Here is a 72,089-nt window from a genome sequence, read left to right as displayed (position 1 = left end):
TGCTAGGATTAATGGTGTGTACCAGCAAGCTCTCAAATATGAATCTTGTTTAAATGACAAATACCTCCATTCACTGCTCTTGTTCACTCCCATTTTGTCAATGGCCTTCAGTAGATCTCTTCTGTACATTCCCTTCCTTATCTAAACATCATTACTTTCAAAATTATTCTTCATCCTTTATGCAAAAAAATTTTTTTGCTAAGTTTTCTTTAAAGAGGAGTTGAAGCGGCAGGCTAGAGAGATGATTCTGCAGAAACAAAACAAAACAAAACATAACAAAACAAAACAAACAAAACAAAACCTTCCTAGTCTTCCAAAGAACCATGGTGGCTTATATCTCTCTGTAATTCTAGTCCCTGGGGATCCAAACCCCTCTTCTGGCTTTCATGGGCACTAAGCACACATGTAGTGAACAGATCCACATGAGGGCAAAACACTTATACACATATAAGTGGATATAAAAAACTATTTTAAAGGATAAGTTAAGTATATCCAGGCTGGCATTCGGGGTTCTTCTGATATAGCCACTCTCTGCCTCACCAACTGATGTCCTTTCCCCTTCTGACTTTGTATCTGAGTTTCAGCCAAAAAGTGCCCCAGTATCCAAGATATGCCTGCTTCTTTAAGACAATGGCATATGCTACTGTCTGATTCTAAATCACCTATGCAGTTAACAGTGTAGCCTTCAGGAACTACCTCAGTCATAGCATCCTCTGAGGATGTCTGTTGGATTCTATCTGAGTCTCAGGAAATGTGTACTTCCTTCTCTGAGCATCCATGGTGCTCTGAGCGCATGCTGGAGTAAGTATGGTGTGACTTTTGGGTTAGAGTTACATAGTTTATCTATCTACTTGACAAAACCTACAATCACCTAGGAAGCGTCTCAATGAAAAATTGCCAAGGCCAGGTTGGACCAATGGACATGTTTAAGGGGGATTATCCTGATTGCCTTGATAGATGTGGGAGTACCCACTCTACATGTGGCCAGTATATTCTAGTTGTGGCCCAGAAAGCAACAAACATCTAAAGAGAGTGTTGTCTTTCTCCTCCCTGGCCTTCACTCTCTTTGGTGAATTTCTTTGCCCTGTTTCTGCTGTTGCTGGCTCCTTGTTGACAGTGGAACCAGCTTGTTTTGGATTCAAACATGCCCTGTCTTCAGAAATGGGCCTTCTGGATGCACTTGGCCTTATGCACAACAACTACTGGGTTCTTGTCCTCTCTGCTATGAGACAGTCATTGCAGGACCACTCTGACTGTATGCCACAAGCCAATATAATAACTTCTTGTTTAATATCTATTCATTCTGTTGGTTCTTTTCCTCTAGACATAACTGATACTCAGTGGTTGTAATGTTTTCTTTCCACATTAGACCACAAGCTCCCAAGAGAACAGCTATGTATTATTCAAAAATATCATCATCCCATAAATGGATTCACTGTCTTCCCAATTTGTATTTTAACTAAAGTCTTTAAACTAGGAAGTATTATTGTATTATTATTGTATCCTGCTTATAGTGAGCTCAGTAAAGTATTGACCCAACGGCCCACAGTCATATTTAATCTAAAACGCATAAAGGCAAGGACAATATTCCCAAGGAAATGATGACAGTCCAGGTTGATGGCCTACTTTTCATCCCTGACAGAAAGCTTTTTTTGTGTCTACCAGGGCTGTCTCGTCATGAACATAGTGTTTGTTATTAATGGAAATGCAATTCCACATGCAAGAATTAGTATGAGACTAACAAGTAGAGAGGTGCATTCTTTTCTAGCCCTTGGAAAGGAAAGTTGAATAGGGGGTGAGCTTCAGCCAGACCAGCATCTTCACAACATCTGTTACTTTCTCCCCTCAAGGTGAATAAAAGTGCAACCACTTAATTGATCTGTTGAGGACCTCCAAAAAGAACCAAGAGGACCTCATTTACATGGCTGGACAAGAAATAGAGAAGAGGGCTAACTGAGTTGGTCAATGATGGATCAGAAATGCAACCAGAGGTCCAGAGCCCTACACACCTCATATGCTATGTCACAGGCAGCCAGTGTGTTCTTGTTAGATGGCCTGGTAGAAAGGTGATGAAGTCTTAACAACAAACTGGCCAGATTTGGGGGAACTAAGAAGTGTCTCTGGAAACCATTGAAATATTACAGCAGCAGAAAGCCAGTGAAGCTCAGGAAATAGTTTCCTTTGAGTGCTCAAGCCTCCTCTCTGTGCTTTCAAAGCTTCCACTTGTCAGCAATAACAGAAGTCTTTGCATCCCTTCCTAGAGACTATTTCATTGTCATTACTTAACTGTGTCACTCAACTGGGCACCATTTATCCTGCCCATATTCATGTCATCAGCCATTCATTTCTTCGTTCATTCTTGCATCTCATCACTGATAAAATACTTTAATTAATCAATCTATTTAGGACCTAAAATATTTTATTTAATCAATATATTATGACACTCACGTGTGTGTATGTGTGTGTTCTTATGAAATAAGACCAGTTTTGAGATAGAGTTGCTCTCGCCTTCACATGATGGTGATTATATTACAACATCCTTTGACTACCGTTACCTTAAAACTCCTCCAACTTCAGTATTATTATCCAGGATGTGTCGATCACAAAATAGAAAATATCTTGTTTCAAGTCACCAATTAGTTTAAGGGACCATTTATTGACTCCTTCTTACACCACTAGCCTGAAGACTCCTCTTGAAAAAGAAAATGAACTAACCTATTTTTGGATTTATTTTAGCAAATGTTGACTGATTCTTGGCAAGTCTGATGTTCTAAGAGTAGGCAGTGACCTGTTCTACAACTCAGTCCAATGCCTCAGAGGTAGTAAAAATTATCATGACAAAATTTGATAATTCCTCTATCCAGGATGTGGCTATCTTTACCTACATGCCTTCACCTTTCCTATGCCTCAGAACCACTCACATAAATGTAGCCTATTTTCTCCGCCACTTACATTCATCATTCAAAAATGCAAGATCACAACAGAGTTCCTGTTGCAGCTCTGTTGGACATTTATAAACCCTTTTTCTTATCTATTGGCTTATTGTGTGCTTACCTCATTGTTATGCTTCGAATTGATTTACAGGAGTGCACATTTACACACACACACATGCACATGCACACATACACACCTGCCCCCCACATACACACAGTAGAATGCATATCCCAAAATATGAAAAGCATTTACTTATGTGAGGTGCGATTCACAGTGTAGATGTGAAAGGGTATTCTTTCTTCTAATTACAATGTATTTCTTAAAGTTTTTGGACATATGATCTTTTTACACAGACAAATTTACTTTCAAAAGCTACACATGCTACTGAATGTGGTGTGTGGATCCATAATAATACAATCTGGTGTTGAGTATTCTGATCTAACCTAAGGGACAAACTCAGAGAAAAGATTGGGCAGTTATGTTTAGTTACTGTCCCACTTACTATCTGATCCATCCCCTCACCCCATACCTTTTTCCTTCACCTAGACCACATCTGTATGGCTTTCTGCAACATCTCTGTGGCTTTTCATTGGATCCTCGTTGTCTGCCTGGGTATCAGATTCCTGGCTTGTTGTAATCTGGCTTTGTCCTTCTTCCCTGGCATAACAGGTTCAGACGAATGCAGGGTAACTTACCAGGTTCTTGGCATTGGCCTTTCTCTGGGGCAAGACATCCACAGAGAGCTTCAAAGACACATTCTCCTAGAAGAATTCAGATGTGTGCCTAATTAGGCCCAGTGTATCCTGCTAGGGATCTTTTCTGCTTTCTATGATCCATCCTAACTCCTCCCGCAGCACGCAACATTTCAACATCCATGGCTAAGGCATTTGTGATCATGCTTCCGTTGGTGGAAGGAGCTTTCTCCTCGATTCTTACATTAGCTGAGCCTTAGCTCTCAGGGACTAGAAATCGTCAGATGACACCATTTCTTGGCATGTGGTCTCTTGGTTCACCTACCTGGCTTTAGATCCTGACTTCTACTCCCTTGTCAGTCTGTACATTCCTACCACACAGTTCCTGCTATGCATTCAGTATCTCACTCGTCCGCACCTACTTAAACTTCATTTACATATAGTTCAAGTAAGCAGTTTGTCTTAAAAATGAAGTAAAACAAATGGAATACTTTCCTTAAACATATATAAAATATAACTGAGGCTACATCTTTGGGCAGACACACTTTGTGAGTGTTCTCTGGGAGAGATTGTTTTGTGGACCTTGGTTGCAAAATACTAATCAATGCCAAAGCCACTTAGCAGTCAGTGTTTCTGTTTCAATCCCATGAACTTCTCAAGTTGACCATTATCATGCCCCACTGAATGCAAGTCACCAATCTTTAACCTGGTGGACACTTTCTTGAACTGTCTTCTTAGAGAGGTATAATTTGACATTGTTTACCTCCCATGATTCATTAAGCCCTGTCATCTGGGAGCATTCCTGCTTTTCTTCTATTATTTGGACTGTTTCTTTCTATTTTCCTCCTTGGGCTCTTGTTTTTCCAGTTTTGGGGTGGAATGAGGACAGGAAACAGCCTACATAGCAGGGTTCTCCCTGGGGCTTTATATGGCAAACATTCTTATATGGCTAATACTGTTCAGAAAACATTCAGAAAAATAAGAAAGCTGAGCTAATTCCCAAAAATGCAGGCAAACACCAGGAAACACAGGATATAGAAGATGCCAACCAGATGTTGCTCCGTGCCAGCTGTGAGAGTTTGGGATCAGACCCCAAACTTGGTTCAGATGAAACACAAAAGCCATATTCATCCAGAACAAAGCTCCTGCAGAACTCTGGCCAAGCTTTTATGCAGTCCGAGGGACTTCAGGGTTGGTGGGGAGGACACTGTGACATTCGTTTCGCACTGATCTACTGTAAATTGAAGAATTTGCTCTTCCCTTGGTCTTCAAGCCATATTCAGGGAGGGCAAACCCACATCATACCACCTTGGCTCCTGGGAAAAGTGCTAAGGATTAAGACCAGAAGGCATGCTGGGGAAGGATCTGAGAACAGGGCAGCTGTAGCAACAGCCCCTCCCAGTCACCAGGATCTGAGCCGTTATGGTTCTGTTTTAAAATAAACTAAGATTCAGATGAACAGAAAGTTTGTGTTTCACATTAACGTTGTGGCTTTTTCTCAGCTGGGTGTTTTTATTTTCCCTGTCACTTTGCATTACAAGAATAACACAGCTTTGCAAGAGAACAGCCCCATCAGATAAGTTAACAGTGAAGAGCGGTGAGTATAGATGGCAGAACTTAGGCTCCCAGTGTCAAAAAAGCCTTGGGCGTAGAGGTCAATGGTTGTTGGCAGAGACCATTAGCCTTGGGCTAACTTATAAACTAGGCTGTCAAGGAGATGATATCTCTACCTTAGGTCATGTTGCTACAGGAAGAGGTATACAATTCTGCTTGTTCAGTTCTTCCTTAGTACAGTTGTTGGTATCCACTAACATCCTCAGACATATCAAATACTGGGACAATGGATACCCAGCTAAGAAGGACTCCGATAACTTCCTGTTTACTGGGAAGCTACTATTTTATATAGAATTGTGCACATACACGGTTGTGAAGGAAAATTCTTACCCATGTTTTCCTTTACCTCAAACTCCCATCTACTTCTAAGGCCTAACTGCTCACCTGTCTTCCTGAACCGGTTAATGTCATGACTCCTTGATATCCTAGGAAAGTCACTGATGCCGCGTAGCCTATCCCATCCCTCCACAAGGCTTGTCCTTGCTAAACAACCTGAGCACAGTACAAATAGAGCCTTTTGTTGAACCTGGTATTGACAAAACAAAAAGTCTGTTAAAACGAAGACCTAGTATCGCTGCGTCCACCATGAAATAAGATTCCATACAGATCAGTCTTGGGCGAGACATGAACGGGCTTTACTCCTTGGGGTAATGATTATACTGACTGTGCTCTTCCAGAAATGGGCCTGGTTATTCCTTCCCTGTGCCAACCTGGACACACTTCCCATCCCAGTCTGATCATCCCCCCTGGGCAAAGGCCAACATTGTCTTGCCTAGGGGCAATCATCATTGGGGAAGATGGTCTGTGAAAGCTGGTTTGTTTATTAGTTTTGCCTTGTTTTTATTCTTTTGTTTTGTTCTTCTGTGGATAGAATCCCAGGGCTATCCTCAAACTTTCAATCCTCCTGTCTCAGCTTTCCAAGGGCTGATGTTGCAAGTGTGTGCCACCTCACCTGGCAACAACATGTAATTTTTTTTTTCGGGAGCAGAGAAGTTGAAGTGTTGAGCCTCAAACCCAGGGCTTATATGTGCTGGACAAGCACTGTGCACTAAGCCACATCCCCAGGCCCACAGAGTTTTAATTTTACTAACTCTGATGGAACTCTGGCAAACATCAGCTTCCCCTTGAAATCTTCTAAACTGATCACATGATTTAAAAAAGAAAGAAAGAAAGAAAGAAAGAAAGAAAAATCTGGAAAAAGTCTTCCCACGCCAAAATCTATGTATCTTAATAAATCAAGTGGTAAATTCAAATTGACTTCCAAAATGCAGGTTGCTATGAAAATTGACAAAGTCCAGGAAAGATTCTCGGCGTGGCCTTTCCTTTTGCCAGTGAGTTTCTTTTAAAATTCCCTGGAATGGTGAACCAGAAAGTCAGGGTATGGGAGCAAGAATTTGGCTAGAAGATACATTTTCTGTTTTGACAATTTATTCACAAGGAAACATCCAAGATATTTATCAACTTTTGTCTATGTAATAGTTATATCCTGCTAAGTATTGGTCCTTAGTGTTTTACCATGAGAAGTCTTAAAATCATCATAATAAAGTGAATCCCCACATCCTAATGAACTGTCTCCTCCGTTATGGATTGATGGGAAATCGAGTTTCATTCGGGTTGTTACCTTTTCCGGATTATTCTTTAAATCTAACCAAGGTCTGTGTCGCTGAACCTGGCTGTATTATTAATGTAGGATTTCCCTTTTCAGACATGACCATCAAGACATAGCACACATAGCCTTAATAAACCACTGTTACTGGGTTCTCTTTGATTTCTACATTTTTAATATATTTTAATAAAGTCAAAATTAAAGCAATATAACAATGTTATTTTGTAACATATAAAATGTTACAATGTATTCATTTATATGCTCATTCATTTTTACCTCTTAACCTTTTAGAAAACAGTTTTACTGCACAACTGGCATAGATGTAAGCAATTACACATATTTGATGTATACAGCTTTATGAGTTTGCAACCGTACAATCAGGAACACATTGACATGATCAAGACCGCATTTGCTACTTCCTGGACTTTCTTTCTGATCCCTTCATCACTAATATTATCAATTTGTACTTATGTTAAGAATATCTGGTAAAATTTCTCTTAGCAAATGTTAACTACTTAGCAGAGCGTTGTAAGTTATAGACACCGCTGGAGGGCAAATCTCTAGTATTCATCTTGAGTTAATGAGAGATTGTACTCATTGGCCTTCATATCACCTCCCTGATAGTCCTTAACAATCACCATCCTATTATCTGCTTCTCTGAGTCTAACTACTTTAGATACCATATATAGGAAAACTATGTTCACAGTTATTGATAGATCAGCTAATTATATGTTCATGTATAGCTTTTGTTCTACCTTAAATTCCTCCTTTTCTCTCTCTCTCTCTCTATTTTCTGTGCAATTTATTGATTGGAAAAAAACTGGTCTAGATTACATTGCTTACTTATTTGTGAAATACACATGCATGTCCGTGTGCGTGTGTGTTTGTGTGTGTGTGCGCGCACGCGTGTGTACTGAAGTTGATGTTTTTAAAGCATGTTTCAACCACTGAGCCACTTTTTCAGTCCTGCCTCATACTTGCACTAAAACGCTTATCATTTCACCAGGCTGTGACTCCCAAATCTACCTGTCATCACTCTAGATCCATTAGACATCATCGACAATTCCTTGTAATCCAGAGGCTGCTGTCACCTAGAGAGTCAGAATCTGGGGCTGTATCATTCACTGGAAAGAGCACAGAGTTTTAACCTATGACTTGTTTTCATATATATATTAGGTATTTTCCTCATTTACATTTCCAATGCTATCCCAAAAGTCCCCCATACCCTCCCACCCAATCCCCTACCCACGACTTGTTTTCTATGTGAGTTTAGGAAACTTACTTGGAATAGCCCTCCCATGCTTATAAATGTGTAAGCTAATATAGTCTTGAAAAGGGTTGATTCAAAGGTAAAAGCAATCTCAAACATGCATGTTGCTGAGCAATATAGAATGTGGTTAGACAGGTACGCAAGAATAGGGTTACAAACTGGACAAGGTGGCACACGCCTTTAATCCCAGCACTCGGGAGGCAGAGGCAGGCAGATTTCTGAGTTCAAGGCCAGCCTGATCTACAGAGTGAGTTCCAGGCTAGCCAGGGCTATACAGAGAAACCCTGTCTCAAAAAAAAAAAAAAAAAGAAGGAGGAGGAGGAGAAGGAGAAGGAGGAGGAGGAGGAGAAGGAGAAGAAGGAGAAGGAGTGGGATGCCACCTTACAAGTAAGTATAAGGACTTCTCCTTTTGTACTAGGAGCTAAATGGAAAATATATGTAATGTAAGTAGCCTTGTGCTTGGAGTATCCTGCATATGGCAATTGTAGACAATGACAGTGGTGTCTGACATCCTATGAGACTAGAAAAATAGACTGAGTTCTACACAGTTTTTATGAACAAAAGTCCTCTTTTGACAGCCTCCTTTCAATGATCTCTACCTTTCTTCTTAGAATCAAAGCTAAATGTGTAGATAAATGCTAAATAGAATTAGATCACAGAAGATGCAATGAATAATTTTGTCTGCAAAATATAATCTATAAGCATCATGATGTTGGCTCCTGAAGGGCAAGTGGAAGATATTTGATAAGTGAGAGAGACAAAGAGTATGGGAGGAAATTAGACAGGTAGGTACACTGGAGAAGCCACAGCAGGGGTCACACTCTCAAAGGACTTCAAGAAATTACCTGAGACTTACCATGTCAGCAGTGATAGATTCAAGTAGAGCAGTGTTTTGTTCTTATAGTCTTCATCAGGACCACATGGGATTCTAGACCTGATAATATTGTGAAGAAATGCGGCCATATTATATTCCACATGGAGTATAACAACTCACTGCAATGTTAAGCAACATTGCTACAATCAAAGAATGTAATTTAAATCAAAGGGTTATATAAATTATCTCTCAAGGTAACGTGAGAAAGAAGTTGATTTTGCCTGAAGAGATCACAGAGTTGGTAATGTTTAAAATCATACTGATAAGTAAATTATATAGAATTCATATTCAACAAGTAAAACAGGCATGGATTAAGTGAGTGATTGCAAAACTATGAGAACTATACCCAGCCTTTTAGGACAGGATAATGAAAGCACATCTCCCCCTAAAAATATATTGTTTCAGGTTCCATGACATGAGCAGCACACCATACATGCACACACACACACACACACACACACACACACACACAGACACATAGACACATATGTATGAACAGGTGTGTACATGCAGACACATATCCATGTGCAATACATGCACACCATGCATGCATACAGACACATATCTATGTGCAAACATGCATTGCACACATACATGCATGTACATATACACATATGCATGTGTTATACACACATGCATGTACACATATATATACAAACATATACTTCTCCCCCTTTTTATACAAGACGCAGACCTTGCTCTAGGGCTTATCAAAGTATGTTCTATAGAATGCCTACTGGTTTTATGTAGCACAATCAAATCAGGGAAGGGGAGTGAAGGGAAGGGGAAGGGGAAGGGGAAGGGAGAAAGAGGGAAGAAGGAAGGAAAAATAGGAAATGGGAATGAGAAAAAAAAGAATTTTTAAACCAGTTGGAGAAGTTCTGACTCAAGCAGAATTCAGAAGGATCTTTTCCCCCAAGGCCCCTCAGAGCTCATGCCAAATATATTGCAAATTTTCAACATGAGTACAAAGTACACAAAGCTTGGACAGAGAATCCTCCCCCAAAGGACATCTGAACAAACACCCTGTGTACAAATATACTTGGGTGCTCCAATACTAGCCCTCATGCGCTGCTTCTCTTGGAAGCAGACTCTGAAGCCCAAGCTGATGGACATATTTCTGCTTCAATAGATACTGGGAAAATACGGAGGTTGCCTGGATGTAAGTCCTTACATCATGGAGCTTTTTCTGCTCAGCTCAGACTTGTGCATGTGATTATGATCCAGCTAGATGAATATTTACAGCATATACTGAAGAGAAAGCTGTTTCACAGTGCTTACCCATTCATGTCTCAATCCTACGAGGAGGAAACTCAAAGGGAACAGCATTCAAGAGAGGAGCCTCACAGATGAGAGGGGAGAAAGAGATAGTTCCCTGTGGAAATACTGATGAGACTCCACCTGCAGCCTGAAGCACATATTGAAGAGCTCAACTGGAGCCCAAAATCTGCAAGAAACTAAACTGTTCATCCAAGGGTGAAAACATATGTTGATCTCTCTGTCTCTGTCTCTCTCTCCCTCTCTCTCTTTCTCTGTGTGTGTGTGTGAGAGTGTGCACGTGTGCACATGCTCATGTGTTTATGTATGTGTCTGTGTGTATGTGTGTATTATGTGCACGTGTGTATATGTGTGTGAGAGTGTAGGTGAGTGTATGAACATATGTGTATGTGCATGTGAGTGCATGTGTGTATATGTGTGTGAGTGTGTATTTGTCTGCACACAAGCAATACTCTGCTTTGTTTATCAGACTCACACATACCGATACAATTTGTAGCTGTAGACAATCACACATCACGTCCTGTGTGGTTATCTTGGAAATGAAACCACAGTCTTAAGTGTGTAGCACTACCAACTGAGCAGTTTCTTTTCCTAATGCCTTCAGCCCATCTTTGAGCCTGGAAGAAAGGCCATCAATTCTGCTCCAAGTTCGAATCCCTTCCCGTTCTCCTCAGAGAGTCCACATTGTTGGAGCTCTGCATGATTCTTGGAGCCCTGGGCCTTGTTTTTCCATCGCCAAATTACTTAGTTTCACAGTTGACCTCTTTTACCTGGAATTGTTTCAAGCTCTCTCTCTTAGTCAGGGTTTCTATTGATGTGATGAAACACCATGACCAGAAAGCAAAGTTGGAAAGGAAAAGGTTTATTCACCTTACACTTCCTAGCACTGCTCATCATCAAAGGATGCTAGGACAGAAACTCAACCAGAGCAGGAACCTGGAAGTAGGAGCTGATGCAGAGGCCACAGAAGGGTACTGCTTACTGGTTTACTCCTCGTGGCTTGCTTAGCCTGCTTTCTTTTAGAACCCAGGACCACCAGCCCAGTGGTGGTACCACCCACAATGGGCTGCCCTCTCCCGCATCAGTCACTAGCTAAGAAAATGCCCTGTAGGCTTGACTATAGCCAGATCTTATGGAGGCATTTTCTTTGTTGTGGTTCCTCACTCTCAGATGACTTTAGCTTACGTCAAGTTAACATAAAACTATCCAGAACACTTGTCTTACCACCCATTATGACTTTTTACAACATAAGAAATATTTCGGGTGAGGAAGATGGCTCAGCACATTAATACTTGCTGCTCTTGCAGAAGACAGTTCCCAGCACCTGTACCAGGTGGCTCCCCATCACCTGTCACTCCAGCTCCAGGATACCGGGCACTCTCTTCTGGCCTCCAGGGGTACCACACAAACAGGTGATGCATATGCATACATTAAAAAAAAATTCACCCACATAAAATAAAAATAATTCTATAAACACAGTGTATGCCCACTGTGTTCAACACAGTGTATGCCCACTGTGTTCAACACAGTTGCAAATAGTCTCATCATCTTCACAATTAGTCACTTGCATTTGACAGCTTCACTGGCCACATACGGCTACTGGACTGTCATGTCATGGAACCTCTGGACATGATACACGTGATCTGAAGGGGTATAGCAAACGATTGTATATGAGATACTTTTTGTAACACAGCCATCATGGTGCCTAGCACATAGCATATGCTCAAAAATTATTAGTTTCTCTCTATTGTAAGAAGTCATGTCCAATGGCTGAGGAATACAGAAAGTTTGAATTTCTCTAGGTTCCTCAGGACTGAACTGCATTGTTTATGTCTCACAATATTAAATTCCATATAGGTCTTGGAATTCTTAGCTCAATCAATGACCAAAAGAGAATGTGGGCTTCTCTGCCCTGAGCCTTTTGGTATGGTCACAAAGTCCTAGTTTCTGTACTGTCTAACTCAGACTCCCTCCTGCATCAAGCAAGGAACAGCTCCCTTCTTCAGGAGCCTGAGAATAAAACCCATTGTGATTTTGTACTGCACATCTTTTCCTCAATGAAAAAGAAAGTCATTTGAAATATGGAGGCTGAAGCTTTCCTTCCTCTCTCTATGACAGGACCTGGTGGACAGCTGGTCCAGCAGCTGCAGTCTGAGAGGAAAGGAGCTTAGGAGGGACAGGCAATCTACCCAGGGGAGAGACCACTGTGATCTTATGAAATCCACGAGTGTGGGAAGAGGTCCCATGACCCTTGAGACACAGATAGGATCATCCTAACCACATTGTCTCCCATCTGCAGCTATTGCAAGGACTATTCCTATTTCTTTTTTTGTGTTGTGTTGTGTTCTGTTGTGTTGTGTTTTGTTTTGTTTTGTTTTGTTTTACAACTTTTATTCCACTGGGTACCATTGAGGCCCCAGTATTGAGAAGGCAACATCAAGATGGAGCTCTTAGCCTGGCAGTGGTGGCGCATGCGTTTAATCCTAGCACTTGAGAGGCAGAGGCAGGCGGATTTCTGAGTTCAAAGCCAGCCTGGTCTACAGAGTGAGTTCCAGGACAGTCAGGGCTACACAGAGAAACCCTGTCTCATAAAAACAAAAAAACAAAAAAACAAAAACAAAAAAATACAAAAAAACAAAAAACCCAAACAAACAAACAAAAACCAAGATGGAGCTCTTGGCATGGATTCTAATGCAATATGACTGGTGTCCTTATTAGTGGAACTACTTTGGGAATGAAGATAGAGACACACAGAGAATGCCATGTGAAGTTGAAGCTGGAAGGAATACTTTAAAGTCAGAAGATGGATTCTCAGAGTTTCCAGAAAACAAGTATTTGGTCAGAGGATACATATATTTTTAAAGTCCTTGATATATTTTTACCAGGTTGCATTTCATATATATTTCTAACTCCACTAACTGTGTATGAAGGCCCTTATATCATGCAAACTCCCCAGAACACTATCGCTTTGGTAAATTTTGCTGGTTTGATGAACTATGTTATATATTTTTCTATTCAAGTTTTTTATTTGATTACCTCTGAGATTAAATACTGTCAACATTTATTAGCTATTTTTTGTTTTCTACATTTTGAGTTCTGTGTTCTCTCTATGCCTTTGAAATTATATCTACGTTTAATTTGTGGAATTATGGATGCTTTCTTCTCTGTCTGCATGAATTGCTTTTATAGAATGGGCAGCAATTCTCTTTCTGCCATACTCAATGCAAATATGTCTCTAAAGTGTTGTGTTGTTTTAATTTCACTCTCCCTTCTTTGAATCTATACTCTGATGGAGCAATACTTTTTGGAATCCTTTTTACATAATATATATCCTAGGAAGGAATCTTATTCTAAAATAAAATTATTTAGTTGGTATGAAATAGTTATTTTGGTGTTTTTTGGTTAAGCCAAAATATGCTAGCTTGCATTAGTGACTTTGTTTTAATTACATTTTAACCAAGTTATTTAACAGCAAATCTCCTTGAATTAATAATTTTTCTTTTTTTCCTCCCTATGTGATAAAATAGTCCCTCTGTATGTAAACTTACATAAAATGTGTGTGTGTGTGTCTGGTGTATGTGTTTTTTCTGTATGTGTGTATATGTAAACATGCATGCATGTACATAACATCCTATACAGAGAAATATATCCTCCATACTGTCCTCTGACTCATTATGCTAAGGTACCACTCACCTTTGTCTCATGATTGAGCTTCATAATATAACCACAAACTTCAAATGAAGTTTGAGAGAGACCATCGAGTAGGGACACAACTTGATTGTTCTGATTAGAGCTGCATTAACCATCACTTAATGGCTGTAGGTAGCAATAAACTTACATCACTAAATTGTGTGGCATAGGAGGAGCCCAAGTGTCAGTTAGGTGGCTTCATGCGACTTGTAGTCAGAGATTGGTTAAGATGGATTCATCCATCTGCAGTTTTCTTGGCACACATGCCTTCTTTTAGACTGGGAAGGCTCTAGCTAGAACTAGGACAGACGAGGCCTTCAAAATTCCATCCCCATGGGTCTCTGAGCATGGACTCTGCAGCACAATGCCTCAGAGTGACTGCATTTCAGGCACTGAGGGAAGGAGGAAACAGATTGATCCTCTTGGCTACTTGTCTTTCAATTGTGTTTTTCCTTCTGCATCCTTCATGTCTGACATGATGCCTGGGTTGTCATGGCTTCTCAAAGTGACATGAGAAAATTAATCAGTTTGACCTACTAGGCTGTGAGCTAATTTCTTGGCCTAATGTGTTCTTCTCACTCCTTCTAGCTAATTGACAAAGAGTTGTTGTCAAGAACATAACCTTTCCCCTTTTGCTCCACTCGAGCACGGGGGTACCTTGCCAGCGGAGTCGCCCAACACCCGCAAGGGCCCACACAGGATTACCCACGGGATCCTAAGACCTCTGGTGAGTGGAACACAGCGACTGGCCCAATCTAATCGCTCAGAACCTGAGACTGCAGTAAATAGGGAAGCAGACTACCTGGGCCTGACCTGGGGCACAAGTCCCTTCCACTCCACTCGAGCACCGGGGTGCCTTGCCAGCGGAGTCGCCTGACACCCGCAAGGGCCCACACAGGATTCCACACGGGATCCTAAGACCTCTAGTGAGTGGAACACAACTTCTGCCAGGAGGCAGGTTCGAACAGCAGATATCTGGGTACCTTCCCTGCAAGAAGAGACCTTGCCTGCAGAGAATACTCTGACCACTGAAACTAAGGAGAGAGCTAGCCTCCCAGGTCTGCTTATAGAGGCTAACAGAGTCACCTGAAGAACAAGCTCTTACCAGAGACAGCTATAACAGCTAGCTTCAGAAATTACCAGATGGCGAAAGGCAAACGTAAGAATCCAACTAACAGAAATCAAGACCACTCACCATCATCAGAACGCAGCACTCCCACCCCAACTAGTCCTGGGCACCCCAACACAACCGAAAATTTAGACCCAGATTTAAAAACATTTCTCATGATGATGATAGAGGACATCAAGAAGGACTTTCATAAGTCACTTAAAGAATTACAGGAGAGCACTGCTAAAGAGTTACAGGCCCTTAAAGAAAAGCAGGAAAACACAACCAAACAGGTAGAAGTCCTTAAAAAAAAACAGGAAAACACATCCAAACAGGTGATGGAAATGAACAAAACCATACTAGAACTAAAAAGGGAAGTAGACACAATAACGAAAACCCAAAGCGAGGCAACGCTGGAGATAGAAACCCTAGGAAAGAGATCTGGAACCATAGATGCGAGCATCAGCAACAGAATACGAGAAATGGAAGAGAGAATCTCAGGTGCAGAAGATTCCATAGAGAACATCGACACAACAGTCAAAGAAAATACAAAATGCAAAAGGATCCTAACTCAAAACATCCAGGAAATCCAGGACACAATGAGAAGACCAAACCTATGGATAATAGGAGTTGATGAGAATGAAGATTTTCAACTTAAAGGGCCAGCTAATATCTTCAACAAAATAATAGAAAAAAAAACTTCCCAAACATAAAGAAAGAGATGTCCATGATCATACAAGAAGCCTACAGAACTCCAAATAGACTGGACCAGAAAAGAAATTCCTCCCGACACATAATAATCAGAACAACAAATGCACTAAATAAAGATAGAATATTAAAAGCAGTAAGGGAGAAAGGTCAAGTAACATATGAAGGAAGGCCTATCAGAATTACACCAGAGTTTTCACCAGAGACTATGAAAGCCAGAAGAGCCTGGACAGATGTTATACAGACACTAAGAGAACACAAATGCCAGCCCAGGCTACTATACCTGGCCAAACTCTCAATTATCATAGATGGAGAAACCAAAGTATTCCACGACAAAATCAAATTCACACAATATCTTTCCACGAATCCAGCCCTTCAAAGGATAATAACAGAAAAGAAGCAATACAAGGACGGAAATCACGCCCTAGAACAAGCAAGAAAGTAATCCCTCAACAAATCAAAAAGAAGACAGCCACAAGAACAGAATGCCTGTGGGGAGCGGGTGTGGCAGCAGTCCCAAAGGCGCCAGGGACTGCAGCTAAGTCATATGACTTGCATCTGACTTCCTCATATAAGACACAAACATCTTGAGTGCTGCGCAGGTGTACCAGGATACAGGTGAATCCAATTTGGTGGAGATTTGCCCCTGCTGCCCTGATTAGCTGAAGCTGCGTGCCTGGTGAGGTGGCGTGGCCTGCGGTGCGTGGATGAGAGAGAGTATAAAAGGAGTGAGAGGCCCAGGGTTCGAGGGAGATATAAACAAGGGAGATATAAACAAGGGAGATATAAAAACAGGGGAGAGATATAAAAACAAGGGAGATATAAAAACAGGGGAGAGATATAAAAACAAGGGAGATATAAAAACAGGGGAGATATAAAAACAAGGGAGATATAAAAACAAGGGAGATATAAAAACAAGGGAGAGATATAAACAAGGGAGAGATATATGGAGAAAGAAGAGACAGGACTGAATAAACGTGTGCAGAAGGATCCTGTAGCAGCGTCGTTCTTCCTGGCCAGTTGAGCGCGCGCAAGAAATGCCAACTCTAACAACAAAAATAAAAGGAAGCAACAATTACTTTTCCTTAATATCTCTTAATATCAATGGACTCAATTCCCCAATAAAAAGACATAGACTAACAGACTGGCTACACAAACAGGACCCAACATTCTGCTGCTTACAGGAAACCCATCTCAGGGAAAAAGACAGACACTACCTCAGAGTGAAAGGCTGGAAAACAATTTTCCAAGCAAATGGTCTGAAGAAACAAGCTGGAGTAGCCATTCTAATATCGGATAAAATCGACTTCCAACCCAAAGTTATCAAAAAAGACAAGGAGGGACACTTCATACTCATCAAAGGTAAAATCCTCCAAGAGGAATTCTCAATTCTGAATATCTACACTACAAATGCAAGGGCAGCCACATTCATTGAAGACACTTTAGTAAAGCTCAAAGCACACATTGCACCTCACACAATAATAGTGGGAGACTTCAACACACCACTTTCACCAATGGACAGATCGTGGAAACAGAAATTAAACAGGGACACAGTGAAACTAACAGAAGTTATGAAACAAATGGACCTGACAGATATCTACAGAACATTTTATCCTAAAACAAAAGGATATACCTTCTTCTCAGCACCTCACGGGACCTTCTCCAAAATTGACCATATAATTGGTCACAAAACAGGCCTCAACAGATACAAAAATATTGAAATTGTCCCATGTATCCTATCAGACCACCATGGCCTAAGACTGATCTTCAATAACAACATAAATAATGGAAAGCCAACATTCACATGGAAACTGAACAACACTCTTCTCAATGATACCTTGGTCAAGGAAGGAATAAAGAAAGAAATTAAAGACTTTTTAGAGTTTAATGAAAATGAAGCCACAACGTACCCAAACCTTTGGGACACAATGAAAGCATTTCTAAGAGGGAAACTCATAGCTCTGAGTGCCTCCAAGAAGAAACGGGAGAGAGCACATACTAGCAGCTTGACAACACATCTAAAAGCTCTAGAAAAAAAGGGAGCAAATTCACCCAAGAGGAGTAGACGGCAGGAAATAATCAAACTCAGGGGTGAAATCAACCAAGTGGAAACAAGAACTATTCAAAGAATTAACCAAACGAGGAGTTGGTTCTTTGAGAAAATCAACAAGATAGATAAACCCTTAGCTAGACTCACCAGAGGGCACAGGGACAAAATCCTAATTAACAAAATCAGAAATGAAAAGGGAGACATAACAACAGATCCTGAAGAAATCCAAAACACCATCAGATCCTTCTACAAAAGGCTATACTCAACAAAACTGGAAAACCTGGACGAAATGGACAAATTTCTGGACAGATACCAGGTACCATAGTTGAATCAGGATCAAGTTGACCATCTAAACAGTCCCATATCCCCTAAAGAAATAGAAGCAGTTATTAATAGTCTCCCAGCCAAAAAAAGCCCAGGACCAGACAGGTAGTTCTATAAGACCTTCAAAGAAGATCTAATTATAGTTCTGCACAAACTATTTCACAAAATAGAAATAGAAGGTACTCTACCCAACTCATTTTATGAAGCCACTATTACTCTGATTCCTAAACCACAGAAAGATCCAACAAAGATAGAGAACTTCAGACCAATCTCTCTTATGAATATCAATGCAAAAATCCTCAATAAAATTCTCGCTAACCGAATCCAAGAACACATTAAAGCAATCATCCATCCTGACCAAGTAGGTTTTATTCCAGGGATGCAGGGATGGTATAATATACGAAAATCCATCAATGTAATCCATTATATAAGCAAACTCAAAGACAAAAACCACATGATCATCTCGTTAGATGCAGAAAAAGCATTTGACAAGATCCAACACCCATTCATGATAAAAGTCTTGGAAAGATCAGGAATTCAAGGCCCATACCTAAGCATGATAAAAGCAATCTACAGCAAACCAGTAGCCAACATCAAAGTAAATGGAGAGAAGCTGGAAGCAATCCCACGAAAATCAGGGACTAGAAAAGGCTGCCCACTTTCTCCCTACCTTTTCAACATAGTACTTGAAGTATTAGCCAGAGCAATTCGACAACAAAAGGAGATCAAGGGGATACAAATTGGAAAAGATGAAGTCAAAATATCACTTTTGTCAGATGATATGATAGTATATATAAATGACCCTAAAAATTCCACCAGAGAACTCCTAAACCTGATAAACAGCTTCGGTAAAGTAGCTGGATATAAAATAAACTCAAACAAGTCAATGGCCTTTCTCTACACAAAGAATAAACAGGCTGAGAAAGAAATTAGGGAAACAATACCCTTCTCAATAGTCACAAATAATACAAAATATCTCGGCGTGACTCTTACTAAGGAAGTGAAAGATCTGTATGATAAAAACTTCAAGTCTCTGAAGAAAGAAATTAAAGAAGATCTCAGAAGATGGAAAGATCTCCCATGCTCATGGATTGGCAGGATCAACATTGTAAAAATGGCTATCTTGCCAAAAGCAATCTACAGATTCAATGCAATCCCCATCAAAATTCCAACTCAATTCTTCAACGAATTAGAAGGAGCAATTTGCAAATTCATCTGGAATAACAAAAAACCTAGGATAGCAAAAACTCTTCTCAAGGATAAAAGAACCTCTGGTGGAATCACCATGCCTGACCTAAAGCTTTACTACAGAGCAATTGTGATAAAAACTGCATGGTACTGGTATAGAGACAGACAAGTAGACCAATGGAATAGAATTGAAGACCCAGAAATGAACCCACACACCTATGGTCACTTGATCTTCGACAAGGGAGCTAAAACCATCCAGTGGAAGAAAGACAGCGTTTTCAACAATTGGTGCTGGCACAACTGGTTGTTATCATGTAGAAGAATGCGAATCGATCCATACTTATCTCCTTGTACTAAGGTCAAATCTAAGTGGATCAAGGAACTTCACATAAAACCAGAGACACTGAAACTTATAGAGGAGAAAGTGGGGAAAAGCCTTGAAGATATGGGCACAGGGGGAAAATTCCTGAACAGAACAGCAATGGCTTGTGCTGTAAGATCGAGAATTGACAAATGGGACCTAATGAAACTCCAAAGTTTCTGCAAGGCAAAAGATACCGTCAATAAGACAAAAAGACCACCAACAGATTGGGAAAGGATCTTTACCTATCCTAAATCAGATAGGGTACTAATATCCAATATATATAAAGAACTCAAGAAGGTGGACTTCAGAAAATCAAATAACCCCATTAAAAAATGGGGCTCAGAACTGAACAAAGAATTCTCACCTGAGGAATACTGAATGGCAGAGAAGCACCTGAAAAAATGTTCAACATCCTTAATCATCAGGGAAATGCAAATCAAAACAACCCTGAGATTCCACCTCACACCAGTCAGAATGTCTAAGATCAAAAATTCAGGTGACAGCAGATGCTGGAGTGGATGTGGAGAAAGAGGAACACTCCTCCATTGTTGGTGGGATTGCAAGCTTGTACAACCACTCTGGAAATCAGTCTGGCGGTTCCTCAGAAAATTGGTCATAGTACTACTGGAGGATCCAGCAATACCTCTCCTGGGCATATATCCAGAAGATGCCCCAACTGGTAAGAAGGACACATGTTCCACTATGTTCATAGCAGCCTTATTTATAATAGCCAGAAGCTGGAAAGAACCCAGATGCCCCTCAACAGAGGAATGGATACAGAAAATGTGGTACATCTACACAATGGAGTACTACTCAGCTATTAAAAAGAATGAATTTATGAAATTCCTAGCCAAATGGATGGACCTGGAGGGCATCATCCTGAGTGAGGTAACACATTCACAAAGGAACTCACACAATATGTACTCACTGATAAGTGGATATTAGCCCAAAACCTAGGATATCCAAGATATAAGATACAATTTGCTAAACACATGAAACTCAAGAAAAATGAAGAATGAAGTGTGGACACTATGCCCCTCCTTAGAAGTGGGAACAAAACACCCATGGAAGGAGTTACAGAGACAAATTGTGCAGTTGAGACGAAAGGATGGACCATGTAGAGACTGCCATATCCGGGGATCCACCCCATAATCAGCATCCAAACGCTGACACCATTGCATACACTAGCAAGATTTTATTGAAAGGACCCAGATGTAGCTGTCTCTTGTGAGACTATGCCGGGGCCTAGCAAACACAGAAGTGGATGCTCAGTCAGCTAATGGATGGATCACACCCTTCCCAATGGAGGAGCTAGAGAAAGTACCCAAGGAGCTAAAGGGATCTGCAACCCTATAGGTGGAACAACATTATGAACTAACCAGTACCCCGGAGCTCTTGACTCTAGCTGCATATGTATCAAAAGATGGCCTAGTCGGCCATCACTGCAAAGAGAGGCCCATTGGACATGCAAACTTTATATGCCCCAGTACAGGGGAACGCCAGGGTCAAAAAGGGGGAGTGGGTGGGTAGGGGAGTGGGGGTGGGTGGGTATGGGGGACTTTTGGTATAGCATTGGAAATGTAAATGAGCTAAATACCTAATAAAAATGGAAAAAAAATATAACCTTTGGGCTCAAAATACCTGCCTGATATCAAGAAGAAGATATTTGTACTACTGGAGATTCAAACTCTTGCTCTGTGAACCAGGAATAATACACCTGTGCCAGTGGGTTGTTTTCTTGGTGAAATGAGCTTTGTGTATAAAGTCCATGTAAGAGCACCAGACATCTACTTTATATCAATTACCCAATGTCTTAATGGTAATCTGAGGGAATATCCATGATATTACCAAGATTTACTCAGGATTCCACCTTAAGGGATATCTCCTCAGATACCTTTTCCAGCTCTCCTGGTCTACATTGGGTCACTCTGAGAGTCTTCAAATTTGGTTTTAATTGTCAAACCTCTTTTAACAGTGGTTTTGTTATATTTCCCATTAAGTTTTAGGTTCTGTGATAAAGGGATCATGTCTTCTGGGTACTTTTGTGTCTTGTGTTCTCGTCAGAATGATTGGCTAGCAAACATCCTTAATACAATGAAAACAAAAACCAAAATTAAGTTAGTGAGTGACTCAATAAATGGACAAACACATATCATTTAGTAAGGAGATGAATTTGCTGAAAGAGAAAACCTGTGATTCTACATAGACCTGGCACTCCAGGATGCCTCCTGGTTATAATCTAGTAGACCATAATCACTAAGGAAGCCTGGAAGTTTAATGTGTGGAGTTTAGCCATCTCTGGGATTTTAAGGAGAAGCTGACCACAGAGACCCTTTGGAAATACATTTGTGACCAAAAGAAGAGCTCCCCATGGGTCCAAGCTCGGATTTCTATTGTCATCATACTAACAGTACAACTGGAGGAGGGAAATGGGTGATTGGTCTCTCATCCCTCCCTGCTATAGTACAGATTGTAGCCATTGATGTGCACTAGCAAAGAGCTTTGCAATAACACATGAGATAAATAGACCTACATTCTCATTTCACAGCGAAAAAGACAAAGGATTAGAAAAGGCAAGGCATTATGCCCAGATCGAACAATTGGAAAGAGGTTAGCTAAGTTTTGAGGGTAGTGAGTCCAGAGCCAAGCTCAGCATAATGACACCTCACTCTGGAAATCCCTTGGGTTTGGGTGAAGTGGTGAGATTGTATTAAAGTCTTGAATAGATGAAAGGGATTGTTATTCTGATCCAAATCTCTAACGAGATGGAATCAATCAGTAATCATCTCTTATTTTTGTGAAATCTTCCAAAGAGGTACCAGTCATAACTCCACCCAATCAGCAGTCTTCCAGAAAGATTTCTGCAGACCCAGTGATTCAACTAAACAGCAATTTAATGAATGCCTTGTTATTGTAGTACCGTCAATGCCATAGATCAGCATACCTACCTGTGAGCCTCTTTAATAATCAGTTAGCTGCCCTGTTGGCCCATCATACCCTTCCACTGAGGCACCATGGGTAGAGCGATTTATTGATTCCATAGTATAAGAACTGATTCATGTCAGCCTAGTGTTCTAAAGATGATTCTGCTTCCAGATTTTCCCAAGAGATCAATGGAGGCTGGCTTTGGGACTGGATTACAGCTGTACATTCCCCCTCTGTCCTCTTTTGCTTCCTGTCTTCCTCTCCTGCCCACAGATCTGGATCCCACAGACAATCCTAATTTTTATTATGGTTGCAAAACCTCGGCCTGAGTCTGTGTTCCAGAGAGGACAACTGGCAACCTCAGGCAACCTCCTGTCTTCAGAAACTTTAGTCACTGCCTTGCCTTCAACCAGTCATGATCCATGGTCCAACCATGGCCTTCCCATGGGTCTAATCAGGATCATCAGAAGTTATATGAATCTATTAGCAGTCTCCAGTTAGAAGGGCCTTCCTTTCTCATTTTCAAAATAGCCGCCAGATCATCATCATTTATGGCTCCTTGTCGCCGCAGGAAGCCCCGAGGAGGGTTAGATTCCCTGCCACTGAATCTCTGCCGTAGATCAAGGCAACAACTGTCTTGAGTTTGCAGCCAAATATAGTAAAAAAACGTTGAATATATCACCTTCCCACACCAAAATGGTATTGCTATAACAAGCCTATTTCTTCCTCTAATTCCTGATTTAGTGGCTTTCCTGATTTATGAAATATTTCTTACCCAAGGCCCACTGAAAACATCTTTATAAAATAGAGTTCAGCTTTGAACAGGTCACTTTCCTATTGAATTTCAACATTTCAAGAAAGAAGAGGGGACGGTTTCTGACCTAGATATTCTATGAATGAGTATTTAAGTGAGTTCCTACATGGCAGGATTTAAGCTCTGCGGACATCCAAGATAATCATCAGCTTGTAAAACAAAGTCTTAAATTCATGCCTGAATAAAGTACATTGGACAAATCTCTTTGAATCACTCCAGTGATATGGCATAAACTACTGTCATTTCTGTCCATGACCATGGTAAAAGTCATAATTCCACACAGTTAGCAAGTAACAAAATCAGGCTCTGAAACTGACAGTCTGAAGTGTAGTTCCATGCTCTTTTTAACCACAAGTAAGGAATGCTCCCTTGGGGGGGAGAGACTGCAGTTCCCATTATTTTAGAGAACAGAGAAATCACCCCATTCTTCGGGAGATTAGAGGTGAAGAAGGAAAAAAAGCTATTCCTTTGTCTGTGGAAGATTGTAGCAATGGTCAACCAGAGATGGATTCTAGCCTTTCTTTTCTAGGCCAGGATCCAAGTCAAGAAGTAGGCATATGAGGATCTTTGATGCTGTATCTTCATTTAGGGATATTTGTAGAAGACCTCGTATACTTCCCTTGTGGCAGCATGAATGTGGTCGATCTGTATTTAATACAACAGAAAAGCCAGGGTGGATGTGGACCGCATCCTGGTGATAACCTCGCTCTCCAATGTGTAGCAGGTGTGGGAAGCCACATGTGCCGTTGCTGAGTGGCACTGACTACTGCTGGCCACCACACATAAGATTGGACAAACAACCAATGTGTACATATGCAGTAAAGTTTTTTGCAAAGACACTGCCTGGCCCAGGCATGATAATGAGGTTCTGTAAGGTACTGGGAGTATAACCAATCAGATGTGAGACATGCAAATGAGGTATGATAATGAGGTTCTGTAAGGTACTGAGAGAGAGTAGCCAATCAGATGAGGAACATGCAAATGAGGCTTAGTGCATAACCAATCCGGGTGTGAGACACGCCCCTCCTAGGCCTATAAAAGCAGCACCAGTTCTGGGCTCGTTTCGCCTCTACAATCAAGCTCTCCCAATAAACGTGTGCAGAAGGATCCTGTTGCAGCATCGTTCTTCCTGGCCAGTCGAGCGCGTGCAAGAAGTGGTGCCGAAAACCCGGGACAAGAAACATCTTCAGGCACGAGCGAAGACCCCCTGCTACAGGGAGGATTCAGAACTGCATCACGGGGAAGGAGCAGTTAATAAAGGTTCCCGCAAAACAGACTGCTGAGAAGGATCCAGCGTGGATTCAGAACTCTTCAGCTGGGGAACGGTGGTAATGAAGTGTTCCTGCAAAACAGACTGCTGAGAAGGATCCGGAGTGGATTCAGAACTCTTCAGCTGAGGAACGGCGGTACCAGTAAGTAGAAAGAAATTAATGTGAGAGGCATGCTCTCCTACGAAATAGATCTGATAATTGTTGCTGGGGTTGCTATCTTTCTTGCCTTGATCTTATATCATGGCTTTAATTGTCAACTCCCAAAATGTAAAGATACAAAAAATAGTATAAAAAATAGTAAAAAGCAGAAAATTAAGTCAATTTACCCTCCTCTCGAGGACTCTGAGTTGTTAGAATTGTCTAGCTCAGAGGATTCCGAATTATCAACAGGAGAGGAGGAAGATTTGAAGGAGGCTGCTGCGGAGTATGAAGCAGAAAGATCTGGCCCAATAGGGAGGAGTTTCAGTGCTTCCCCCACCTACTCCGCTTATGCAGATAAGAAAGCAATTGGCAATGGTCACTCTTTTTGCACTCCTAAAGGGTTGCAAAAAATATGTCAGGCTTTTCCTGTTTTTCAGGATCATGCTCAACAGCGATATTATGAGCCAATATCGCATAAACAAGTAAAAGAGCTAGCAGAGTCAGTAAGGACCTATGGAGTTAATGCCTCATTTACTCAGTCCCAAATTGATAGATTGGCTCACAATGCCATGACTCCTTTTGACTGGATGAGTGTGGTAAAGGCATGTCTTACGATGGGACAGTATCTAGATTGGAAGTCTATATGGCATGATCTGTGTTTGAGTCAGGCCCGTGCTAATGCTACTGCAGGGCAACAAGCATGGAGCTTTGAAATGCTTACAGGTTAGGGTATATGGACAAACAATCAATTAGGATACCCAGTGCAGGTCTATGATCAAATTAATCAGGCAGCAGTGAAAGCTTGGAAAGCATTGCCTAATAGAGGAGAGGTATCTGGTAACTTGACAAAAATTATTCAGGGAATTAATGAGCCATTCTCTGAATTTGTGGCTCGCATGATGGAAGCGGCAGGACGTATATTTGGTGATGCTGAGGCCGCAATGCCATTAATTGAACAATTAGTTTATGAGCAATGTACCAAAGAATGTAGAAATGCTATCACACCATGGAAAGGGAAAGGGCTACAAGCATGGATGAAAGCCTGTAGAGAAATAGGAGGACCTCTTTCAAATGCAGGGCTGGCTGCCGCAGTTTTGATGGCGCAAGCAAAAGAAATAACCTGCTATAATTGTGGACAAACAGGTCATATGCAAAAGCAGTGTACAAAGGGTAGAAAGAATAGATTTGAAAAGACAGAACCAGGTACTTGCCCAAAATGTGGGAAAGGAAGACATTGGGCAAACGAGTGTAGATCAGTCAGAGATATAAAAGGAAGGCCAATACCTCAGTTTAAAATGCAACAGCCAAAAAACGGGGTGAGGGGCCCCCGTCCCCAGGGCCCCCAAATGTATGGGGCATTTCAGACCACAGTGTCCATGAGGCCACCCAGAGACCGAGGAGAGCCACTCCGGGTTCAGCAGGATTGGACATCTGTGCCACCTCCAGAGTAATTCTTACACCTCAAATGGGGTGCCAACCTATTTCATCAGATTTTAGAGGTCCCTTACCAAAGGATACAGTTGGCCTACTGTTGGGTAGGTCCTCTTCTGCTTTGAAAGTATTGATGATACATCCCGGAGTTATAGACTCAGATTATGAGGGACAAGTTAAGATTATGTGTTCTGCACCCCGAGGTATTGTAGCCATTTCTCCTGGAGATCGCATTGCTCAATTACTGATTCTTCCTAGTTTGCATAACATGTTCCCTAGTAGCCAGGATTCCCGAGGGGATAAGGGACTCGGTTCTACAGGAACGAATGTGGCCTACATATCTTTAGATTTGGATAATCGTCCCACTTTACAATTACAAATAGAAGGAAAAACCTTTCAAGGTATAATGGATACAGGAGCAGATAAAAGTATTATATCCAGTAATTGGTGGCCCGCTTCTTGGCCTGTTAATCAATCGTCACATAGCTTACAAGGATTAGGATATGAGGCTACCCCAACTATAAGTGCAAAATCCTTACAATGGAAAGATAAAGAAGGAAGGACAGGGCTTTTTCAACCTTATGTACTCCCTTTACCTGTAAACTTATGGGGAAGAGATGTGTTGTCAGCCATGAACTTTATATTGACTAATGACTACTCTCAGAAAAGCAAGGAAATGATGAAAGGAATGGGATATATACCTGGACTAGGTCTTGGAAAAAACTTACAAGGTAGAATTTCACCAGTTAAAGCCACAGAAAAAGTAGATAAGAAAGGGCTGAGTTTTTTCTAGGGGCCACTGAGGAGCCTTTGCCCATTCCATGGCATACGGAGGACATGGTGTGGGTGCCTCAGTGGCCTTTACCCTCTGAGAAGTTAAAAGCAGCTAAAGAATTAGTACAAAAACAATTAGACCTGGGACATGTGGAACCCACTCAATCACCCTGGAACACCCCTATTTTCGTTGTAAAGAAGAAGTCAGGTAAATGGAGATTGTTACATGACCTAAGAGCCATTAATGCACAAATGCAAGTTATGGGTCCTGTACAAAGAGGACTCCCCCTACTCTCAGCTCTACCTAAGGATTGGAGAATTATAGTAGTAGATATTAAGGATTGTTTCTTTTCCATTCCATTAAATAAGAAAGATAAACCTAGATTTGCATTTACCTTGCCTTCTATTAATCATATGGAACCTGATAAAAGGTATCAATGGCAGGTATTACCCCAAGGAATGGCAAATAGCCCTACAATATGTCAGTTATATGTAGGAAAAGCTTTGCAACCGGTTAGGGATGGTTTCCCCTCCTTAAAAATTTGTCATTATATGGACGATATAGTGATTTGTGGACCTGAAGAAGAAAGTATACAGCAAGCTTATGGCTTGCTTAATGAAACTTTAAAAAATAATGGCTTGATTATTGCACCAGAAAAAGTACAGCAGTCTAATGTTAGTCATTTTTTAGGAGCCACTATTACTTTACGATGTGTCACCCCACAAAAGATTAGTATAAGAAAAGATCATCTAAAGACATTAAATGATTTTCAAAAATTATTAGGAGATATAAATTGGATTAGACCTTATTTAAGGATCCCTACTTCGGAATTAAAACCTTTATTTCAAATTTTAGAAGGAGAATCACATATTACCTCATTGAGACAGTTAACACCTGAGGCTTCTGATGTTCTTAGGAAGGTGGAAAGAGCTATCCAAAATGCACAGTTAAATCGTATAAATGAGCAAGAACCTTTGTACCTATGCATATTAAGAACCATAAATTTGCCAACTGCTGTCTTATGGCAAGATGGTCCTTTAGTATGGATACATCCACATATATCCCCTAATAAGACTATAGAGCATTATCCCACCATGGTAGCAAACATGGCACACAAAGGGATAAAAACTTCAATTACTCACTTTGGAAAAATGCCTGATAGCATAATTGTCCCTTATACTGTCGCACAAATGCAAATATTGTGTGCTACTATAGATGAATGGGCCATTCTTAGATGCAGTTATTCTGGTTTAATTGATAATCATTATCCTAAACATCCGTTATTACATTTTATGTTATTACATCCAGTAATATTTCCAAAGGTAACGGCTAATACCCCTATAAAGGGAGCCATTGATATTTATACAGATGGATCAAAAACAGGAATTGGAAGTTATGTAATCAATGAAAAGGCTGTAAGGTTGCAATTTACACCAGGAGCCCCTCAATTGGTAGAATGTTTGGTGGTTTTAGAAGTTTTTAAAAGATTTCCTATGCCCATAAATATTATCTCTGATTCTGTTTATGTAGTTAATGTGGTTCTAGCATTAGAGACTGCCAGAAATTTTAAGCAGTCTAGTCCAGTATCTGAAATTTTGAGGAAAATACAAAATTGTATTTTGATGCGTGAGCATCCCTTTTATATTCAACATATTAGAGCACATACATCATTACCTGGACCTATGGTTAAGGGAAATGCAATTGCTGACTCAGCCACCAGAGACATGGTTTTCCTATCACAAAGTTCTATAGAAGGTGCTAAGAATTTTCATCAGCTTTATCATGTCCCTGCTTCTACATTACAACAAAAATTTAAGCTCACACGAACAGAAGCCCGAGATATTGTCCTACAGTGTGGTAAATGTGTAGAATTTATTAATGCACCTTCCGTGGATGTTAATCCTCGCGGATTGCGACCCCTAGATGTTTGGCAAATGGACGTCACGCATATCCCATCTTTTGGGAAATTACAATATGTACATGTATCTATTGATACCAGTTCTGGTGTCCTACATGCCTCTCCCTTGACAGGGGAAAAAGCAGTTCATGTCATATCTCACTGCTTAGAGGCTTGGGCTGCATGGGGCAAGCCCCTAGTGTTAAAGACAGATAATGGTCCTGCATATACTTCTTCTAAATTTAGCCAATTTTGCAAACAAATGCAAGTAAAACATATTACTGGATTGCCCTATAATCCACAGGGCCAAGGCATCATTGAGAGAGCCCACCGCACTCTGAAACAATATTTGCAAAAACAGAAAGGGGAAATAGAGGCTATGACGCCAAAGATGGCTCTATCCCTTGCAATATTTACTCTTAATTTTCTAAAATTAGATGATGCTGGAAGATCACCAGCTGAAAGGCATGGACAATGGCCTCAATCGCCCAATGAAATGGTCAAATGGAAAAATGTCCTTGATAATAAATGGTATGGCCCGGATCCTATCTTAATCAGGTCCCGGGGAGCTATTTGTGTTTTTCCACAGGGTGAAGAAAATCCACTTTGGGTCCCGACGCGACTGACAAGGACCCTGAAAGAGCAAGATGAACCCCAAGATGATTCTCCTGCTCCTGATGATTGAAACCAGGATAAGTATACCTTTATGGGCCATAGTAAGATCATGGCCAGTACCTTTACCGGTACATTCCAATTCTTCTACCTAGCCTTTGTTTTTTGCAAAGGAATGTTTTTTGGATGTGCCTTATGCACAACAAACTCCTCAAGAGCCACGGGTGTATAAGAGTACTAGTTTTCATTTAAATTATACATTATGCTTTGTGCATAATGTGGATAAACCTTTTACACCCTGTATATTTTTTAAGAAAAAGATTATCTCTAATTGGGCAGATCAAATTAATACTGCTGACACTATAAGTCAGATAGCAGAAAAAACGTCTGAGGCATTGCTTACCCTGCAAAGGGTGGATTCTCATATCACCTCAGGGTTAATGTTAGTGAATCAGAGAGTGGATATTTTACAACATGACATGGAACAGATGATGGATGTCATACAAATGAGTTGTGTGGCATCCACTTTGCATGTGTGTATTACTCCCAATAGGTACATTAATAATTCTTTTATTAAAAGTACAGACCTATCGAATTACCTGAAGGGGAACTGGTCGCAGGAGCTGGAAAGGTTGCAGATGAGGCTGCAGATGCAGATCCTGAACCTTAATAGGACCAGAGTGGAACCAGTGACCCTTGGAGACTTTACCTCTTGGCTTACCTCTGCTTTTTCTTACTTTAAGGAATGGGTGGGAGTGATTTTGTTTGGTGCTGCCATATGCTGTGGACTGGTGTTTATGCTCTGATTGGTATGCAAATTCAGAACTCAACAAAAATGTGACAAGGTGATTATAACTCAGGCACTTTTAGCTATTGAAAACGGCTCCTCCCCTGAAATTTGGTTATCTATGCTCAAGAATTAGTCAGCATGAGATTAGATGAGAGAGACTCAACGATCATTGATCAGCCCTTGCTCATCAATAGGGTGATCATGATTTCCCCACTAATTCATTTTTTGGCTGGCCTCTTTTGCAGAGTTCGCCCTAGGTCATTTAGCAGTTATTGTCACACAGCACTGCAGTATCCAGAGACGGGCAACTTTCCTCGTGCACAGTCCAACCTAAGACATGGGGCCCAGTGGCGATAGGGTTACCCTATGACGGGTAAGGCTGTGACATTAGAGGAACGACCTAAAACAGGAGCCACGGCGGATGGGCATAATTGCACAGGCCTAGTCCAGCCTCATTTTATTAAAACAAACAGGGGGAGATGTGGGAAGCCACATGTGCCGTTGCTGAGTGGCACTGACTACTGCTGGCCACCACACATAAGATTGGACAAACAACCAATGTGTACATATGCAGTAAAGTTTTTTGCAAAGACACTGCCTGGCCCAGGCATGATAATGAGGTTCTGTAAGGTACTGGGAGCATAACCAATCAGATGTGAGACATGCAAATGAGGTATGATAATGAGGTTCTGTAAGGTACTGAGAGAGAGTAGCCAATCAGATGAGGAACATGCAAATGAGGCTTAGTGCATAACCAATCCGGGTGTGAGACACGCCCCTCCTAGGCCTATAAAAGCAGCACCAGTTCTGGGCTCGTTTCGCCTCTACAATCAAGCTCTCCCAATAAACGTGTGCAGAAGGATCCTGTTGCAGCGTCGTTCTTCCTGGCCAGTCGAGCGCGCGCAAGAGCAGGGATCTAGTAGCTCTGCATGGTCCAGAAGGTAAAAGTTGCTGAGAATACAGTAGGTTGTCTGGTCAGAGGCATGAAGCAGTGGTCCATCTACTCAGACGTGTGAGTGATGGCCCATCTAGTCAGTAGTGTGAGTGGTTGTCCATCAAGTCAGGAGTGGAATCTGCCAAAGACTTCCTAAGGTAAACCATGCCTTCCATTGATTTCTCAGCCCACACATTTTTCCTGGAACTCTTATCTCTGCCTACCATGAACAGTGTTGCTAAGCTCTCTAACACATCTAACAAATATGTACTGCTGTTTTGGAAATGCCTATAGTTTATTTCAGACATATTTATTATGTGGCATTTTCCTAAGTGGTTCATACACGCACACACATACATACACATAAACACACACACTCTCACACACATAGACACACACACACATACACACTCACACACACACATACACACTCACACACACACATACACACACATGCACACACATACACACACACACACTCATACACACAAATACAGACACACACATACACACACATACACACATGCACAAACACATGCACACATACACAAACATACACACACATGCACACCCACATGCATGCACACTTACACACACACACACACACACACACACCCTCATTAACTCCCATGAGTTAGGCATTATTACTTTTCCCATTTTTCATGGTGTCAAGGATAGGCTGAAAGCAATCCCATAAAGGGACTTGACCAAGGCAATTTGATAGAGAGATTGCACCTTTGATTAATATCCAGTGAAATGTCCCACATCTGACATGGAGGATGCTCTAATTTTGGGAACAGGATCCCTTGAGATTTTCTAATTCTATGAGGAATCATCAGTGGCTCAAAGAGAATATCCACTTCTCTTCCACACTCAAGTAGCACTCTTGAATGTCAGTCACACACTCCTGAATTCTGGTTCAGGTAGGCACACAGCTCCTTGAGTCCTGGGTATATATAAACAAACATCTCTTCTCTTTCTTCAGGGATCAGTACAATGGGTTCTAGAGATGCTTCCCAGTCACCGCCCCTCTGACATTTGTCCAGTGAGCCTCCTTCATGAGCAGAAACAACCCCTTGGAGAGGGCTTCCAAGAATTGGAATATCATATGTATAAAGGGAACCCTGGAAACCCATATGCACATCCTGCATAACCTTTACCAGCTGGGTTAGAAGTGGCATCACCTGAAGAAGACTCTGTCTAAACCTTACTCACTCCATACCACAGCTAACCACTAGGCTCTTCCTGCATACTGTCTCCCACCCTATCTAAAGAGATCACCAAATTAGATTTCAGAGGATGAGAGAAACCCCAGGAAAATGCAATCTTTCCTTGAAAGCTTTTTACCCCCTCTTCCCCCTTTTCAAGGCTAGTAAACTGAGGTCCAGAAAGAAGAGAGAGTTGACTTAATTCTGCATCCTGCATCACAGAGACCAGAGCTCTTTCTACCTGTGCTTTCAGGGCTCTACAAAAGCATGAGCCCCCTGGCTGTCACGAGAGCAGCATGAAGAAGCGTATGTCTATCCTACAGAATATTTCTACATGAGTGTCACATACCCGGGAACAAAATACTGAGCTGCCTCTGCATATGACACATTAGGTGGTACCCGGATTTCATTTTCATTACTGTAGTAAAATACCCCAACAAAAAGCAACAGGGGAAGAATGGGCTGAAAGGGATTTCAATTCCAATTTACAGTCCATCATGTTGTAGATACCAAGGAAGGAACTCAAATAGGTGATCATATTACATTCAAAGTCAAGATCAAAGAGAGTAACTGCAATCCTTTCTTGTTTGCTTGTTAGCTCTTGTTCCTAGCTAGATTTACTCTTATACAGTTCAGAGACCCAAGCCTAGGGAATGGTGTTTCCCACAATGAGATGGGTCTTCTATATCAATTAACAGCCAAGACAATCCCTGCCATAGAAGTGACCACAGGCCATACTGGTCTAGATTAATTTTTTCATTAAGAATCGCTTTCTAGGTGATGTGGGGTGTGTCAGCACCTAAACTAAGCAGCATGGGTGGTCATGACAGTCTACTACAGTAAATAAAGGCTGGAGTGGTCCTAAGGACTGTCTGTCACTTTTTATAGTTGGAACCAGAAGGGAGAGGGTGAAGAGAATCACAGAAGAGCTTCCTGGAGTCCAATGATGAAAATGCTAAAAGATCTTGATCCAAAGCTGAAAGACAGCTGGGCTCAAGTGAGATGGATATGGGATTTTCCAGAAAGGGGAGGAATGCTGGGGTGGGGGTTGTAAGGCAGATTGAAACAAAGAATGAGACTGGCCAGGTGAGACCTCCACTGAGGACTACGTTAACTGTCTGGATCTCTACAGGGTTATGGTGGCCGAGGGTTGGTTTGAGCAGTGAATAACAAAGGTGCCAACACTGGGTTTACAACAGTGTTCAGGGCAAAATTTAGGAGAAAGGAGATGGATGACCAGCCTAATGACTGACTCCAAAAGTGAGGAGAGTATGAGACTTACGTCCTCAGGAGGGAAAATGGAGGTGTGCATGGTCTGAACCAGGGACAGCAAAAGATATCTAATCAACAGTAGGAAAGACAAGCTTCTCAGAAGAGAGAGGGTAAAGACACTGAGGGAATGCTTTGCTGACCCTAGAATGGGCAGTGAGGGCCAGAGGATAGTGTTCTGTCAGGCAGGAGACCTAGTGAGGGAAGACCATGGCCTCAAGAGAGGCTTTGAGAATGCGCAATGGCCTGAGCTGGGACTGAGCTGGAAAAACTGGGGGCTTAAGGAGTGCTCAGTGCTCATGGCACCTGGAGGCTACACTTCCAAGATCTAGAGTGGTACCTTCTCCACTTTATGATCACCCCAGTGTCATCATCCCTGTGAACACTTACCAAACACTAACCGTACCAATGACTTTAGTGGCATCATCTCACTACATCCCAAAGAAACAACTGAAAATTGCTTGGAAATTTGAGTCTATGTGTGTATGTGTACAGCTGGAGAATTTGAGCTCACCCTTCGCCCACCTCTTTTGTTCCTGAGTTTCAGAGTGTGTATATGGACTGTTTAGGCAGCAAGAAATGGGGTCAGGTCTCTACCTGGATCCGCTTGCTCCCTGGACTTGCAGGGTAAGCATGTGAGTAACGGGGCTCCAATACCTAGCGGACATGGGCCGTGTTCTTCTCCATGCTGCATGTAAGGAGCCATCAGAGATACTGTGACGTCATTTAGGGTTGATACAGAGTACGTGCCTATATCTGCCTAACTCTAATCTACATTATTTGTTTCCCTCTCCTGTGTTGTAGAGACAGACTAATAGGGCTGTTAGAAAGCCAAGCAGAGGCCAGGGATAGGCTCTCGGAAGAAACTCATGTAGAATAGTAAATAACTGGGGAAAGTGGCATCTGAGAAAATGTGCTGGTGGTAAGCACTGTATTTTGCCTGCATTTCGACAGACTTCTCTCTTTTATAGCAAGTGTCTCTTGAGGCATCTCGGATAGCACATACCCTGAGCATGCAGGGCTATGATGCCTCAGCCCTTGAAGCTCCTGTCCATCTCCAGCCAGGCCCAGTGTATGAAAGGAGAGAGAGAGAGGAAAAAATACTTTTTCAACTGGCAAGATTCATCAAAATGAATTGGCAACACCTATCAGCCTGCAGCGGCAGTTTGCAACTTGCTTGGCAACAAATCTTCTCGGGGACATTATCACACAGGAAACAACACAGGATAAATTCTTTCCACGACGTAATTCTGCCCCTCCCTTCACCTCCTCCCCACTTCAAAAAGATTTAACATCTAATTCAGGTTTTGACGAGCCGCCTCATCTCTGTAGAAACACCGTTGATCTCTGTCGGACCCCAACGGCCTTGGACAGAATAAACTGAAGGAACAGGGACTCGGGGACGTGAAATGTAGGCCATGATAAATAAATACATTACCTCCGCCTTTGACAGAGCACCCTGACCTCCAACACAAGTGCCAGCTAGCATCTGTTTAACAAAAGTCACCCTACTACTTCTGCCACCTCAGGGTCTCAAAGTACAAAAACAAAGACGGGATGCCCACAGAGGCGACCCCATTCAATCAGAATCCAGACACAGCAGGGCCCAGTGGTTCTGGCCAGAGCTTTTTCTTGGGTTCTCGAAGTGACCCAAAGTACTTCAAAGGAGGAAACACATTTCTCTCTGTAAAATTGGAGGCTTGTGACGTAGCTCATGAGAAGAACACATGCCTAGCAAAACTCGGATGCTCAGAAGCCTGGGGCTAGAGTGGATGAGGGCGGAATTGCAAAGCTCACATAGGAAGAAAGTGTCAGAGTGGGGAACTGAACACAAGTTTTGTTTTCAAAATTATCCCCTGGCTGGAGAGATGGCTCAATGGGTAGGTAAATCATTTGCCACACGAGGATAAAGATCTGAGTTCATATCCCCAGAACCTATATAAATCCTAGCCATGATGGTCTGTGTCTGTAATCAGTCTTTCCATGATGGAACAATGACGGGTAGAGAAACAAAAATCTATAGAACCTCACAGGCCAGCTCGCCCAGCACCACAGCGGTGAACAACAGAAGAGAAACTCTAATCTTAAACATGGCAGAAGGCAAGAGCCAACACTTGAAGATGTGTTCTGATCCATACATACCATGGATAATATGTAGCTGGGTCACACACACACACACACACACATACTTCCCTGATGAGGACTGAGCTGGGACTCAGTATAATTGTTTTGCTTTAAAGAAAGTATCAACATTTTCCACAGATACGTATAAATAGCTAAATATGAAGGTTGTCTAAATATTGCAAAAAGCCAATATTTCTAGGCAGTCATTTTGGAATCCGAATAGACAGTAGTCAATCCCATTTACAGAGATGAAAACTGAGACTGGGGCTCGGGGGGAGGTGAGGAGGAGATGTCATTTGCCCCAAGTTGCACAGCCAGGACATGGATGAGCTGGTAAAAGCAACAGCCCCCGACTCTGCTCACCGCATCACTCCGGGTTGCCTCTTTCACAGTGGAGAGAAGACAAAGGATGTAGGCTGTGGAAAACTTCAGGCCTCTAGCAGTGCACCAACCAGTGTGGCAAACACTATTCTAACAAAGAACTTAGCAGGTCTGAGAAAATGTCTAAGAAGGAAGCTCTTACTTGTCGTTTTGACTGAGGACTCACTTAACCTAACAGGTAGCCCAAAGCCTGGCACACAGAGAGTGCTCCATAATTATGGGTAGAATGGAAATGACCCCATCGTGTTGGACGCATGAGCAGAGACCCCACTGCTGACAGCTGCCTGACACCGGATGCTGTTTATCTCACGCAGATACCCGCATTGTTCATCTCACTACTCCATCTTTCCCTCTGTATCCTCACCTCCATGCGGTCCAGAGGGGCAAGGACGGCCGTTGTTTTTTCACTAACCTAACAGCAGCGCTCAGCACTCGCTCTGGCTCCTCAGTAAACACACGCTGGGTGAATGAGCACGCATGCTGTTCTTTGCTTTGCTGGAGCTCTTCGTTGAGACCGGCTGTGTCTACTGGCTTTCTGTTGTGAAAGTAATCCATAAACACAGAACATGATCATAGTAAAAAGAGATACAAGTGAAGCGTCCAATTTTGCAGTTGAAAAATAAATCAATAAATCCAAGGGATGGGGACTTTTTTCCCTCAAGGCTGAATATCTTACCCGCAGCAGATTTTAGACTAGAATAATGTTCAGTGCGTCTACATGACAGTCTTACTCTCTATCGCAGCCTATGTGTATGTTGCTCCTGCTCCTCTGGGTACTCAAGTGTTCTTTGAGTAACTGTGGGGTAGACGGTGAGCCCATGTGCGCATGCTCAGATGCCTCTTCAAATGAGCCTGCCGCAGAAAGCATGAGTCATCAACAGCCTCCAAACACGGTCCCTTGGAACCTTCTGCGTTGTTAATATCAGGCCACTCTTCTCACCGCCTCCAGCAAAGTTCAATGCATAGGACGACAATCCCTGCCCTGCTCCGATGCTTGTAATAAATATCCTGAGCTTATAACTTTCTGTCACCTCACCTGGAACTTTGGCAGAGTCCCACTACAGTCTAACGCTCTACACATCCAAACCTTCTCTTTGGACAGGAGCAAGGTTTGCAGCATGGTCTGATGCCTCTCCCCACCTAATTCTGTGTACTTTACACTTAGGTCCCCCAAGAAATCTCTCATGCGCATAATCTCTCCTTGGAGTCTATTTCTCTGAGGACTCAAGCTTACTGCTCTTGGTACTCGGCCCACTTGAGTCTACTAACTGATTCTTGGACATGAGCAGACTCTTCCTGCTATCTTCCCCCTGGATTCAGGGTTTGATGCTTGCCTTCTGTCATGAGTGGACATCCAAGAGGGCTCATTCGGCGGTAGAGTCCAGTTATCATTCTAGAGACACGTGCCTCACATGTCCAGCTCTCCATATCCTGCAATATTGCCATCTCCACCCTCAAGGGGCCTTCCTGGGGGCCAGGACAGGTCCTCTAGAAGCTGGAGTATAAGCAGGACCTTTGACACACAAAAATGTGGAAGAAGTCCTTTCCCCAGCAAAGATGAAAGAAGCACGCTCTGTCCTTCCTGTCACCCAAGGCCACCTGCAGCTTGCTCTCCCACCCCCCAGGAATGAGTTGGTGTCCAGTTCACACTCACAGCAGTTCTATAAAAGGTACACCCCAGGTATATTTATTTGAGAACTTATTTCCAAGAAGCCAAATTTAGCCAGATACAGAGCCAAGATTCCAGGACCATCGTCATCTTTGTGTGGCATCCATTTTCTGAAGGAAAGGCTACCACTATCCTGACCTGATATCTGAAGACACTGAATTTCATAGGCGTTAAAAAAAAAAGAAGAACTGTTCAGATGCCCCAACTGGAATTCTGCCTATCTAACCCCGATATGTGTCAAAGTGAGCAGCATATTGAATAGATGCCTTCCTGAAACAAACCAGAGACCACAGAAGCAGCAGCAAGAATGACTGCATGGTTCCCTTCAGGGAACAGGGCATACAGGAAATAGGGCCCCTGGTATGCTCAAGCTAAAGCTTGAAGCCCCAGAGACCCTGAAGGGATGGTAGGAGTTTCACCTGTTCCCAGAACCAGGCCCCTGCACATAGCCACAGGCCCCTATAGAGAGAATTGTGGCCATCAGTCATATAGGGGCAGTGCCCACAAGACCTACCACATGTAGATGAGGCATCCCTAACATTTCAGACCAAGGAAGTATGAAGCAGCTACTGTCAGACCCCAACCCACCCAAAACTATATATAAGATCCTATGCAGAAGGAATAAAAGTGTGTGAGAACTGCTCTGTTGTCTGAGAGCATCTGTCACAAGACCTGTAACACTGCCTGGGAAGAGAATGCTCTTCAGTACAACATCTCAGAGCATCAGCAGCAGAGGCAGCAACAGAGGCAATTTCTCCTCCTGCTTGTACCCTTTCCCCTTCACTTGAACCGTCCCACCTGGCCTGGCCAGAGATCTCTGCGGATAGCCTCCGTACACAGACTGGCAAGGACCCACAGCTCTGAAAGAGACCCTTCTACAAATGGACCTTGATGAGACCGGGATGATAAAAGTCCTGCCCCAGACCCTGTGGGACAAGCTGAAGATACCCAGAATCCTATGCAGAGACTGAGAGCCAGAAATCACTGCAAAGAAGATGCTGTGGCTTGACAGGCTCTGGGGTTCTCCCTAAGGATGGAGGACTGAGCCCAGGCTGAGCACCAGGACTGAGGTCACAAGGCTGCCTCACTACATCAACATCCGTCAAGCCCCTGAGTATAGAGCCCTGATGGTCTGAGGTCGTAGGTTAGCCTAACTTTTCAAAAGTGGGCTTGGTCTCAGAGAACCTTCCTGTCCCCTATCACTCACTGAGGTAAAATTTTGGGGGCTAAGGATAGTTGTTGTGTTAAATCAGGTTAATCTTTTCTTTGTTTTCCTCAGTCTTATTACAAAAAGACAGGATTGTTCTTTTGTTTACAGGCCCTCCAGGATGTTATTATCTTGTTTTATTGCTTGGTTTGACCCCAGGATAAGCCTTGTCACTTGCTTAGCTTAGAGACAGACCCCTATCCTGGTCAGAACAGAAGTCAATGGGTAGATCTTGTTTCTTAACTTGAAACAAGTGTCTCCCATGATCCTTCACCCACACATAAACATTCAAGGGCGTGTTCATGCTTACATATGAGCCCCATTACCCTTGGAGGCCCTCCAGCCTTATGTAGCAAAGGCAATTCTTATCTTCCTTTCACAGACACAAACAAAACGTGCAGGCTTACACATACAAAGTGGCTGAGTCTCAAGTCAGGAGATGCCAACTCCAGAATCAAGATTCTGATTCCCCTTACGATGCCAGGGGTAAGAAGTTGATCATTCATTGTCTCTACACAAAGCGGCTGATAAAAAGCCGCCTTCAGTTGATGTAATTAGTACTTCTAATGTTTGGGGCCAGCTCATACCCTGATGGACGATGACCTATGCACGCCTTGCCTCTATTAGATACCGGGATCACCTCTTCTTGAGAATATCAAAGCTGTCTCTGTCTTTAGCCTTTGGGTGAGAGTTTAAGTGGACAATCCAAATCAGTCACCTGAGAGCTCGAATTAGCTTTGCTTTTCTGCATGTTAACTCCCCTTAGGTGTCCTGTTTAATGATTAAACAGTGTCTGATTCTGAACTTCTTCAAAGGAGAGGAATTTGTACAAGCCCGAGGGCAGTGAAGGCTCCCTGTAGCAGCAGGCCCAGGAAGTACTATTTCTTCTCTTGGTGCCTTCCTGCAGGCTGGTCTGAGGACACCCCGGGCAGCATTTGGGCAAGCCTCGGGCTGTGGGTTAGGTCCCCAGGAACAGGTCTGTAGTTCAGAAGGAGAGTTTAGCAGAAGAGGTGGAGGAGGGGCGGGAGAGATGCCTAATGCGATTTTAAGAAGGTCTTTCATTTCATATTCGATCACTTCTGTAATGAAGAATCATTTTACACTTAACATTCACATTTAAAGTGTCAGTATTTCTTTGGCCTCTAAGGACATATTAAATGGATGGCAGGTGCTAAATATAACAACACTATTGAAATTGAAGAAACACGGAGCCAGATAGATAAATGTGATTTACTTATTATACGCATATGAGAAATGGTCTTTGTACATGTAAGGATAGACAATATTTTCCAAATAAACAAATTGAAGCATGTTGTACCCTTACCAGGTGGTGGGAGACACAAGCTGCCTGAGTCAGATGTCCAAGGTCACACGCAAGATGAGAGGCAGGGATTGTACCAACAGGCAGACATTGCTTATAGAATCCTAGCGTGTAGAAACCGTCTTTGTGTCTCAGCCCACCAAATTTCAGCTCAACATGTCCCACCTTCTGTCTAACTGTCCTTCTGACTGTCAGAATGGGATCCTTGATTTCACAAACCCTCAGTTCATCTAGAGCAGCAACTCTCAACCTGTGGGTCACTACTGCTTTGCCAAACCTCTACCTCCAAATATATTTGCATTATAATTCATAAGAGTAGCAAAATTACAGCTATGAAGTAGCAACACAAATAATTTTATGGTTGTGGTCACTACAATATGAGGAATTCTATTAAAGGGTCAAGGCATTAGTAATTACCAATGTTTAAGTATCATAGGTTCTCAGCCTTCCTTTTTTCATCTCTAACTCATATTACATTGCCCTGATGGAGTTGTAGGAAGAGACACTGTGTACATAGACACCAAATGCGATAGTTAAAATAGCCATCACTGGTCAAGAAGTCCCAGGAGAAATGGTAGCAGACTCATCTTTGCTTACAAGGGCCATCTGGGTGGCCAAAGCTTAAAAGGCTTGCTTTCAAGTGAACCCTAGGGATCCCCTGTAGCTGCATGTAATCTCTGCATGGCTCTGCACTGGTAGAACTCTTGATTCTGACAGGCCGCATTCTGAAGGAGCTGGGGAAAATTTCTCAGCAGGCGACTCTAAGCACGCTTACATTTTATTAGCTTTGTTAAGTACCAGGTCTGAGAGTTTGCCAAGGAAGTGGTCAGAGATGGTCACTGCTCTGGAGTTGGAGAGGATTTCAGAGGGGAGGGAGGGAGAGGGGGAGGGGGAGGGGGGAGGGAGGGAGGGAGGGAGAGAGAGAGAGAGAGAGAGAGAGAGAGAGAGAGAGAGAGAGAGAGAGAGAGAGAGAAATTAATTAGCTTGTCAGATCTCCCCTGTGCGCAGGAGTGTGATAGAGTCTTCAGACGGAGGGAATCATTTTCTATTGGTGATGAGCATCCACGTCCCGGCTTCTTTTCCTGGTCCAATTTAGAGTTCTCAAGTTATTCACAAATCAGCTCGGCATTCACAACAGTCCCACAGAGCAGCTACAGGACATGCTGCAATGTTAAGCCGTGCATTTGAACATACGCAAGTCTAGACAGACCCTGCACGTTTCTACCTTGTCACACTGACACCTGGATGTGTCCTGGAGTTGTGAATTTAAACTGATTTTTCTATAAAATTTTTATTTAAATTTAAACGTTTAAAATTTAAATGTTTGTGAATTTAAGTCATGGATACAATCTCATTTTAATTTTTGTTTGTATTTTGTCTTTATAAGTAAGCTTTTAATTGTACCTGCTGTGAGGGCCATTTCTAAACCTATATACATAGAAGTGAGACGAGATGGAGTCGGCATGATGCACTCATAAATACATATATGTTCATATACAGGCAACAGTATTAATTAAATAAGAGATCATAAAGCTGAGAGGAAGTTTGGGGACAGGAAGATGCTGAAGAGGATAAACTGTGGATTAAAATTGATATAAACAGAGTAATAGTAGCCATGTATGAAATTCTCAAAAATAATGAAAGGCAATGATAAAATGAATGCTTAAAACCTTTATATAAATATTTGCCTCTTGTTTTTAATAGTTTTTAGCATTTCAGAGGATATGGGTTTTTTTCTGAAAACAGGTAATTGTCTTGGTTTTTACATTTTACATATTTTTTATATTCTCAACATTAACTTCGGTGAGACTTTCAGCTGACATGAAATGTGAATATATGAAAATACATACCCGTTCTGAATAAATTCCATTTATATTTTAACCACCTAGGCTATTGTTTCCAATAGGACCAAAGTCATGGGGAAATTTTAAGGGTGTCAATATCGTTAGTGGTTTTTGCTGAGAAGTGAAAAGAGTAAATCAATCTTCTGTAAGAAATATCAGCTTATGAGTCACATGTCTCTGCTAATACTCACCCGACATAGTTATTCCACACCCAGCACCTGCAATAATAATTAAATTAAGCTCTCTCTTATGTTTTCATGTCTTCCCATCTCGTGAATATCACACATTTTCATTTTGAAGATATTTTTGCCAAAGTATAAGGACAGAAAGTATTTAACTCAGCAGCTCCCCATCTTGTACGGCATCCAATTGCGCCATCACTGCGACAGCTCCACATCCTTCATTTCCTTGCCTGGCGTATCTGACCTTGCACCCATCAAAAAGACCATTTTGCAGAGGAGAGCACTGAAGCTACTAGCCCGAGCAGAGCTCTAGCCACACAAAGGCTCCTCTCATCAGAAGCGCCTCCTACCGGCCTTTGAAAAAATGCTCTTTTGTGCAAACGCTTGCCTTCTTTTTATTTCTTCAGGGGCAGAGGTTTAAGGAGTCTCAATTTCTCCTCTAACAGGAGTTCTAGGTTAAAACATACAATGATGATACCTTAGAGGATGGGCAGATAGTGGGGAACTTTTGTGTCACCCTCAAGAGAAGGTTAGAGTTCTGTCCCAAATAGCTATAGAGAAAATACAAAAACAAAAACTACAACAGAAGCTGTGAAGATCAGCCTTGAAGTGAGGGGAAACACCTCTCTCTCCCTCCCTCCCTCCCTCCCTGCCTCCCTCCCTCCCTCCCTCCCTCCCTCCCTCCCTCTCTCTCCCTTTCTCTCTCTCTCTCTCTCTCTCTCTCTCTCTCTCTGTCTCACTCTCTGTCTGTCTGTCTGTCTGTCTGTCTCTCTCATCAGAAGGTATAAACAGCCTCCTTTCCCACACCACAGGCAGGCCTCATTTTGATATCTATGTTCTCCCAAGCCCACCTCTCCTGACCATCCACAGAAAAACAGAAGGCAGGAGGACGTCCTGTCTCCATTCCCGACCCCCTCTGCCCCTATTTTCTTTTCCTGACAGCCCTGGCAATAGCAGTCGCTGTCAGGCTGTAATTTAAAGCAAACCAATGCAAACTTGAACCAACTTTATGATGTGATTGACAGGCCGGATTGGAGAGTTATTTTCCCCCACTTGCATGAAATCCCTGCAAGCAGGTACTAAGATCCTAACACATCTCATATTATTCCTTAATCCACTCAGCAGCAATGTTTGGCATCCAGCTTTATAATAAAAGGTATCAATTAGGAGCTGTCGATGTTTTCTGAGGCAATATCTAATTACAGTCACTTGCTATAGGCGATCTTGTTAAAAAATTTGAACAGAATGAGTAAGTATTCCTGACAAGTTTAATGCATTATTAAAGGCGTAATTACTCAGTTATTGCTCATGTAATCCTGAGTTAATTATGTGACTTCAAAATTCATCACTTTTATGTTTATTGAACTTTGATAAGTTCACCCATATCTGATTTATCCCAGTGATCCATTCCCTTTTTTTTATTTCAGACCAGTTTGGAATTGAGCAGTCATTTTCCAAGCAGTGTCAGGGCATCCCAAACTGTCATTTGTGGAGGACACCAGCATGGAGATGTGCCATGCTGCCACAGGACACAGGCATTCTTCTACACACTCTCAACAGAGGATGTGTAGCCTGTTGGTTAGAGCCACAGGAGCACAGGCCTGCTTTTCATTCCTCAGTAGATGTAAGGGCTCAGGACTCTGACTACTACCCTTGAGAAGGTGACTCCAAACATCTTGCAGATATATGGGAAGTTAGGAATCCAACACAGAAGAAGAGCAAACCAACTGAAGTCAGGATAGCAGGATGGTCATAAACCACATTTCCCTACATAAGAACTTTCTGTTTTCTAAGACTGGGAAGAAAAAAAAAAAAAAAAAAACACTTCTGCTGGCACAGGCCAGAATCTCAGAAGAATTGAAGCAGGAGGTCACAGTTATCAAAATAAATAAGCTAAATATTGTTCTATCTGTCTTCCTTCTTTATTTGAGAAGGAAGAACAGAAAACATTCTAGAAATAGAAAAAATAAATCAATTTCCTAATCAGTGTAGATTAGGTACTACGTACCTTAATGTGTATGGTAGCTACTTCCCACACACCAAGAATTCCCCTGTAGATATCAAAGGGGGTGTCCTGTAGTCATTTAGATTCCAACATTGTCTACCTGGCCATAATGTAAGCTACTTCCCTTCCTAAAATTAAGGCTCTTATCTCACAAGACTTCCCAAATTTCTCTCCTTAAGATGTCAGCTCAAACTGGTGGTGGTGGCATGATCAAGAGGCAGAGGCTGATGGATTTCTGTGAGTTCGAGTCCAACCTGGTCTACAGACAAAGCTAAAGACAGCCAAGGCCACACAAAGAGACCCTCTCTCAGAAAAATAAAAAAAGGTGTCCTTTGAAATTAAAACATAGTAATAGATAGTAATCTATACTCCTGACTAAGTAGTTATAAATCAAATTTTCTAAGCCATCTCCTTGACTTTTATGAATTCACTAGGTCAACTCACAGAACTCAGGTAAACAATTCTCTCAATGTTGCTAAAGCCCACAAGCAGGACGGGAAGCACACTTAGAACCAGGTGTGTGAGAAAGGGCATAGAATTGCCAAGCTCTCTCTGATGTGCTGTCCTCCAAACACTTCTACATGTTCAAACACAGTCAACCGTTCTTCAAGCTCTGCCCTTCTGAGATTTTATGACGGTCTCATCCTGTAGGCATCGTTGGTTACATCTTTGGTCTTTGGTGAGTGACTATAAACTTTTCAGCCACTCTGCATCCCATGAATTAGGTGGAAGGCTGAACATTTCTACCTTCCAATGACATGATCGTTTCCCCTGGCAACCAGCCTCCTGCCTGAGGCTTTCCAGGAGCACATGAAGAGTGGGCTCTGAAAAACAAAAGATGTGCCTATCATCCAAGATGTCCCACAGGATTTAGAAGCTCTGCTTCAAAAACTGAGATCAAAGGCTAAATAACAGAACAAAATATTATCCCAAGGCCCAGTACCACAGATTGAGAACGTCTGCCTCAGTAACCATAGGCAAATACATGACATACAGTCTTGATTACCTCAACTTTTACGCTCACTACACTTGTCTCTCTCAGATCCTCCAGTGTCACCTTTGCTCCTGAGCCTGGGTGTGTGGGACATCTCCTCTCTCTAAGGAACCTAAGACAAGTGAAAATGCAGTCACCACCCAGGCTGTGTGGCAACTGAGGTAATAAATCCCACTCCGTTTCCACTCAGAGGAAGACTCTTCAATTAAGTAGGAATTGATTTTCCAATGATTTTTTTTTTCTCCTGCTGGCCATTGGTAGTAGAATGCTTAAACCAGCTCCAGCCCTCCCTTGTAGGCGAGAATAATAAACCTGCTGCTGCTGCTGCTGCTGCTGCCAAAAGAGTTACCTCAAATGTAGGGAGTGCTGTAATCATTCTATTCTAGGTAAAGATGGTAGGGCCCATAGTAAAGGGTCTAGGTTACAGATGCTAAAAATGCCAGTCCCTGTGGGTAGAAACATAGCTTCATGGTGTTCCCATGTGCCTTTATGACCTGAGCAGATGGCACCAATCCTTTGGTCTGGGATCCCCAACCACTATCACGTGGGATGACAAAGGGGACATGGAAACCAAGGGACACGTGGATAGCAAGATGTGATTGAAAAAAACAAACTGTTGAGAAGCCATAATCCAAGCCCACCCATCCTGGGAAAGGCAATCTCGTTTGCCCACAGACAATTCTTAAATACAGCTTTGGATGGTCCTATTGGTTAACAGGTAGAGAAGAGAGCTGGAAGAGCAATCAGGAGAGTGTGACTGTCAGAGTACAGCAAAATGCCGTATCTCATCACTGCCATAGCTGGCCACAGGGTTAAGGTTAAAGGGAGGAAACCTGGGATGAGGGATTGGGAGATGGAGAAACTATGGGGCCGTTCCAATTGAGTACTGTGAAAAGGGAGAGAGGGAGAAAGAGATGGAGAGGGAGAGGAAGAGAGGAAAAGAGGGAGGGAGGGAGGGAGGGAGGGAGGGAGAGAGAGAGAAAACTGAACCCACTTGTGCTCTAGCTATTTACAAGACTTTCAAGACACAGATTGATGCCATGCACTGAATGATCGCAGTTAGTAATGCATTATATATTTCAAAATTGTTTAAGTATATTTTAACATGGATACCACAAAAACAGTAAGTTGGTGAGTTGATGGTTATGTTAACTAGCTTGATTAAATATTTCCATAGTGTGGACCTTGGACCTGTCTTAGTTATCTCTCCTGCTGCTGTGATGAAATACCCTGACTAAGCAACCAAAGTGAGAAAGGGTTTATTTTGTCTCCTACTTCCAGGGTATGGACTAGCTTGATGAGGAGCCAAGGAGGTAGCACCTTGAGGGCAATGATCATGTTATAACCACAGTCAGGAAGCAGAGAAAGATGAACACACAATGCTGCTCAACTCCCTTTCTCTACTGATACAGTCCAGGATCCCATGTGCCCATGGTAGACCACCTTTCCCACCTGAATTAATACAATCAAGACAATGCCACCCAGGCATGTCCAAGAAAATTCTAGATTCTATCAGTTTGACAACTGACACTAACTACATTTATCGACATTTCTGATACTCAGAAATCGAATGCCGTGCTTCACTTAAGATTGCAGACTAAAAACCAGTTGTGAATGGTTTGGGAAGGATTTAGCGCAGGGACTCCAATAAAAAATAAAAATAAAAAAATCGGCGCTTGAAACAATTCCCGCCATGCATGCACGATTGCGCGATCAGGAAAGCAGGAAAAGAAAGCCTCCAGGAATAATAATACTACGGCCACTGTTACCACTGCTGCTACTGTTACGAGCAGGAACATCACACCAACCACTTACCAAACACTCCCAGGGCCCAGGAGCCAAGCTAAGTGCTTCTGACAGGCCACACCGCAGCAGCTTGCTAACAATTGCCATTAGGAGTCTCAGTTAACAAGAGGCGAAAGTAAGGCTCAATGGGGCTGTGGAGAGTTTCCAAAATCCTGTCACTATAAATCTCTGAGTCAGCACTCGAATCCATGTCAGCCTGACCCTAACGTCATTGTCCTTAACCAAGTGCCTGTAATGTGCCAGGTGCATGAACAGTTCTTTATATTAATTGAGACACTTAATGCTTAAACATGACTATCAGTTCTGTACCAGTGGTCCCTGGAAAGAGCTGAGGCTGGGAAACATTAGTGGTCTGGGCATGATGCGGTCTCTCCTATTCAATAAACTACTGTCCAACTGGAGAGGCCAGACTGAGTGATGGTGAAGGTGTGACAGCTAAAACGCTTCATAGACAGTAGGAGCCAGGGGCTGTATAAAGGCACTGACTTCAAGTCCCTAGAACCCATGTAAAAGTTGACAACGTGTTACAAGCAAATTTAGTGGCAGCATTCCTTCTGGGAGATGGGAGATGGGGACAGGGGAACCCCAGAAAGCTTGACTGCCACCTAGCATAGACACCTACATACACACACACACACACACACACACACACACGCAGAGACAGAGAGACAGAGACAGAGAAAAAGATACACACAGAGAGAGGAGGGAGAGAGAGAGAGAGAGAGAGAGAGAGAGAGAGAGAGAGAGAGAGAGAGAATAGGATGTGGGCAGAAAGAAGAGACAGCAGTATAAAGAATACTGACATTACTATCATTTTGGCTAAAACAAATCAGGAATTATTAATGCATGATAATGCTTTCTTCAATTATTTGCTTTCAGGATTTTATTTTATTTGAAATGAATATATAACAATTGTATGTATTTCTAGATTAGAGTGTAATGTTTAGGTAAATGTGTTTGTGTGAGCACGTCAATGAGAGAGAGGGAGGGTGAGAGAGAGAGAGGGAAGGTGAGAGAGAGAAAGAGAGAGAGAGAGAGAGAGAGAGAGAGAGAGAGAGAGAGAGAGACTCTCACTGTGTAGCCCAGACTACCTTCAATTCCTAACCCTCCTGGTGCCAGGGTTATATTTATATATGTGCCTCAGAATCCCTGGCTTACTTGTGTACTTCTGATTTGAAAATAATATAGGCTTCTGCTGGAAACTTTGAAAGACAGAAACTCACATCAACAACATGAAAATACCATATAAGTCTCTGCATAGAGGAAGTTGCTCCTCACTTTGGGTAGGTTTCCCTCCATGACACACTTTTCACCGTGTGTGTGTGTGTGTGTGTGTGTGTGTGTGTGTGTGTGCTCACATTTCTCATTTCTTTGTATTTGGGACAACAATTTTTGTGGCGACAGCTCACGTGGTTTTGTTTCATTTTGTTTTGTAACCTGTGTTAAATCAAGGCTCATTTCCTTGCTACTCTGGCACTTTAATTACTCAGCCAAATGTCATGCTTTAGCTGCACTCATCGAGTCTTTGTCACTCTTGTGCAAGCTTGAATGTTTTGAGGTATCTCTACTTTAACGAGTTTTAGGACAGCTCTCTGCAGGTGGGCTGGTTAGTGACTTTCAATCTTTTTTGACAAGTGTGAGCAAGATGATTCTGAAAATGTGACACTTCCACTCCATCTTATAATATTATTACTAATCAGGTACTAGCTTACTAATTTGGTCTCAACAACAACAACAACAACAACAACAACAACAACAAAAGATAACTGCTTCAATTTATATGATTTCAAAATATTTTTATTTTCCATAGTCTAATTACGTTTCTTCCTTAGTAAAATATTTATCAGTCTTTTCTACTTAGCTTTTAATTGTACTTTAATATTTTATTATGAAAAAATATGTGTATATAATAAAAGACACATAGTATTGATTATAAGTAGTTCCTTAATTTGTAGTTTTGCATAAGACTTCACTGATCTTTAACCACTCTCTACTAATTAACTCCTTAACATGTGACTTTCTTTATTTTAGAAATTCTAAAACCAGGGGTTAGAGGTAACTCAGCAGTTAATAGCTCTTCCTGCTCTTGCAGAGGACCCAAGATTGGTTCCAGCACCCATCTTTGGCAGCCTATAACTGCCTGCAATGCCAGCTCCCAGATGTCCTTCTACTGGCCTCCGATTGAACTGCACTGGCACACACATACCTGCATACCCACACATGTGCATGCATAAATAAAAAATATAAAAATAAACAAGCTCTCTGAAAGAAAAGAAATTCCAAAAATAAATCTTCTTTACAAATTTTTAATGCCATGCTAACATGTTTTTATTTGATTTCGTTCCATCTGTCATAATTACCTTAAGATTTTTCTCTGGGTTGATTTGTGAATGTTCATACTCTCTCCTACTATGGGACTATGACCTGTCCCAGAACTTGGCACATATTATCAGATACAGACTGAGGAGAATAAAGGTATGCTCAGCACAATGAAGAAAGCAAAGCAGAAGTGGAGAGGAAGGAATGAAGAGTATCTACCCTGGTGTCCCATGTGACTTGGGTTGGACGCAGATAGATGGGACAGCAGGATGGGACACATCCTTAGACACCAGGCGAAGTCTTCATCAGAGTCCCTTGAGTAGGAAGGAGCCTCAGGAGACTTGGTAAAAGGGTGATTGAGAATTTTATCTGTCCAGAAGAGCACACTGTGCCTAGCCCATTTCTTTCCTGACACTTGCAGTCAGCCCTGGAGATGAGGCATTTAAGAAAATGAGTTTACCAGATGTCCCTGTGAGAAACAGAAGAAGGCTAGCCAGAGTGTAACTCACGGACAGAAGCACAGAGATTTAGAGTTTGCAGGAGACAAAGACTGACTCTAGTTTTTCTGAGGAAGGGGACAGGAATGGCCAATGCAAGAGCTAGGAGGTAGGAGCAGCAAAAACCACAGCAGCACAGGAACCTGTCCCAGAGCTTTGTACATGTGCCCATTCTCTGGGCTAGGCCAAGTGAGGCCAGTCTCTCTGCAATGTGATTCTTCTTCCAGGATGGCAGTAAACTGTCCAGAAGAGGACATTGTGTTCTCCCCATTGCTTCCTGACCCTTGCCCTCTCCTATCTGGGACAAGACAACATTGTTATCCCTCTCCAGTGTCTCCCAGTTGGAGTGCTTGCCCATTCTTAAATGTTCATAACCCACAGTCACCCAACGTCAATTCACAGAGCTGGAAAATTCTAGAGCGATGCATGGATCCATGGACCATCTCTTGGCAAGCTCACAAAAGTAAGCCTAGACCACACCAATTGTTCACTTATATCTTGAAGATGAAATGGAGCCCAAGCAATATAAAACAATGGTGAGCCAGGAAGGAAGCCAGAACTTAGACAGTTGAATCTGATTTTGAAGATGTCTTCTTGGGGTCTTCTCAGAAGCAGAGGACTAGGAAACACTAGAAGAGAAGGAGATCAGCAAGAAAGAGGAAGGAAAGAAGTCAATAAAGTGTAATAAATCTACATACCATCCACTGTGGAGAGCTGAAGCTTGGGGTTGCTGGGAGCTCAGGGGAAGTGAGGGGACCCACCCAGTAACCACGAGCTGCACACATCAAGGTTAATTGAGTGCTATGTTAGGTAGGGATGATTTTGATCCTTCGGCTTTTGCAGCCTGCACAAAAGGGCAGCAACACATGGTAAGATTCAGAAAACATGAATGGCCAATGACAACATATGCTACAAAGGGTAAGGATGAAAATCTTATAGCAGGGAGCTGAAGAAATCAGGAAGTTTTAGGCCTTCGCTACTCAAGGTATTTTTAACACTCTAGGCCAGTCAAACAGAATCTGACTTGTAAACAAAAACAATTGTGTTAAGAGTTTAGCCTTGAGCTACAGAGATGACTCAGTCATTAAAGCATGTGCCTTGCAAGCACAGTGACCTAAGTCTGATCTCCAGAATCCACAGGAAAACAGTTGAGTTCGGGGTGGCAAGATGGCTCAGTGGGTAAAGACAATGCTGCCAAGCTTAAGCACATGAATTCAATTCACGGGATCCACATGGTAGAAGAAGAGAGTTGACTCCTTCAGGTGGTTGTCTTCTGATCTCCCATGTTTACCTTGGCATACATACATCAATACACATACAAACACAAACAAAACTAAATGATGAAATAAGTTAGATTTAGAAAGAAAGAGAGGGGGGGAGGGAAGGGAGGAAGATAGAGAGATAGAGAGATAGAGAGATAGAGAGAGATGAGATAGAGAGATAGAGAGATAGAGAGATAGAGAGATAGAGAGATAGAGAGATAGAGAGATAGAGAGATAGAGAGATAGAGAGATAGAGAGATAGATAGATAGATAGATAGATAGATAGATAGATAGATAGATAGATAGATAGAGAGATAGATTATATATACCAACCCTGATGGCTTGTTCATGTAATCCATGGGATTGGAAGACAAAGGAAAATTCTTGGCACTTGCTAGCTAGACAGTCAACCTAGCTGAATCAGTGGTTACTATGCCAGTAAGAGTCTGCTCACAAAAAAGTGGACATCTCCTCAGGAATGACACCCAAGCTTATCTTCTGGCTTCTATACTCATGCACCTGAATATACAGGAATATACACAGGCACACATAGACCAAAACACAGCAATGGTTTTAGTCTTAAAGGAGCATTAGCATATACATCTAATTAGGACACACACACACATGTGGTTGTGTGTGTTTGTGTGTGTATATGTGTGTATGTATTACCACTAGGTATTAGTAATGTTAATATATAATGTTGGCCTTTGTACTACTTAGCTTCAGTGCATATTAAAATACTAATGTAATTAAAATGTACAATGATTATAGGATAGCATGGGGGCCAGATCCACAATGCATGAGAAAAACACATCCCAATCTCCTCTATAGATGGAACCATCTAGCAGCAGATAGGAAGCCCCTGGCCTGGCCTGGCCCCACCTGAGGGATGGCTGCTGCACTGGGATTTGGGCATTTTCTTTTCTTAGTTAAATTCAGAGCATCCCACAAGGATCCACTGGATGTGTTACTCTGAAAGATCTCTGTGGGGATACCCCCACCCGAGTCACGAGATAGCATGCACCCAAAGAATCATGAGAGGCCGTCTTGATGCAAACACACGAGGTAGTTTAATGACAGAGCTCAGGCTGACACATATCTCACACAGGAGACAGAGGTTGTTAACGACAAGGCTCAAAAGTTAGGGGTTTATATAGGAAAAGAGTGGGGGTAGGGGAAGAATTGGCATGGCTTCACATAATTGGACAGTTTAAACATCAGCAAATTGTACATGCAGATAGAGATAACAGCAGAGTATCTGGTTAACATTTAACCCATGTCAGAAGGGCAGGAGATAGGAAGGCACCGGGCCAGTCCGGACATTCTTGTATGTCTTCCCTAACTTTATGGCTAGTTGGTTCCTAGGATGACTTTACAGCCTTTGTTCTTTGCTCTAGGCCCAAAAAGCCCTCCTAACTAGCAAGCCGCATGAGTCATGGACCTTGAATTTTCATTTTCTTTCAACTCTTGAGCATATTCCTTGCCTTTTGAGAGGGATGCTACCCACATTTTTATCTTGAATATTAGTTAAAAGTTAATTTCTAGGGCTAGAAAGTCATCTCGGGAGTTAAAAGCGCTCTTAGCTCTTGTAAAGGACAAGATTTGATTCTCAGCATTCATGTGGTAGGTCACAAACATCTTGAACTCTGTTGCCCAGATATGCACACAGTATACAGACATGCACGCAAGCATAGCACCCATACATACAAAATATAAAAATTTTTATAATTTTTTTAAAAAAGAGTTAATGCCTAAAGTTGAAGAATCTTACTAGCTCTCAGTAAGTAAAAGAATCTGTCTTCCTGAAAACCAAACTTGATCTTTTATTGTCAAGGTCATCCATTCAACACCAGCTCTGGCATACCAGGCCTGTCATGGCAAACACACCCAACCCAAGAATGACTGTCTGTGAAGATTGAGACAGATATCAAGAGATAGACCTGTACCCGTGTCTTTTCCACAGAGGTCTAAATAGGAGTCATGTTTTCGGTAGTCTTTTCGAGTTAATGACACAGACAGGAAGTAGGGATGTGGGTTTTAGACCATGGTGCCATGTTACTAAAGGTGAGTTCCAGTTCCTATGTATAAAAGCAAGCCGGGTCAAATATAGGTCATGATCCATGGCCTCCTACAGTCCATGGTCTTCTTCTAGAGTCCAGACATCCAGACTTGAGCCTTTATAGGCAGGGTGTGTTTGTGTATGTGTGTGTGTGTGTGTGTGTGTGTGTGTGTGTGTGTGTGTGTGTGTGTGCATATGTGTATATGTGTGTAGGTGTATATGTGTGTAGGTGTATATGTGTGTAGGTGTATATGTGTGTATGATGTATATATGTATACACACACTTACACACACACACAATCAGTTGCTTAATCAAACAAGAAACTGAGTCCGTGAGTCCTCTGTCCTACCTCCCCTAACCTTATTTTTTAGGTATGACTCTTCCTCTTAGCCTCCTTCCCATGACAGATGATGGGAAAAGCCTCAGAGAATCTAATTTCCCTACACGCAAGCGTCATTCATAGGTCTTTGGAGTTCTTCCCCTTAAGAGGTTGAACTTAACACCTTGAATCTAAGCTGAACTCAGGATGCCTCCTCAATGTCTCAAGTCTCAGAGAGATCTTCCAGCTTTTCCTCATCTAATAGAACCTGTTGACCATCTTATTGTGAGAGAGCCATGCTAAGAAATAGAAATGACAATGAAAGAGCTGGCTTCATAGCTTCAGAGTGCACCACTGAATGCAAATGTAGCAGAGTTGTCAAAAGTCGCTGGGGTGAGCCACAGTTTGTAGATTGTACGATTCTATATCAATATACCTGGTATTTCCCTCAAGTGCAGAACTAAAAGTAATGGCAAAAAAGGTCTTCCACTGCACCTTTTCTTGTCACACATATAAGGTATCTCATGATTTGCCCCATCCTATAAAGATGTCCCTCGTTTCCAAGGGAAACAGAGAACTTTAATTCAATCAACCATCCCTTCCTCTAACAGTGCTATGACCTTCACCTCCACCCTCTCCTTGATAAACCCCTTCCCCGCATAGTTCATTCCATCTTCATCTGTCCCATGGACTAAATCATGTCTTCTCCTGACCATGTGGGTCTTCTGTGTGGGCTTTGTCCTCATGCAGAATTAGGCTGTGTCATATCCTATGTGAGTGTGGGTGAACTAACTGTGAGTTTAATTTCTCTGAACTCTATTTACTGGCACATAAAACAGATTACAACAGAACTTATGTCAGATATAGTTTAGTTCCCCCACCCCACCTCCACCCCTTGTGGAATATTCATTAAATCAAGGCACCATGAGACTGACTCCTTTGGTCATGTCTGTTCCAAGATATGATCCTAATCCTCTTTGACACCATTTTCAGCAGGGACCCTGCTTTATAGACATAAAAGATTGAAGCATAAAATAGGGTTGAATCACAGAAACCTGGAGTAGCTGCTAAAATTTTCATTTCACCAGAGGAATGCAAGATGACTTATTGGTTCAACAAAATAGTGGGATCTTCTGCATCAAACCTTTGTACACAGGTGTCCTGACCTTTCAGCCCAGCCCTCACCAACTGAGCTTCCACAAAGGATCCTCAACTCTTCCTTTCTTCTTTGCTACAGACCCCAGTGCAGGGTCTTATAATGTTTCGGGAAAGGAAGCCATGGGTGATTGGTAGTTGTAAATGAACCTTGTTGACTGAGTGAATAAACTGGTCTGGCATATGCTTGGTCCCATGATACATGTAAGTGTTTAGAACATATAAATAAGTCAGGTGGATTCCCTGCTACACAGATGGACTCTTCTTTACCTGAATTATTCAGTCTTTTGGGGGACATGATTTCTAATCTTGACCATCTGTCATGTGGGGTCTTGGAACACATGCTTCTCCCAGGAAAGATGAGGGCAAGTGTAAAAAGGCTAAGGTCTGTTCATGGTTTTCCATAGTTTCGCTCAAGGACAGGGCTCTGAGGACTTATACCTCTACTGTCCTGCTATTCTGGGAAGGTAGGGCAGGTGGAATGTTCTCTGCCCAGCTGTGTGCAGATGTGTAATTTGGGAAGGTGGGACAGCTCAGACCACCCACAGTCCGGGACAGAGTAAGAGTAGGAACCTTGAACATCTGAGTTGGCTGAGGAACAGCAGGTTCCCAGAGCTCTGCCCCCACCCTGTTAAGCAAATAAGGGAGCCCTGGCTGCTTTTATTAGGTGAATGGGAAGAGAGAAAATTAGGGTGTAATAGCATAGTACCTGCACACAAATTTTATTTCAGCAAAGGAAACAGTGTTGAATTCCACCCTTTTCACTCCTAAACCTGTGTCTGGACCAACTCAAGCAACAATGATGACCTTACATATTTCTTTTAATTATTCCACTGCTACCTGGCTGCCCAGCTCTACTGCACAGCTACTCCAAGCAAAACCATTCTAATGATTTCGATTAAATCCTGGCCTCCTCCCAACCACACACAAATTAAAAGCATTACTGGCCGATCCTAGCCCCAGCTTTTGAAAGTGTTATATAAAGGAGGAGGGAGGCTGCCAAAGGCTTGTTGGCATTTCCTCGGCCATAAGGGAGAATTAACCCTTTGGGTTTGGGGGGGTCCAAGAGATTTTATTCCTCCCTGACCTCAAAGCCTTTTTTATTAGTATTTTTAATGCTTCCTTCAAGTGTGTTTTAAATGGATTTATAATCTGGGAGGTACCAGTTAGCTTTTTATTGAATACACATTTCCCAAAAGTTTTAGGGATTCTTGGACTGCGGGGTTGATTCAGTTGATAAAATGCTTGCCCTACAAACATGAAGACTTGTGTTTAGATTCCAGAATGCACAGTAAAAAGCAAAACAGGAGTGCTAATTTAGAACTGTATTTCTAGCTCTGGGGACACAGACAGGAAGGTCTCTGATGGTTTGCTGGCTACCCAGTTTAGTCAACTCAGAGAACTCCAGGTTCAATGAGGGAATAAAATCAAAAAAATAAAGTGTCAAGTAATTGAGGAAGATACCAAATGTCAACCTCTGACTTTCAGGAACATCAGCACACACACACAAACACACACACACACACACACACACACACACACACATGCATCTGTCATACCACATACAAGTCACAAACATAGAGGATTTCAGCCTCTTAATTTTAAGATGCTCCTCTATGTCACAAGGTGTGAGAGGTTAACTGGTTTAAGCAGTGGCTCCAGGTGAGTTTTCTCATTTGTTTGGTGACCTTGAATAAGGAATGATGGGCCTTGCAATGATTTCAGGGTCAGGCTCCCCTTAGAGGGCAGAGAAACCTAGAACCATGGCTCAAAGATCTGTGTTCTCCATAGAGCTTTCTGAAACCCCCTGTTCACAATTTCTTGCTTTGTGCCCTGCAGTACAATGAGTCTGATCCAGATAAAGACAACAAGATGAAAGGCACCCAGCTTCCCAGAGAAGAGAGGATAGACCCCACTGTCCAGAAAACAGCTGCAGAAATTGAAGCTCACAAATATGACGAGACCTGCCTTTGTCTACATTCCCCACCTGTGTCTTGGAAACACAACTCAAATCAGGGTGTTTGGACTCCTAATTCTCCATTTCTCAGCGTGAGGCATGGCTATTGTATATCACAGGGATGTGTGATGAACCAAGGAGGCCAAGGACCATGCTGAAGTAGAGAGAGATGGGAAACCAACATGATGGAACTTCTCTGTAGCCTTTAAAGACAGTGTACCCAAGTGCTTTCATCATCAGTGCAGAGCTTTACCAGGACACTCACAAACCATCATCATTCAACAAAAGCATGAGTACCTTCCAAAAGGCTCCTGGAATCCTTCCTTGGGTACCAGCTCATCTACAGGCACCTGTCATCCTGATGTCTACCACCAGAGAGATGATGCTCATTGCCCCTTAGGTTAGTAGAACCACACAGAAAGACCTCTTGGTGTCTCATCTACCACTGCCCCCATTTTCAGGGTCCTCGACACTCATGCTGTGAGTTTCATCTCATTGTGTAAATAGAAAGCATCTATGTGAACAGTGAACTCCCTCTGCTTTACTGATGATGGCCACTTGCAACCTTAAATGGTTCTGATGGGCTTGAAGCTTGAGGGTGTCTTCAGAGATTTACTCTGATCTATTATTACATACTTCCCCAAATCCAAACCACCTACATACAGTAGGACTTGCCCTCAGTATTTCAGGTATGGTCAAATCAGATAGTCATTTCCTAAACATTGTCTTATTGTAAGGGAGTAGTAGTTCATTTTGATGTATATTTTTGGGTCCTCCTCTTCCTCCTCTTCCTCCCCCTCCTCCTTCTCCTCCTCCCCCTCCTCCTTCTTCCTCCAGCCAACTTAAAGTTGAAAGAATCCTGTGTTCTAGGGGTTAGGACTAAAGTGTAATTCTCCTGTGCCACCTGTGAAAATTGGCTTTCCTGAATCTATAATGCCCAGACGTTTCTTTTGAGTGTAGAGTTATTATTCCTTAGCAATGTCTGCCAATGGAGAGAGAAGTTGGCATTGGATATTCTGTTCAAACTCCATAATATACTCAAAGAGCTGAAACCCAGTCAAGTCAAAGACTGTGGTAAGCATGGACCAGCTTCCTTTGTAAGCTGCTGAAAACTCACAGAATTGTTGGTTAATTGCATTAAAACAAAAATATATGTTAGAACCTGCTTTGGAAAGACTTGTAGATGCATAAATCATTTTTTCTTTCTTCCAAGAGAAGTCTGGTTTAGGGAGCAGACAGGACAGGAGGCTGAGCCTGGGGACTGGGGTCACATCTGTTCCCTTGTTGATCTGACTTCACCCTGCCCCAGTACCAGACTGGTCCAGCAGGAAAGGGCAGCTCTGCAGCCCAGCCCACAGAAGAAATTGTTTCCTGCTCCACTTAAGAAAGCACTCTCCTGTCTCCATACATCAGCTGGTTCCTACTCAGAGCCTGTCCCTCTGTCCCCTCCCCCAAAAAGCCCTAGATGTTTTATTTATGGACTGGCCTCCTTCGGAGCTAGCCAAATCAGACAAACATCTTGCTTCCTATTCTTCTAGGTAGAAGGAGGCCACAGAGACAGATAAGAAAAGCCTTCAATTAAATCTTGATGAAATGAACTAACTGGGGAGATTACCATTTCATAATGATACCAATTATACAGACAAAAAACCAAAACAAAACAAAAAACTAGTTGACTCAGTTTCTCCTTTCACTAAAGCCTCCATCAAATGTTTCCAAAAGTCAATGCAGAGGCCATAATCACTTTATCGAGGGGATTTGGGGTTTCCTACCATGGAGACCACAAGACTCAGTACTAAGATGCTGCTTCCAATTCTACTAAATGAGTGGGTGTGTTCTGGGGCCCCAGAGAAGGCTGCTTAGGTGGCAGTGACCATCAAGGAACAGAGTGGCCAAAGACTTAGTAAAAAGACACTCAGAAAGCACTCCAAGTAGACTGCATTTTAACTCTGCATCCTTTGTTTCCCACTCTCTACTCCCTTGTGTGCACTGAATACAGCTAACAAACATTCACAGTTTCTCCAGGAGCCTCTTCCTCACACTGAAATCAAAACAAAATCCTCTCCATGTTCTCAGTTGTTTGAGTCACTATAAATACATCAGGAGGTGCCTCCTATACCATGGAGCAAACTAGACAGAGCACCTGCTTCACACAGCTTACTCCCCATGGAGACAATAAGCAGATAGTGACATTAGTATCCTGTGGAATGGGTTAGAATCGTGGAGAAGAAGACCCAGGAGAAGCAGTGGGAAGCATTTGATAAGGAAGCTAAGCAGTGCCATGGTTCTCAGAGGCCCTTCTGAAAAGGTGATGCTGGGATCTGATGGATGGTGGGATGCCTGAGAAGGACCCAGGTAGGAGAGGAGAAACAGTATGTATTAGCCAAGCACGCTAGAACAGAAAGGCCTTGAGGTCAAATCCTCTAAGGGGTTAGGAAACAGTGATGAATGCAGTAATGAGTGGTATGTGACAGTATATTCTCCCGCTGGATACAAGGTCCCTTGTACTGTAGCATTCTGCCTACATATAATATTAGATAAATAATTTTGCTTTAATAAGTAAGTAATAATAACTACTTCAATAATTATAATTTTAATAGTTAACAAAAGAAGGAAATAATGAGATCTAAGCTCCCTGTACCAAGGGGAGGGTTGAAGTGGGTGTGTGGTATGAGCAGGCTGATGTAGGAGATGGGAAAGGGCAGGTGAGAGATTAACATCCCAGGGTCTAACCTAAGAATGCAGAGAGGTCTGCTCACCTTCCTTCTGAGGTCATCTCAGCATTTGCCTTTCTTCAAGACCTTTAAGACAAAACAGGTTCCTGGGGAGAGAACACAATGGGCACTCTCCTTACCCTATACAATTCCTGACATAAACCCAATAATGTTATTCTAAAGAACAGAATCTATATCCATCCTATTCAGGGCAACACCATTCTGTAGGACATTTCTATAGCATTCAAGGAGTGTGCATGCAAAGCATACACTTCGGATGCAAATAAATTAGCTATGAATGCCACATGCAACTATTAAATTAGTAATAATATAAAATAAAATGCTAATACTCTGTGCTGGCAAGGAGGCCATGAAACTGGCATTAATTATGTCTTGGCGGGGTCTATTTTGGCAACATTTATTCAGGAAATAACTTGGCAACAGATCTCCGGAACAATAAAAAGCTTACTAATTTAGCTTACTAATAACAATTCTGGGAATATATTCAAAGTAGAATTCCTAAATATAGAAGATCTATATGTTTAAAAATACATATCCCAATATTATTTATAATTGGGAAAAGACTAGTTAGCAACCTCCACATCCTAAAAATAGAGCTACAGTTTATATATATATATATATGCATTTACATGAGATTTTATGCATTTTAACAATTGAAATTTTCCAGCTAAAATGAAAACATGAAAACACACTTATAAAATAAGAAACTTAAGAAGTGGGTCCATGGCAGTACCTGATTTTATATTTTAAGTGTATGGTCACAAACATATAAAGGCATATAGTGACTAAGCAGGGAACAAGAATACTGTTTTGACTGGCTACTGGCTGATTTCAGAAAGGCAAATGAATTTGAAGGTAAACATTGGAGTTAACCAGTTCCTTCCTCCATCTGATCTTAAGTAGAGCAATGAAGCCCAGGACAACATGCAGTGAAGAGAAGGCACTGCACACAGTGAGAAGACCACTTCCCCAAGCTTCAACATGGGACTGCTAGGTGGAGCCATACAAATGGTTAAAAAAAAAATCTAGGTTCAGCCACATATGTAGGAGAGGATGGCCTTGTTGGGCATCAATGGGAGGCGGGGTCCTTGGTCCTGTGAAGGCTTGATAGATGCCCAAGTGTAGGGGAATTGAGGGTGTGGTGGTGGGAGTGGGTGGGTGGAGGAACATAAAAGCAGGGGGAGAAGGATGGGATAGGGGGGTTCTGAGGTGGGGGTGGGGGAATTGGGAAAAGGAATAACATTTGAAATGTAAATAAAGAAAACATCCAAAAAAAAAAAAATAGAGAAAAAAATCTGAAGTCAAGCCCCAGAGTAACTTTGATGCAGTAAGCCTGGGAACACACACACACACACACATACACACACACACACACACACACACACACACACACACACACACACATACACACACACACACACACACACACACACACACATACACACACACACACAGACACACACACAGACACACACACACACACACACAGACACACACAGACACACACACACACAGACACACACACACAGACAGACAGACAGACACACACACACACACACACACACACACATACAGAGAGAGAGAGAGATGTACATATTAACTTATTCACCTTACACTCTACTTACTTCCCCCTTCCTGGTCACCCTATCCCACTATCAGTCCCCCAGTCCCCCATCCTCCTCCCCCTTCTTCTCTGAGCTTGTGGGACCTCCCCTGGGTACCCACCTCCCACCCTGGGGCACTTCAAGTTTCTGAGAGTGCTTCCTCTCCCACTGAGGCCAGACAAGGCAGCCCACCTATAAGAACATATCCCTTCACACAGGCAACAGCTTTTTGTATAGCCCCCTTTCCAGTTGTTCAGGACCCACATGAAGACCAAGCTGCACATGTGTTACATATGTTTGGGGAGACCTAGGTCTAGCCCATGTAAGTTCTTTGGCTGGTAGTTCAGACTCTGAGAACTCCCAAGAGTCCAGGTTAGTTGATTCTGTTGGTATTCCTGTGGCGTGCCTATCCCCTTTGGGGCTCACAATCCTGCCTCCTATTCTTCCATAAGAGTCCCGAGGCTCCATTCTCTGTTCTGCTGTGGGTGTCTGTATCTGTCTGAGGCAGCTGCTGGGTGGAGCCTCTCAGAGGAAAACATTCTCCTGTCTGCAAGCATAGCAGAGTATTATTAATAGTGTTAGGGATTGGTGCTTGCTAGAACTTTATATTTTTAACAACACCCCCAAGTGACTTTGGTGTCAGCTGAAACTGACAGCCACTAACCAGCCGTCCACCCTAGTATTCTCAATGGAGGCTTTCTGAGGGTACCGTTTATTGGTATGATTGATCCACCCCTGGGATCATTTCATTTCTTTGCATGGACTGTCCCTGATGTGCCTTCAAATCATCTGATGGTTTGGAACCAGTCCCATCCCATTTTCCATGTGAAGAGTATAGAGAAGCAGACAGGGGTGTGTACTCTAAGACTCCCACAACAAATTCTCTGGGCCAGTGTGTGGGACCTTCCTTCAATATAGACAAGACCACAACAGGAGGCCGCCTGCCCTGCAGACTTCTCTCTCCCAGGCTCCGAACAAGAATGAAAGATTTTGAGCTGGCACCCTGGGCTCACCAGGAGCAGCCTGCTTGGTTAAAGGGCAATCAGGCACTCTGGCATCTGGAATGTGGGACAAGCCTGGCCCTAACCGGTGTGTGTAACAGTCAGAGTGACATGCTCTCCTGTCCTGACATCTCTCTGTGGCTGAAGATTGATTACACGCAAACAGTTTCCGCAGCAATCGGCACACGTTTTAACAGAATCCAATGCAACTCAAGTCGGGCTAATCACTTCGGAGCCACATGCCACATGCTCTCGGTGATCTGGTGGCCCCTGCAGCCCCCAAGGCAAGTTTGAGCTATTTATGGTTTGTTTTCTGGGTTTTTCACACACACACACACACACACACACACACACACACACACACACACCCCATAAGACTCCCTTAGCAAGAACAGGAAAAGAAATTTCATTCTCTCCTATTCAACAATCAGCTCCTTAACTACAGGAAGTCGCTCCTTGACCCATCATCCACATTCGTGCTTTCTAGGCGTGACACAACAGTGATAGGCAGAGGGATCAATGAAGGAGATAAGGAGCCTACAATCTTGGGCATCATAGTCCGGGGGAGCCAGACACTACTTAAACAGTTGTCTAAAAAATATGTGGGCAGCAGGGGTTGCGATGACTCTGAGTGGTCAATCATTATGCCCGATCAATAGGGAATACAGTGAAATTATCAAAAGGAATGATTACCAGATGAGATCTACTGGACTCGCCAGATACTGACCAAGGAAGGGAAGGGAATATAAAGATGTCTGGCTGGACTATAGAAGCACACAGGAGAAAGGGAAAGAGGCTCCTCACCCCATGGGCCTCCATCACAAGGAAACTCTTGCCACGCTAGATTCACTAAAGATTCTGAGGGGCCTCCAGCTGGGAATGACAAAGTCAAGTTTAGGTGAGAAAGCTGGCCACTCTGTAGAGACAGACCTGGGGTGGACAGGAGTGAAGATGAGCAAAAAATGGCAAGCCATTTCCATCAGTCGGGCTTGGAAAATGACAGCCTGTGTCAGGATGGTAAGTGTGTCTTCTACACATGGGAAATATGGGGGGCAAAAGACAAGGACAAAGGAAAGCCATCAAGGTTGAATAGGAAATTACTACAGTGGAGAAGGATAATAGTCTATTTTATTTGGAGGTTCCTAAGAATGAGCCATCATTAAATCACTTTTAAAGAAACACAAGGAGGAATTTTCAGACGTCCATCATAACTACTATCCAAGTATCCCCTGATGTCTCTGAGCTGGGTGCCATTTTCTGGTCCACTGTTTTGGGAGAGGGAAGGGCTGGCTAAGAAGAAAAGGACTTCCCAGGATCTAACAGAATCCAGCAACAGAAAGTGTGAGAGAGGTTGTAGCTGGTGTACCCCATTCTCCCAGAGAACCTGAGAGACCCAGAACTGGCCCACTCAGTAGGATGTCAAGGATGGCGTCTAGCTATCTCATTAGCCTAAATGTGACTTAGACAAGTAGGTCACTGCCCACAGTCGTATAGGCAAAGATTACCATCGACAAACCTCTAGAAGGGCTTTGAACTTGGTGCCGCCGAGAGGAGGGCTAGTGTGTGTTTCCTGCCCCTTGTCCTCAGAGCCACTTAACAGTGAAGAGTTTCCCGCACTGAAACCCACCAGGAGCTCTGGGGGATTGTAAAGAGAGCGAGTGAAGCACACAAACTGCAACATTAACAAGGCTCCAGCAAAGCAGGGGAAAGGTCAACGTGTGCTCCTTCTGCTTCCAAACAGAGGAAATGGTGAACCTGGCCCCAATGCCTCTGGTCTGACTTGTAAACAGAACCCCAGGGGCTGCTCAGAATAAAAGCAGGTCACAGTGATTCAAACAAGCTTCAGAGTTCACATTTCCCACACACTGCCAGTGGCCACTGCTGTTAAAAAACAATGGAAATATCTGGCTGATTTGCTGGACAGAAGAAAGTCTGGGGGAGAGAGCCTTGGGAGAAATCCATCCATGTCTGCAGCTGCAAATGGCTCCCTTCCCTCCAAGTCCCTGAAGTCCCAGCAGGACACTGGATGTGTCCCAAGCTTGTGTCCCTCCTAAATAATAGGAAGACTTCAATCCAGCACCTCCTACCACCACAGCTGCTTCAACTTTGCCACAGGCATCCAGAGGGAAATTTCTTGTTCAGGACTGTTCACTTAAATACCCAGAACCTTGGGCATGTCAGGATTCTGCAGAGCTGAGACTGATTCTAAGAGAGAGGCCAGAATATCGAGATTTCCAACACTGGAGGAAAGGGAGAGAAAGCTACAGCAATGGAGGAGCAGCAATGGGGAATTGGCCACTCTGAGAAACAGTCATGGGGAGGTCTAGATTCAGTTTTGTTAATTTGCTCTGGGCTCCTTGGCAAGTCTACTCAGTGCTATAGGAATATCTTATGGAGGTATACACATAGGCATATTTTATGATATGCTACCAGTTTCAGGACTGACAGATGGATGTGTCAAAGCCTGGACCTTGTACCCCTATGCCAGAGTTACTAAGAGGACATGGAGAGTTAATTGGTTGCTATGTGGCCACTGGGTCATAACTACACTGCTGAGAGTCCTGCTCTGTAAAACCTCTCATACTGGGACTTCAGCTTCCAGAAAAATCTCTCCTCTGAGGAAACCTGAGTTTCACTCCCCTGAGTCCCACTTCTGGCCAAACTAAGACTTTAGGCATTGACCTTCATCTCAGGACATGGCCCCATTTTGTCCAGTTCTAGCAAAACCCACAGTGATAAAATCCTTCCACCTTGATAACCCTCCAGACCACACTCCTTATCCCCGATCCTTGGCACTCTTGTCAGGGCACTCAGGCAAAATTCTTCTTACGCCTCTATTTCATTTACCAACCTCACCCATTCCTTAGCTATCAAACCCGACTTATTCTTGTTACACATAGCTGAATCCAATCCCTCTTCTACTGTAAGACCCCATGATGGCTCCCCTTACTGACTGCAGTAGTCCCCCTTGCCCCTAATGAACCTATCCCTACCATCTTGATCAAATTTTAGGGATACATATTTAACATAATTCTTCTCATGATAGACCCTGGGAAAGCATGAAAGAAAGTTTCGACCTTAACAAGAACCTGCTCCTCCTGAACCAACTATCTTCTGTAACCAGGCAAGGTTTCAAGTGGAGGGTTTGAGATACTAATTTATCCACAAAACCTCTGACCTACAGTTTGTCATGCTTGCAAGATGTACTGGGACTGGAGCCTAGCATAATCATCATCAGAGAAACCAGAGAGACTTCATCCAGCAACTGATGGGATAAGATGCAGAATCCCACAGCCAAATATTAGGCAGAGCTTAGGGAATCCTGCAGAGGAGGGGAGGAAGGATTGGAGAAGTCATCAGGATCAAAGATACCATAAGAATGTGGCCCACAGGATCAACTGACCAGAGCTCATAGGGGCTCACAGAGATCCAAGGAGCCTGTATGGGTCTGATCTAGATCCTCTGTATATATGTTATGGTTGTATAGCTTGGTGTTCTTGTGGGATTCCTGACAGTGGGAGCTGGGCTGTCTCTGACATTTTGTCTGCCTTTGGGACCCTTTTCCTCCTAGTCATTTTCCTTGTCCAGCCTTGATGTGAGTGAGAATATGTGCCTGGTCTTATTGTAGCTTATGATGCCATATTTGGTTGATGCCCCTGGAAGTCTTGTTCTTTTCTGAGGTGGAGGTGAAGGCGATGGGGTAGTTCCAGGGGAAAGAAGAGGTAGAGGGAGAGAATGGGGGAGGGGAGGAAAAACTGTAGTTGGAATGTAATGTATGAGAAAATAAAAGAAAGAGAGAGAGAAAGGAAAGAAAGAAAGAAAGAAAGAAAGAAAGAAAGAAAGAAAGAAAGAAAGAAAGAAAGAAAGAAAGAAAGAAAGAAAGAAAGGAAGGAAGGAAGGAAGGAAGGAAGGAAGGAAGGATGGGGGAGGGAGAGTGGGAGAGTGGGAGGGAGGAAGAAAAGAGTCTGTCTCCAAGGGGCTGAAGCTAATAAATTATAAGCATGCATATATGTGCATCTAAGGGAGGAATAGCAGAAAAAAATCAACATTTAACCAACACCAAGAGAAACATACAGCATTATGTGGGTTAAGAACTACACAAAGGGACAATCTACTAGTTCTTAGGAGCAAAGGTATTAGATACATGGTACTGCACAGAGGGTACCATGCCCTTTATTAGCTGTTCAACCTGATAAGCAATGTGTTACTTGATGGCCTTAAGCCTCTATTGCCTCTCATCAGTAAAATGTAATTGATGATATCTAACACAGAGACGGGTGTGAACCTATATAAGATAATGGGGAGAAAGCACTTAGCATAGCATCAGGTGCAGATAAGGATAAAAGGTGTCTGGGTTATCAACAGGATGGTTATCAGCCTGTTCTTGGTTTTTTGAGCCCTTCAGAGAAAGAGAGGGCTCCTGAGTGATTGTGGTAGCCAAGAATCTCTACAGGAACAAAACCTATGGATTATATTTAGTAAAGAGTTAGTTGGTTGCCTCACATGTTCATAGAATGAAGAGCCCCATAGTTATCACCTGCACACTAGAGAGGAAGAGGAACCTGTAGCTACTCAACACAAGAACCTGGGGGCCTCAGAAAAAGAAGGATCAATGGTGTGGCTCCTGTCAATCAAACCTAGAAGTTCCCAGGAAAGGGCTGGTTTGTGCCAATAAGGAAGGATCAAAGGGCTAAAGTCCTATGTCCACAAACTATGACATAAGAAACAACAATGACAACAACAGCAACACACCCACTAGCCACTCAAGAATTTGGCAAAAGTTTCTTCCTTTTATTCAGGTGTGTGTGTGCTTCTGTGTATATGGTATATATGCAGGGTACATATGCTTATGTATGCATATATGGAGACCAGAAGAGGACACTGGGGTGTCTTGCCTTATCATTTTCCTTAAGGTAGTGTCTCCCTCTGAACCTGGAGCTAGACTGGCAGTCAGAAAACTTCAGGGATCCTCCTAGCTCTTGCCTCCAGCATCTTCCTCTAAGCTGGTGTCACTGATGTCTGCACAGCCACGCACATGCTTTTGTTTTGGTTTTGTGAAGGAGCTGGGTATCCTAACTCAGGTCCCCGCATTTGCATAGCCTGTACTTGCACCCACTGCACTATCTTCCAGCCCACGGTACACACCTGTGACCTGACTTTTCAGCCTCAATGTTGGGTCTTCCCTGCTGAATCAGACAACACCCCAAGTATGTATCTCAGCCCCGCCAAGCTGACAATAAGATTAAACTTCATGCTTATCTTGATAACCCATAAAGCATTATACTTGTCTCATCTATGTTATACTTCATAGAGCAAGGATGAGGTTTGAGTGCAGGTGGGAAGAGGGAGAATAATTAGATTATTAAGCAGGGAAAAGGAGGTTGAATAAATGAGTGAACCAAAGGACTCTAGGAGCTGATCTGGGCTTTTCATTTCCCACGTTCCACCATCCCATGCCACGTTCACCAGCATCACTAATCCAGATCGGGTTCCGACTTTCTAAGCAGAGCCACGTCTACTTTTCTTAGGTCCTGCAATTGCTAAGCACGCACACAGAAAGCACTGAGCTGGCTATTGGAGACAGCCATCTACTCCTGTATTTCAGGGCCAGCTGCTTTAGTCACCATGGAGCCTGCCTGTTTCAGTTCCCTGCCACCGACAATTAAGTGGGCATTGTTAATTAAATTATCATCTCACCTAATTAAGAGTCAGATAATTGTGATTTTAATGAACTTGAATTGCTTTTGGGTAAGACAAAAGCTGTCTTTGAAGCAGCCACCTTCCTGCTGTATTGCTAATCAAATTCAATTGTATCTCTTGGAGTGGATAATAACAATGGTGCCACTCCCTCAACCTTTGTTTTAATGAGGTAGAGGGAGGCAACGTGGGAGGTGGGGGTGGGGCAGTTGTCCAGAATATATTTGAAAGGATGGAAGGAAGTGACCACAGGCCTGAACATCCAGATTCAAATCTTAAAATACAGAGCCATAACCTTGCACCTCATGATGTATACTGTAATCAAATCTATACTGTTATGTCACGTACTCCAGAGTATAAATATCAAAAGTCTGTATTTATGGATTCAGTGACCGTCAGATGCCCATTCTGAAATCCCAGACAGGTCTCTCCTATTGGGAGCACCTTGGAAATCCTAAGGGGGTGATTTTAAATTAGAGTGGGAAAAATCTTTTAAAGCAGAGCCAGAGAGAAAGTATTTTGAATTTTGGGGCTCTGCGATCTGTTCTACCCTGCCACTGTGATCCAGCCTAAAGTAAATGGACATGGCTATGTTCCAATAAACCTTTAGTTGCACAAGGAGGCAACGGGACATACATACAAGCAAAAGCCAGCGATTATAGTTTAAAATGTGAGAATTTTTTTTTCCTATCAAAGTTAGTTCTCATGACAAGAGCCCTAATTCCCTAAATCTTTGTCTTCTCTTTACAACGGTAGACACATAGGACTGTGAATTCATTTCCCATGAGTGGAATGAGACACAGACTTCATGACCACCTTTTGTGCATTAGCACAAAAGACAGAGGCCATCATGGTCATGTGTGCTTGCCAGCCCACTTGGGTTCTTAAACACCCTTTTTGCAATAAGAAACTGACTTGCTGAGTGACTTTGACTTTGTTACTGAGATTAACAAATCTCTCCTAAAATGAAGGTAATTTTCTTAAACATGACATGAAATAGGCAAAGTTCTTCATGTAGATGCATAAAACAGCAACTGGCTTTAAATTTGTGGGAATATTTAGATGACTGGTTATTTCATTTTTAAACACATAAATACATGTTTCTGAAGATCTGCCCCTACATATTTTAAATTTCAGAAATCCATTACAGAAGGATTCACAAGCAAAAATAAGAAGGGCTTTCATACACTCAAATGCAGTATATTCATAGCAGTATTTTTTTTCTTAGCCAGCACCATCAATGTAATTGTTATCATAGTATGCAATTTTTAAAACATGTTCCATTTACTTCACATCATATTAAGGCATTTTAATGTCACTCCATCATGTTTAATGTCATCCTTTGAAAGATTCACATGTTATTATTACAAATATACCACACACACACACACACACACACACACACACACACACACACCTTCACTAAGCCATTTCTCTATTGTTGGGCTCCTTTCTGGCTTTTCACCATTGGAAGCATCATTGTCGGGATAGTTTTTGTCTTCATTTGGAGTTGTTTCAAGATGAAGTTAGTAGGTGAAAGTACAAAGGTGTGCTGTAGATCCTGGTAAGAATGCCATAATGTTTCCTGAAAATTTGTGTTAATATCATCTTCAAATGGGAGAAGTGTCACAGCTACCCCACATTGATCATCTATCATTACAAAGAGGCTTCTTTTTGGTTTTGAACATTCATTTCTTTTTGAAATTGACTTTATGTGTCCATGTAGCAGAAGGTATATAATACACACATGGGTGTGGGGGCTACTGGAGGACAGAGGTGTCAAATACTCTGGAGCTACAGCTACAGGCGATGTAAGCCACCTGATCTGGCTGCTGAGAATTGAGCCAATACCCTCTGTGTGGGCAAAGAATAATTCCAGTGTCATCCAACACTCAAGCAAAGCAAAAAGTCATTTGGCAAAGCAATTTCTTTTTACAACAAAAGAGTAGAGTGACAAAACACAAACTGGGCTGGGAAATACATTTGGCCAAGACGGCCTCTGTCTTTTATTCCTAACATAGTTAGCAACAGTGTCTCATTCCATTGATATGAGCTGGGCTTGACAATCTTACTAACTGGTACAAATAGGAAGAAGGTATTCAGATAATTTCGAGCCTTGTCAGGCTAATAATTTCCCACATCTGCAAGAGCTGAACATTCTCTTACCCACTGAACCATCTCTGGAACCCCACATCCTACCTTTGAGATCGTGGCTTCACCCCAACTGAAGACATCAGCAGTAAGCTGTTTCTATGGGGATGCTAGATTGGACTTTGCCAATCACTGGCTGTTTAGGGAAAGTCCCGCCTCTGTGATGCATCACCACAGCCCCGTAAGAAATTTAGAAGGTATGCTCTATGCTAGGGACTCACAGTGGCGACTTCAGAATGAGCCTCTACACTCAAAACTGAATGCAGAAGAGTTGAACAGTAAAAAAGAGAAAGCAGAGAAATGAGAGGCCATCCCTGTAGCCTCATTCTAGATCTGACTAAGCACCCTGAACGGAGGTTCAAGCTTTGGAGTTGTAGCGCCATCCCATCTTGGAGCTGCAGGAGCACACTAAGCAATTAAAACAACAGAAGTGCAATCCCTTTATAGTTCAGGAGATAAATCTGTCTGAAGTCTAAAGTGTCAAGAGGGGAAATTCTGACAGCTCCAGGGAACACCATCCTCCCCCTTCTTCTGACTTTGGGTGGTCGCCAACAGTCTTTGGTATTCCTTAGCTACTCTAATGCCTAGCTTCATGACCATATATGATTGTCTCTACTCTGCATTTGTATTTTTTTAATTGTTTTTTCCTGAAATTATAAGAATGCCACTGTTGCAGAAAATTTTAATCCCAATTTGGGGTTCCTACCCTGCCTTTAACCATTTAGTTTCAGGATAAAAGATATGCATAACCTTTATCTTTTTCATGAGTCACCCAGCCTATAGCAACTTCTCCTCAACTCATCTTCTGCTTCTCCACCTCCAGGGGTTCTTTTCTGATCCCTAGCCCAGGAACCCTAAAGCCTGCCTAGGCCACTTCTGCCCAGCTATTGGCTGTCAGCATCTTTATTTACCAATCAGAAATAACTTGGGGGCAAGATCATATAGTATCACTTGAGTCTATGTGCAAACTCTCTCCAGGTCTTGGGGCCCCCACTTAGCATTATAATCCATAGCAACAGAACAAATCTTAACATGCCAGTTATTACATGTGGCATTTACCCTAATTCCATATAACCATGTCTTTAATTACAACTGAAATGATTGTATCCAAATAAGGTCATCTTCATAGGACCCATTAGTTAAGAGTTGCACCTTTGTTTGGGAAGACTATAATTATGTTCAGAGGCAATCCAGAAATGGGTAAAATCAAGTCACTCTATTTACTTGGGAAGCCATATCTCTATGGTATCATTTTTAAACAAACCCTAAGCTCATACATACATCAAGCAGGGTCAGTCGATGTCTGCCAGAGGGAGGTGTTGTCAGGTAGTTGTATCTTCTGGGATACTTTGCCTGATTCATTCACTTATAAAGGAAAGCAAATTCTGGAGTCAACGCAGCAGTTTATAAACCCTGCAACATGCTTTGATGTCACTGGGGAAAGAGGGTGAGTGACGAACTTTCTTAGACCAGTAGTGGACATGTACACAATTAGGTATACAATTAGCACATATGAGCATAGGGGACTAAGTCTTTCCATCTTGGAATAATCAGTTTAAATTTGTCCTTTATCTACCTTGTCTTTATACCAGTACTAGCTCAACCCCAAACCAGAGGACTAAGTTCATTAATATTCATTATGCCAGCACCCCTGCCCCCACCTCTTTGTTTTCTGCAATAGCTTCTTTTGCCTGCAGTCAAATGAGCTCAAGGAAAATGATGTGACTTGGCTTTGGAAACATATTCCTCCTGGCTGCCAGAATGGATTTAGCAGACTCTCAACTCAGTTCGTCACTCCTTCTTCAATCCAACTGCCTCTGTGCACACAAAGGGCTATGACAGTCCCTGAGTTATGAGGGGCCATTCCCAGGCTGTGATGGATTTGATTGTTTTATGCACTGACTTAAGATCTCATTTCCTGCCACATTCACAAGTGCTTTCTGGGCTGCTGCAGGGAAACCCCTCATGCTGGGTTTGTGCTGCCCCCACCTGCACCGGTCTCTTTAGGGGACAAGTCTGCAGAGTTCAGAGT

The sequence above is a fragment of the Mus musculus genome, chromosome 2, assembly GCF_000001635.26.
Source record: "Mus musculus strain C57BL/6J chromosome 2, GRCm38.p6 C57BL/6J".
Lineage (NCBI taxonomy): Eukaryota > Metazoa > Chordata > Mammalia > Rodentia > Muridae > Mus > Mus musculus.
The sequence above is the reverse complement of the archived record's forward strand: the minus strand, read 5'-3'. Positions refer to the sequence as shown.